At 34.7% G+C, this 60948-nt stretch overlaps 2 protein-coding genes across 2 annotated transcripts; both read left to right on the forward strand.

Moving 5' to 3' along the window:
- The first annotated feature begins 34976 nt into the window (after positions 1–34976).
- On the forward strand, positions 34977–37786 carry LOC140173737 (replication protein A 70 kDa DNA-binding subunit A-like). The gene is made up of 10 exons (XM_072198300.1): positions 34977–35126; positions 35242–35509; positions 35799–35912; positions 36002–36080; positions 36453–36608; positions 36724–36853; positions 36950–37150; positions 37276–37372; positions 37484–37581; positions 37685–37786. Exons 1-10 carry the CDS (start codon positions 34977–34979, stop codon positions 37784–37786), a joined length of 1395 nt encoding a protein of 464 aa, XP_072054401.1.
- A 5719-nt stretch (positions 37787–43505) lies between these two features.
- LOC140173738 (uncharacterized) lies at positions 43506–44222 on the forward strand. The gene is made up of 3 exons (XM_072198301.1): positions 43506–43596; positions 43711–43814; positions 43875–44222. The coding sequence occupies exons 1-3, from the start codon at positions 43506–43508 to the stop codon at positions 44220–44222; spliced, it is 543 nt and encodes a 180-aa protein (XP_072054402.1).
- The last annotated feature ends 16726 nt before the right edge of the window (positions 44223–60948 follow it).

Consider the following 60948-nt stretch of genomic DNA (forward strand, 5'->3'; position numbering starts at 1 on the left):
AGACATGGAAAATTGGATGCACTGTCGGTTGGAAGTTCCAGCTTGTACGTGACAGCCCCTACTCGCTGTAGCACCTTAAACAACCCATAAAACCACCTAGCAAGCTTTAAGTTACCCCGAGCTACCACTGAGTTTTGCCTATATGGCTGCAGCTTCAATAGAACCCATTCACCAACATTGAATAATTTTTCTCAATGATGACTATTATCCAGGCATTTCTTTTGGTTTTGTTCTTGTTGGAGGCAAAACTTCAGTTCCATATCAAGAGACTCCCGCACTCACAGCAAGTTATTTACATCCTGAACTGAAGATGAGTGATGCACATACCCCGAAATGGTTTGGGTTAGAAACCCATATAATGCTTCATGTGGAGACATCTCAATTGTGGTGTGGAACAAGTTGTTATAACAAAACTCAAACCAATTGAGATAAACTGACCATTTTACAGGGTGGGCATGGGTGAGCACACAGGTATTGTTCCAACATTCGGTTTACAACCTCCATCTGACCATTGGTCTGCGGATGATACGTTGTACTATAGAGCAGCTTAATTCCACAATTCACAAATAATTCTCTCCAGAAGCGACTTAAGAAGAAAGGGTCTCTATTGGAAACAATAGTGGTAAGGAACCCATGATATCTTACCAATAAATTGATGAAATTCTAAGCAACCATTTTGGCTGAGAAACCTGTCTTCAACAGAGTAATCTGGGCAGTCTTGTTGAATCTATCCACGACAACAAGTATAGCAGTAAAGCCATTAAAGTTTGGAAGCTTAGATATGAAAACAAAACTGATGTCATCCCATGGTTTTGCCGGGATAGGAAGGGGTTGAAGGAGACCTTGTGGTTTAGTAGTGATATACTTTCGTACATTGACATTCGACACAGCAATCGATGAAGCGTACAACATCTTGGCACATCCTAGGCCAAAAGAACAATTCACTCAGCCCCTTGTAAGTTTTCAAAACGCCGCCATGACCCACTGTCAGTGCAGAATGAAATCGATTTAAGAGATTAGTACGCAAATCAGCAAAATTTGGCACCCAAATTCCCCCTTGATACAACAATAAACCATCCTCAAACACATAATCGGAAGGCAAGTCACCATTCCTCAAGCGTTCTTGAAGTTGTAACATCTCCTCCATCTCACTATTAGCTCTCAATAATTCATAAATGAGTTGAGATTGTGCCGCTTGAATTCTTGGAATCGTGGACAATTGGCTTCCTTTTCTTGGCAGGATTGGGCATTGGTTGTCTTGTTGAACTTGCTAGGATGATATTCAATCTCAAAGTCATACCCCAGTAACTTTGAGAGATAGTGCTGCTGCTCGGGGGTAAGGATGACTTGAGTCATGAGCTCCCTTAACCTTTGATGATCAGTCTTAATGAGAAACCTCTTACCTAGCAAATAGTGCCGCTATTTTGCAACTGCTTGAGTGAGAGCATAGAGTTCCCGCACATAAGCGGATGCTTGTGCTAAATGTGCCCCTAATTTCTTACTGAAGTAGGCAATGAGATGACCACCTTGAGACAGAACCGTGCCAACACTAGTGCTAGAAGCAACTGTTTCTACTACGAAGGTTTGGGAGAAATTAGGGAGTGCCAGAACAAGGGTGTTAACCATCAGTTGCTTCAAATGGTGAAAATTCTGATAAGCGGATATGGTCCATTGAAAGATGTTCTTCTTCAATAACTCAATCAAAGGGAAGACAAATTGAGCATAATTGGCAACGAATTTTCTGTAATATCCAGTCAACCTAAGGAAGCCCCTTAATTGCTTTACCGTGGTGGGAATAGGCCAAGCTAAGATTGCATCTCTTTGTAGGATCTACCTTCACTCCTTCCTTAGAAATTACATGTTCCAAGTACTCAATCTGCTGTTTTAAGAATGCACATTTTGTTTGTTTGGAAAAGAAATGGTTTTCCTGGAAAACTTGTAAAGTTTGACCCAAATGCCTCAACTGCTCTTAATGGGTCTGACTATACACCAGTATATCATAAAAAAAAGCATCAATAAACCATCTTAAGTAAGGTTAAAAACTCAGTTCATGGTTGTTTGGAACATGGAAGGCATATTTGTGAGGCCAAATGGCATGATCACAAATTCATAGTGGCCCATATGAGTCCTAAATGTCGTCTTGTCTATGTCCTTCTCCCGTATTCTAATCTAATGATAGTTGCTCCTCAGATCAATCTTAGAAAATAATTATGTACCATGTAACTCATCAAGTATCTCATCTATGGTTGGAATTGGAAATTTATCCTTCATAGTGATTGCATTTAGGACTCTATAGTCAACACAGAAACGCTAACCCCTATCATTCTTCTTCACAAGCAGAATCGGGTTTGAAAAAGCACTCTGACTGTCACGTATCACACCAGTTTGTAACATCTCAATCACTAGCCGTTCCATTTCTTCCTTCTGAAAATGTAGATATTTGTAAGGTCTAATATTTATTGGGGTTGCACCTGGGACAAGATGGATTGGATGATCAATAGCTCATTGTGGTGGGAGTTGTGTGGGTTCTTCAAACACCTTAAAAATTCCTCTAGAACCCCTTAAACATCTTCATCAATCATGGGTGGAATTAATGCTGGTGATGAACCCCTGACCTCTAATTAAAACAAAGAGACAATATGCTGGCTACTATGGAGTTTCTTCAATTCTTTGAAACTCAATTTTGCCTCTTGTAATAAGCATTCACCTTTGAATGTGACCCATCTCCCTAGTACCTTGATCTTAATGAACAATTCCATATAACTAATGCGAATAGTACCTAGCCGCATCATCCAATGTACTCCTAGGACAATATATGCACCTTTGAGGTCCAGTACATAAGTGTCCATAGAGAAGTTATACCCTTCTACTAATAATGAAAAATCTTGGCATTTAGCAGCACAATTAATGGAATCACCATTGCCCACCATTACCTGAAGTGTTGTTGTGGTGGGTGAGAGGCAAATTGAGCTTCATGGAAATTGAACCTTTGATAAAATTGTGGATGCTGCCGCCGTCAATCAAAATCAGCACAGGTGGATTGGCGTGTGTCCCGCATCCTCTAAATCAGAGTCATTCTCCTCTTCAGGTGTTTCGATAGTGCCATGTAAGAGCTCTTGGAGTTCCTCTTCAACTATGAGGAGCTGATAAAAAGCCTTACAATGATTCCTCTGGCTGTAACATTTATCACAATAATAACACAAGCCATTCTCCTTTCATGCTCGAATATCAACGCTGGTCAATTTCTTAAATTTTTTGTATTGGGAAAGAAAAGGGCGTGTTAGCAGGTGCTATGGAGCTCATGGCAGGGGTAGCCACTGGGTGAGAACTCTTGGGGCTAGGGCTGACTGGGTTCAGGATTCCGTTGGAAACAAACCAGCACGGGTTTTGGGCAGGGGCCTTATTGCTACGATTCCAAAATAAGCCCAGCATTGTTGCATTCTTCTGCTCATGGAGTTTAGCAATGGAAACAACCTCGACATAAGATATGTGTTAGGCTAGGAGCAATTCACATTTGAGTTGGTCCTAAAGCCCAACAACAAAGAGGGAGATGATCCACTCTTCATTCAGCCCATTAACCTTGTTGGTCAACTCTTCAAGTTGGTTCTGGTACTCTTCCACTGATCCACTTTGCTTCAATTTTCTAATGGCAGTGTAAGGGTCATAAAAGATATTCTTTCTAAATCTGACTACTAGCGCTTCTAGAAATGTGTCCCATGTGTAGATGATGCTGTTGTTAATGCCCCATTGATACCACGCATATGCCACTCCTACCAAATGAAATGATAACACCTGACTTCTCTACTCCACGGGTATCTCGAACGTCTCCAAGTATTGACAGGTGCGGAAGACCCAATCTTCCACTCCTTCGCTGTCAAACATGAGAACATCAGCGATTTTCACCTTTAGTCGAGGCCACGGCCCATGGTTGTTCAGTGTCCATGCATACTGATCCCGTACAAAATTGCCATCTGCGGCATCGTCACCAGCGGGGCCATAATCAGCAGCCTTCATTTTTAGCTTCACATTTTCACATAGCAACTTCTTAATAGATCACAATGAGGAGTTCATGTTTGTGAGTTGAATTTGCGTATTGGCGATCCTCTCATTTGCCTTCACCCACCCGCGGCTAAGAGTGGTTACCTCCTGTTTGTTGGAGAAGGTGAGTTCCTCCAGTCGATTCAAATGAGTTCCATTGGCCTTGGCGACGCTTGCTCTCAATGAAAGTACCAATTAATAAGCACTACAAACAATAATAGCAATTCACAACAATCACAGTTGCAATATGACAAAGTAATATAAATGTACTCTATTGACAAATAAAGTACTTAATTGATATATAAAGCAAGAATTAATGAAACAGTATACCAATATCACCCTGAGCTCAAGGGAGGTCTGCACTATCAAAGCAACATAATACCTATCCCCTTTTCTTACACTATAATTCCCTGTGACACACTCCTATTTACTTCTCGTTAAGGTTGCGAGAACCGAACAGGTCATTGAATCAGTCAAGTGACTTGTTCAATAGTCCAACTGTGGTCGAACCGTGGTTGAACTAATTTGATTAAATATACAATAAAAGTATTAAAAATTCAATATACAGTCTCAAATATTCAAATTCAATTATTTTTCAACTGATAAAATCCATAATCTTATAATTTCACATATAACTTGTACATATTTTATCATTAAAAATTCACAAAATAAAAAATTTTAAATAACTTATAAGATCTAATTATGTAATCAGCAACAATATTCAACAATATTTATCTCATTAACAACAAAAAAATTAGAATAAAAAATGTTAACATTAATTTCTTATAATTAAATAATTAACAACAATGAAAAACATCAACTTTTACAAAAATTCAAAATCATAACAAATTTCAACAAAAACTTCTAATCAAATATTCAACAAAATTGTAATTTTTTTGGTCACTAAAGTTCAGGAATCTTTTAAGAATGAAACCATGTGTATATTATTAATATATGACATATAGTTCACAAGCAAGAGTTTCTCTACTATTTTCTATGACTAAATTCACCATTTTAACACCAAGGATTGCTATAACATAGATAATGAAGATTACATTAGACTATTATTATTTTGAATCTATCACATACCTCAAAGCATGGTTTTCAGTATCTGCAACTAACATAAATGATATTTTTCTTTGCAATATGAGCAAGGCCCTAAAAACAAGAACAGAAAAAGTAATGTATCATTATTGAGACTGAGGAAACTGTGGAGTAACCACCATTCTTAGTTCTTCATCACTCGCAACAGAGAACAGATAGGCAAGCAAAAAGCTAATTTTGGTGGCGAGCCAATGACAGAGACGAAGCAGACAAGCTGTACAGTAGCAAGGGGAGGGATGCGGGTGATGGAGGAGCCGAGGAGTTCTTACACTAGAGGTGAGCAACGGCGAGGTGAGCAGAGGTTGGAGACCGAAGAGGCGAGCCGACAAGATGAACGACGGTGAGGTGGGTGACGCGAGTGACGACGATGTGTCCAAATAGAGATTCCACGGCGAGGAGAAGAGGGTGATTTGCTCTGATAGGATTTTTTTCACTGAAATTTGGGGGGAGACTTGTGACTTATGAGAGAATGAAGGGGGAGGGGAACGGGTTCTGCAGCTCTTTTTTTCTTTCTTATATTCCCCTCAAAACGCCGTTGTTTTAAGAGGAAGTAGCAAACCGGACTTTCAAAAAACTAAATCGGTTCATCTTGTTCAACAATTAACTATTGGTTTGGTCAGTTTTTTGACCGATCCTTTGCAGAACGATTTTGGATATCAATCGAACCAATCAGAGGACTGATTTTCGATTAACTGGTCAAATCAGCCAGTCCGATTTGGTCTTCAGAACCTTACTTCTTGTACTCTTTCATCCATATAGGTGGTTTCCTCACCCTTTTGTTAATTGGACCATTGATGAGCAGATAATTTATACGCTTTTTGGCATTGTTTTTAGGTAGTTTTTAGTAGGATCTAGCTACTTTTAGGGATGTTTTTATTAGTTTTTATGCAAAATTCACATTTTTGGACTTTACTATGAGTTTGTGTATTTTTCTATGATTTCAGGTATTTTCTGGCTGAAATTGAGGGACCTGAGCAAAAATATGATAGGAGGCTGACAAAGGACTGCTGATGCTGTTGGATTCTGACCTTCCTGCACTCAAAATGGATTTTCTGGAGCTACACAACTCCAAATGGCACGCTCTCAACTGCTTTGGAAAATAGACATCTAGAGCTTTCCAGCAATATATAATAGTCTATACTTTGTTCGAGTTTTGACGACACAAACTGGTATTCAACGCCAGTTCTATGCTGCATTCTGGAGTAAAACGCCAGAAACACGTAACAAACCAGAGTTAAACGCCAAAAACACGTTACAACTTGGCGTTTAACTCCAAGAGAAGCCTCTGAATGTGTAAAGCTCAAGTTCAGCCCAAGCACACACCAAAGTGGGCCCCGGAAGTGGATTTCTGCACTTAGACTTATTTTTGTAAACCCTAGTAGCTAGTCTAGTATAAATAGAACATTTTACTATTGTATTAGTCGTCTTTTGATTGATCTTTAATCAGTGTAGGTGATTTTAGACCTTAATGGGGGCTGGCCATTCAGCCATGCCTGGACCATCACTTATGTATTTTCAACGGTGGAGTTTCTACACACCATAGATTAAGGGTGTGGAGCTCTGCTGTACCTCGAGTTTTAATGCAATTACTACTATTTTTCATTCAATTCAGCTTATTCTTGTTCTAAGATATTCGTTGCACTTCAACCTGATGGACGTGATGATCCGTGACACTCATCATCATCCATCCTTATGAACGCGTGACTGACAACTACTTCCGTTCTACTTTAAACCGAGCGCATATCTCTTGGGTTCCTTAATCAGAATCTTCGTGGTATAAGCTAGAACCCTTGGCGGCCATTCTTGAGAATCTGAAAAGTCTAAACCTTGTCTGTGGTATTCTAAGTAGGATTTAGGGATTGAATGACTGTGATGAGCATCAAACTCGCGATTGTTGGGCGTGGTGACAGACGCAAAAGAATCAATGGATTCTATTCCGACATGATCGAGAACCGACAGATGATTAGCCGTGCTGTGACAAGAGCATTTGGACCATTTTCACTGAGAGGATGGGATGTAGCCATTGACAACGGTGATGCCCTACATACAGCTTGCCATGGAAAGGAGTAAGAAGGATTTGATGAAAGCAGTAGGAAAGTAGAGATCTAGAAGGAATACAGCATCTCCATACACTTATCTGAAATTCCTACCAATGATTTACATAAGTATCTCTATCTTATTTTATGCTTTATTTATTATTAATTTTGAAACATCCATAACCATTTATAATACGCCTAACTGAGATTTACAAGATGACCATAGCTTGCTTCATACCAACAATCTCTGTGGGATCGACCCTTACTCACGTAAGTTTTATTACTTGGATGACCCAGTGCACTTGCTGGTTAGTTGTGCGGAGTTGTGACAAAGTGTGATTCGCGTTTGAGAGCGCTACCAAGTTTTTGGCGCCATTGTTGATGATCACAATTTCGTGCACTAAGTTTTTGGCGCCGTTGCGAGGATTGTTCGAGTTTGGACAACTGACGGTTCATCTTGTTGCTCAGATTAGGTAATTTTCTTTTTGTTTTATTGTAAAAAATTTTTCAAAAATCTTTCAAAAAATTTTTACTTCTATTTTCGAAAAATTATTCTAAAATTTTAAGAATGAATTCTAGTGTTTCATGAAGCATGTTGAAGCTTGGCTGGCCGTAAAACCATGTCTAATTCAATTGGATTGAGGCTTTCCATTATCAGTATATGGAGTTGGATGAAGTATCAGCTGTTGTATGTCTGATTTGTATGCTAAAGCTTGGCTGGCCATTGGCCATGTCTAGTGTTTTGGACCGAAGCTTTCACAAAAAGCTTGGTTGGCTATTAAGCCATGTCTAATTCCTGGACCGGAGCTTTAGACTAACATTGCAAAGATTCCTGGAATTCTTATTAAAAATTTTGAATTTCTTATTTTATTTTTCCTATATGTTTTGGAAAAAAATAAAATAAAATACAAAAAATCAATAAAATCATAAAAACAAAAAATATTTTGTGTTTCTTGTTTAAGTCTAGTGTCAATTTTTAAGTTTGGTGTCAATTGCATGTTTTAAAAAAAACCTTTTTATTTTTCGAAAATTCATGCATGTGTTCTTCATGATCTTCAAGTTGTTCTTGACAAGTCTTCTTGTTTGATCTTTAAATTTTCTTGTTTTGTGTTTTTTGTTATTTTTCATATGCATTTTTGCATTCATAGTGTCTAAGTATTAAAGATTTCTAAGTTTGGTGTCTTGTTTTCTTCTTGAAAATTTTTCAAAAATAAGTCTTGATGTTCATCTTGATCTTCAAAGTGTTCTTGGTGTTCATCTTGACATTCATAGTGTTCTTGCATGCATCATGTGTTTTGATTCATAATTTTCATGTTGTGAGTCATTTTTGTTGTTTTTCTCTTTCCTCATTAAAAATTCAAAAATAAAAAAAATATTTTTCTTTTTTTTCATGATTTTCAAAAATTTGAGTTGACTTAGTCAAATTTTTTTAAAAACTTAGCCATTTCTTATAAGTCAAGTCAAATTTTCAATTTTAAAAATCTTATCTTTTCAAAATCTTTTTCAAAAATCAAATCTTTTTCATTTTTTCTATTATTTTCGAAAATTTTTAAAAATTTATTTTCAAAATCTTTTTCTTATTTTTATTTCAAAATTTCGAAAACTTTACTAACAATTAATGTGATTGATTCAAAAATTTGAAGTTTGTTACTTTCTTGTTAAGAAAGGTTCAATATTTAAATTCTAGAATCATATCTTTTAGTTTCTTGTTAGTCAAGTAATCAATTTTAATTTTAAAAATCAAATCTTTTTAAAATATCTTTTTTTCAAATTATATCTTTTTCAAATTCAATTTCAAAATCTTTTCCAACTTCTTATCTTTTCAAAATTGAATTTCAAATCTTTTTCAACTAACTAATTGACTTTTTATTTGTTTTACTATTTCTTATCTTTTTCAAAACCACCTAACTACTTTTCCCTCTCCAATTTTCAAAAATTCCTTCCTCTTTTTCAAAATTCTTTTAATTAACTAATTGTTTCAAATTTTAATTTTAATTGTTTTTCTTATCTTAATTTTCGAAAATCACTAACCCTTTTTCAAAATTAAATTCAAAAATTCTGTCTCTCTCATCTCCTTCTATTTATTTATCTACTAACACCTCTCTTTCACTCAAGAATTCGAACCACCTCTTCCCCGTTGTGTTTGGATTCTTACCTTTTCTTTCTTCTATTCTTTTATTCTTCTACTTACATAAAGGAATCTCTATACTGTGACATAGAGGATTCCAAATTTTCTTTGTTTTCTTCTCTTTCATATGAACAGGAACAAGGAAAAAGGCATTCTTGTTGAAGCTGATCCTGAACCTGAAAGGAATCTGAAGAGAAAACTAAGAGAAGCTAAAATACAACAATCCAGAGACAACTTTACTGAAATTTTCGAACAAGAAAAGGAAGAGGAGATGGCAGTCGAAAATAATAATGCAAGGAGGATGCTTGGTGACTATACTACACCCACTTCCAAGTTTGATGGAAGAAGCATCTCAATCCCTGCCATTGGAGCAAATAATTTTGCGCTCAAATCTCAACTAGTTGCTCTAATGCAACAGAACTGCAAGTTTCATGAACTTTCATCAGAAGATCCCTATCAGTTTTTAACTGAATTCTTGCAGATCTGTGAGACTGTTAAGACTAACGGAGTAGATCCTGAAGTCTACAGGCTCATGCTTTTCCCTTTTGCTGTAAGAGACAGGGCTAGAACATGATTGGACTCTCAACCTAAAGATAGCCTGGACTCTTGGGATAAGCTGGTCACGGCCTTCTTGGCTAAGTTCTTTCCTCCTCAAAAGCTAAGCAAGCTTAGAGTGGATGTTCAGACCTTCAAAGAGAAAGATTGTGAATCCCTATATGAAGCTTGGGAAAGATACAAGCAGATGACCAAAAGGTGTCCTTTTGACATGCTTTCAGAATGGACCATTTTGGATATATTCTATTATGGTCTATCTGAGTTCTCTAAGATGTCACTGGACCATTCTACAGGTGGATCCATTCACCTAAATAAAACACCTGCAGAAGCTCAAGAACTTATTGACATGGTTGCAAATAACCAATTCATGTACACTTCTGAGAGGAATTCTGTGAATAATGGGACGCTTCAAAGGAAGAAAGTTCTTGAAATTGATGCTCTGAATGCCATATTGGCTCAGAACAAAATGTTGACTCAGCAAGTCAACATGATTTCTCAAAGTCTGAATGGATGACAAAATACATCCAACAGTACTAAAGAGGCATCTTCTGAAGAAGAAGCCTATGATCCTGATAATCCTGCAATGGCAGAGGTAAATTATATGGGTGAACCCTATGGAAACACCTATAATTTCTCATGGAGAAATCATCCAAATTTCTCATGGAAGGATCAACAAAAGCCTTAACAAGGCTTTAATAATGGTGGAAGAAATAGGCTTAACAATAACAAGCCTTTTCCATCATCTTTTCAGCAACAGACAGAGAATTCTGAGCAAAGCTCCTCTAGCTTAGCAAATATAGTCTCTGATCTGTCTAAGGCCACTTTAAGTTTCATGAGTGAAACAAGGTCCTCCATCAGAAATTTGGAGGCACAAGTGGGCCAACTGAGTAAGAAAATCACTGAAACTCTTCTTAGTACTCTCCTAAGCAATACTGAAGAGAATCCAAAAAGAGAGTGCAAGGCCATTGATATAATCAAAATGGCCGAACCTAGAGAGGAAGGGAAGACGTGAATCCCAATGAGAAAGACCTCATGGGATGTCTCCCAGACAATAAGGAGTTCCCTATTGAGGACCTAAAGGAATCTGAGGCTCATATAGAGACCATAGAGATTCCCTTAAACCTCCTTCTGCCATTCATGAGCTCTGAGAACTATTCTTCCTCTAAAGAGGATGAAGATGTAACTGGAGAGTAAGCTGCTCAATATCTAGGAGCCATCATGAAGCTGAATGCCAAGTTGTTTGGTAATGAGACTTGGGAAGGTGAACCTCCCTTGCTCATTAGTGAACTAGATACATGGGTTCAGCAAACTTTACCTCAAAAGAAACAAGATCTTGGTAAATTCTTAATACCCTGTACCATGGGCACCATGACCTTTGAGAAGGCTCTACGGATTAGCAGTTAGCTAGTGAGAAGCTAGGATTCCACAGCATAAGATATTCTCTTAAACCAAAGCACCACAACAAACCAGAGCTGCACATATATATTGCCATGAATTCATGAATGTGCTTTCCCTTAGATCAGGTAGAGCCTGGATGTGCTCGCTAATAGCTTATGTGATCTGGGGTCAGGTATGAATCTTATGCCACTCTCTGTAATGGAGATGCTAGGAATCTTTGAAGTATAGGCTGCCACATTCTCATTACAGATGGCAGACAAGTCAGTAAGACAAGCTTATGGATTGGTAGAGGACGTGTTAGTGAAGGTTAAAGGCCTTTACATCCCTGCTAATTTCGTAATCTTAGACACTAGGAAGGAGGAGGATGAATGCATCATCCTTGGAAGACCCTTCCTAGCCATAGCAGGAGCTGTGATTGATGTTGACAGAGGAGAACTAGTCCTTCAATTAAATGGGGACTACCTTATGTTTAAAGCTCAAGGATATTTCTCTGTAACCATGGAGAGGAAGCTTGAAAAGCTTCTCTCAATACAGGGTCAAACAAAGCCCCCACAACCAAACTCTAAGTTTGGTATTGGGAGGCCACAACCAAACTCTAAGTTTGGTATTAAACCCCCACATTCAAATTCTTAGTTTGGTGTTGGGAGTCCACAACATTGACCTGATCACCTGTGAAGCTCCATGAGAGCACACCGTCAAGCAAGTGACATTAAAGAAGTACTTATTGGGAGGCAACCCAAATTTTATTTATATAATTTTATTTTTATTTTTATTTTTATTTTTTCTTTTATATTTTATTAGGTTCATGATCATGTGGAGTCACAAAATAAATACTAAAATTAAAAACAGAATAAAAAATAGCAAAAGAAACAGCAAACCCTGGAGGAAGAGCTTACTAGCGTTTGAACGCCAGTAAGGAGCATCTGGCTGGTGTTCAACGCCAGAACAGAGCATGAATCTGTCATTGAAATTCCAAAAACAAGCAACAATCTGGTGTTTAAATGCCAGGATTATACCCTGAGGAGAGCTGGCGTTAAACGCCAGAAACAAGCATGGAACTGGTGTTCAATGGCAGAAACATGTTGCAACTGGCGTTGAACGCCCAAAACAAGCATAAAACTGGCGTTTAATGCCAGAAACAAGCATCAATCTGGAGTTAAACGTCAGGATTGCATGCAGAGCGCATTTTACACGTCTCATTGGTGCAGGGATGATAATCCTTGACACCTCGGGATCTGTAGACCCAACAGGATCATCTCAGGATCTGTGGACCCCACAGGATCCCTACCTACCTCAATTTACCTTCTCTATTCTTCACACAATCCAATAACACTCTTCCCCAAAAATCCTTCACCAATCACCTCAATCTCTCTTCCCCATCACCTCTTCACCACTCACATCCATCCACTCTTCCCCAAAAACCCAACCTACCTTCAAATTCAAAATCCCTTTCCCACCCAAACCCACCCAATATGGCCGAACCTTAACCCCTCTCCCTCCACTATATAAACCCCTCTATCCTTCTTCATTTTCACACAACACAACCTTCTCTTCTCTCCCTTGGCCGAATACACACCTCTCTCCCTTTCCTCCATTCTTTTTCTTCTTTTTCTTCTCTTCTTTCTTTTCTTGCTCGAGGGTGAGCAATAATCTAAGTTTGGTGTGGTAAAAGCATAGCTTTTTTTGTTTTTTCATAACCACTTATGGCACTTAAAGCCGGAAAAACCTCTAGAAAAGGGAAATGGAAGACAAAAGCTTCCACCTCCGAGTCATAGGAGATGGATAGATTCATCTCAAAGGTCCATCAAGACCACTTCTATGAAGTTGTGGCCAAGAAGAAGGTGATCCCTGAGGTCCCTTTCAAGCTCAATAAAAATGAGTATCCAGAGATCCGACATGAGATCCAAAGAAGAGGTTGGGAAGTTCTGACCAACTCCATTCAACAAGTCAGAATCCTAATGGTTCAAGAGTTCTATGCCAATGCATGGATCACTAGGAACCATGATCAAAGTATGAACCCGAATCCAAAGAATTATCTTACAATGGTTTGGGGGAAATACTTAGATTTCAGTCCGGAAAATGTGAGGTTGGCATTCAACTTGCCTATGATGCAAGAAGATACACGCCCCTACACTAGAAGGGTAAACTTTGATCAAAGGTTGGACCAAGTCTTTATGGACATATGTGTGGAAGGAGCTCAATGGAAAAGAGACTCAAAAGGCAAGCCGGTTCAATTAAGAAGACTAGACCTAAAGCCTGTGGCTAGAGGATGGTTGGAGTTCATCCAACGCTCCATCATCCCCACTAGCAATCGATCCGAAGTTACTGTGGATCGGGCCATCATGATCCATAGCATCATGATTAGAGAGGAAGTAGAAGTTCATGAAGTCATCTCTTTTGAATTCTACAAAATAGCCGAAAAATCCTCCACCATGGCAAGGCTAGCTTTTCCTCATCTTATTTGCCATCTATGCTACTCAGCTGGAGTTATCATAGAAGGAGACATCCTCATTGAAGAGGACAAGCCCATCACTAAGAAGATGATGGAGCAAACAAGAGAGGCCATCCACGGATCTCAAGAGACGCATGAGGAAGCTTATCATCAAGAAATCCCTGAGATGCCTCAAGGGATGCACTTTCCCCCAAACAACTATTGGAAATAACTCAACACTTCTCTAGAAGACTTGAGTTATAACATGGACCAATTAAGGGTGGAGCACCAAGAGCACTCCATCATTCTCCATGAGATTAGAGAAGATCAAATAGCTATGAGGGAGGAGTAACAAAGGCAAGAAAGAGACATAGAAGAGCTCAAGGACGCCATTGGTCCTTCAAGGAAAAGGCGCCACCATCACTAAGGTGGACTCATTCATTGTTCTTAATTCTCTGTTTTTCGGTTTTTATACTATATGTTTGTCTATGTTTGTGTCTTTTCTTCATGATCATTAGTATTTAGTAACTATGTCTTAAGGACTATGAATAATTCCATGAATCCTTCACCTTTCTTAAATGAAAAATGTTTTTAATACAAAAGAACAAGAAGTACATGAGTTTCGAATTCATCCTTGAAATTAGTTTAATTATATTGATGTGGTGACAATATTTTTTATTTTCTAAATGAATGCTTGAACAGTGCATATTTTTGATCTTGTTGTTTATGAATGTTAAAATTGTTGCTCTTGAAAGAATGATGAACAAGAGAAATGTTATTGATGATCTGAAAAATCATAAAATTGATTCTTGAAGCAAGAAAAAGCAGTGAAGAGCAAAGCTTGCGAAAAAAAGTAGCGAAAAAAATTAGAAAGAAAAAGAAAAAGCAAGCAGAAAAAGCCAATAGCCCTTAAAACCAAAAGACAAGGGTAAAAAGGATCCAAGGCTTTGGGCATCAATGGATAGGAGGGCTCAACAAAATAAAATCCAGGCCTAAGCGGCTAAATCAACCTGTCCCTAACCATGTGCTTGTGGCATGCAAGTCCAAGTGAAAAGCTTGAGACTGAGTGGTTAAAGTCGTGATCCAAAGCAAAAAGAGTGTGCTTAAGAGCTCTGGACACCTCTAACTGGGGACTTTAGCAAAGCTGAGTCACAATCTGAAAAGATTCACCCAGTTATGTGTCTGTTGCATTTATGTATCCGATGGTAATACTGGAAAACAAAGTGCTTAGGGCCACAGTCAAGACTCATAAAAGTAGCTGTGTTCAAGAATCAATATACTTAACTAGGAGAATCAATAACACTATCTGAACTCTGAGTTCCTATAGATGCCAATCATTCTAAACTTCAAAGGATAAAGTGAGATGCCAAAACTGTTCAGAAGCAAAAAGTTACAAGTCCTGCTCATCTAGTTAGAACTAATATTCATTGATGTTTTGAGATTTATAGTATATTCTCTTCTTTTTATCCTATTTGATTTTCAATTGCTTGGGGACAAGCAACAATTTAAGTTTGGTGTTGTGATGAGCGGATAATTTATACGCTTTTTGGCATTGTTTTTAGGTAGTTTTTAGTAGGATCTAGCTACTTTTAGGGATGTTTTTATTAGTTTTTATGCAAAATTCACATTTCTGGACTTTACTATGAGTTTGTGTATTTTTCTGTGATTTCAGGTATTTTCTGGCTGAAATTGAGGGACCTGAGCAAAAATCTGATAGGAGGCTGACAAAGGACTACTGATGCTGTTGGATTCTGACCTCCCTGCACTCAAAATAGATTTTCTGGAGCTACAGAACTCCAGATGGCGCGCTCTCAATAGCTTTGAAAAGTAGACATCCAAAGCTTTCCAGCAATATATAATAGTCTATACTTTGTTTGAGTTTAGATGACGCAAACTGCCATTCAACGCCAGTTCCATGCTGCATTCTGGAGTAAAACGCCAGAAACACGTCACAAACCATAGTTAAACGCCAAAAATATGTTACAACTTGGCGTTTAACTCCAAGAGAAGCCTCTGCACGTGTAAAGCTCAAGTTCAGCTCAAGCACACACCAAAGTAGGCCCCGGAAGTGGATTTCTGCACTTAGACTTATTTTTGTAAACCCTAGTAGCTAGTCTAGTATAAATAGAACATTTTACTATTGTATTAGTCGTCTTTTGATTGATCTTTAATCAGTGTATGCGATTTTAGACCTTCATGGGGGCTGGCCATTCGTCCATGCCTGGACCATCACTTATGTATTTTCAACGGTGGAGTTTCTACACACCATAGATTAAGGGTGTGGAGCTCTGGTGTACCTCGAGTTTTAATGCAATTACTACTATTTTCCATTCAATTCAGCTTATTCTTGTTCTAAGATATTCATTGCACTTCAACCTGATGGACGTGATGATCCGTGACACTCATCATCATCCATCCTTATGAACCCGTGACTAACAACCACTTCCGTTCTACCTTAGACCGAGCGCATATCTCTTGGGTTCCTTAATCAGAATCTTCGTGGTATAAGCTAGAACCCTTTGGCGGCCATTCTTGAGAATTCGGAAAGTCTAAGCCTTGTTTGTGGTATTCTGAGTAGGATTCAGGGATTGAATGACTGTGACGAACTTCAAACTCGCGATTGTTGGGCGTGGTGACAGACGCAAAAGAATCAATGGATTCTATTCCGACATGATCGAGAATCGACAAATGATTAGCCGTGCTGTGACAAGAGCATTTGGACCATTTTCACTGAGAGGATGGGATGTAGCCATTGACAACGGTGATGCCCTACATACAACTTGCCATGGAAAGGAGTAAGAAGGATTGGATGAAAGCAGCAGGAAAGTAGAGATCCAGAAAGAATACAGCATCTCCATACACTTATCTGAAATTCCTACCAATGATTTACATAAGTATCTCTATCTTATTTTATGCTTTATTTATTATTAATTTCGAAACATCCATAACCATTTATAATACACCTAACTGAGATTTACAATATGACCATCGCTTGCTTCATACCAACAATCTCCGTGGGATCGACCCTTACTCACGTAAGGTTTATTATTTAGACGATCCAGTGCACTTGCTGGTTAGTTGTGCGGAGTTGTGACAAAGTGTGATTCACGTTTGAGAGCGCTACCAAGTTTTTGGCGCCATTGTTGATGATCACAATTTCGTGCAGCAACCATCCTATTATTTTTTTGGGCCTCATCATTGGCATTACTATTACTATTCCTATCAGAATTCCTCCACCAAAATTTTATTTTCAAAAGTCACATGCACATAAAATTTATTTGTAATTAATAGAATAAAACATAAAAAACATAATTAATAATTTTTTGAATCATGTGACTATAAATAAAATTAATCAAAATTAACCACAAAGCATAAAACAAATAATTAGGCCAAATAAATAGATAGAAATTTATCTGTCTTAAAACATATTTATTTTGCTCGTAAGACAGAAGATAATCTGTCTCTATTAAATTATTATTTGACACATAAATAACTGATGAATTATGCGAAATTGTTCTGTTATAAGACAATAAAGACACAATAAATTATTAAAAGTCGAAATATCATTTTTACATTATTAGAAGGCTAGTTGTCATTTTAACAAATTAATAGGATTGGGATGGGATTTTATTCTTTAATTAAAATTAGAATTTTTGAAAATTGGATGTTAAGTCTTTACTCAACCAAATATCAAATGATTTAAAGAACTAAACTCCTAATGTATATGTCTATTTGGCTTATTTGATAGTCATATAAGCTTTTTGGCGAGGTTAGGTTAATTTAAAAACTTCTTAAAACATTTTCCTAATGAGTGTGTAATCTTGAAAAGCAAAACAAAGAATAAAAGGAACAAGGCGCCATTACATCAAGTATATAATCATTTACGCTAGTTATACATTCACGTTTGCAGCACAACGTATGCAATATATACTAGTAGTAATATGCAATTCCAGTAATTCTATAGGTAAAATAGAGTAAACATCTAATTCAGTTCTTGGCCATTTTTAATTAGGACAACGCGATTTCTCATCAAAAAAGTAACCCACGCCGGTTTTTGTCTATGCAAAAAATAAGTCATCGCATCCCCTCCCGTATATCCCCATTCATAGTTGACGGAAAAACCTGATGTGTCACTTACCGGTGCTGATCTGGCAGTTAGTCCATCCAGTTAAGTGCCAACGTGGATAAGGGGGAATGGACAGGGGTCGATTTGTCCCCCTGTCACATTCAAAAACAACGCCGTTACTAGATTAAGAAGGAGAAAACGTTTAATTCATCTTTTTGTTTCTCAACCTCTGCACAAAGTATTTATAGTCTAAACAATAACGAAACCCTAAGGGACCATGGTTGGAAGTGGAGAACGTTGCGCATCCTTCAACCTGCAAGCCGGTGATAGTTGAAGTTATACCATGAACTCTAATGAGAGTATTGTAGGTAGAAGGAAGAAGAGATGGGTCTCCCCAAAATGTTGTTGCGGGTCTGATGCTGTTCTGTTCATGTCTGGGACCAAAAGTAATCCGGATAGGTTATTCTTACGGTGCTATAAATTCAAGGTATGCTCATAGAAAATTTTGTGTTAAATGTATTCGATTCTATACTTAGTTTCAGGTCTGTTCATGGTTTTAACCTCTTTGAATTTGTCTATATGTAGACGGCAGAAGGATGTTGCTCGTTTTTTGTATGGCTAGATGATTATGTCTCTTCCTTTAATGAGCATATTTCGAAGACAACATCAAAGGGGGTATTGCTGCAGAACTAGCCGCGATTTGAAGGCCTTAGTGATGCGATGGATGATAAAATGGAAGATCTAGAAATTAGGTTGATTGGATTAGAAAACCAATTGGGAAAGAGCAGGGTAAAAATGGGTGAAAGTAGATGCTTGGGGTTAGGTTGTAGTATTTTTTCATTTTTGATTGGGGTTATGGTTGCCTGTTTATTTAGGACTATGTATGCAACCTAATGAATAATTTTAGGATATCTAAGAACTGTGTGACAAGAAGAGATTGGATATGTAAACATTGTGGATGTAAGTTATATAAAGATGAATTATTATAATGACTGTTCAAAGTTTGTTATCTAAACTTAATTCAAATTAGAGCAGCAAATATTTGTGCATGTAACATATATTGAAGTAAACCTTGTAAAGCATAGCAATTCATACCATTATATTCATATTGTCAAGAAACATGTAATTCATATGTTCACAGTGATAATATCATTGCAAAGGCAACATGGCCCTAATAAAAACTTACACATTTGTAAATACCAAAATACCAAAAGAACAACAAGACATTTGTTGACATAATTGTATCCTTCAAACTAAAGTCTCAAAATACCAAAATAACAGTATCACATATCTCAGTATCACATATCTAAATCCATATTATAAGTGTCACCCTTGATTAGGAGGCCTGAGTCCGGGTGTTGGCACAAATTTCAAAAGTCATGATGCAGTAGTTGAATTTGCAGCTGCGATCGTCTCTTCAGAAATCGCATCATGACTGGTTCCTGGAGTAGTCTTCCTAGCTATTGAGTCATTTGATTGGAGCTGTGAGCTGTGAGGCGGCATCTGGTTTGGCGCTTGGAAAGGTTGAGATTTGAACCATAAGGTTGGCCCCGGTGCTAGTATGGGTGGAAGCACAAAACATGGAGCTGGAGGCCTAACAATCTGCTGCTTCTCCCTACATGTTGGAGGGTTGTCATTGGACTTTTCTCCTGTGGCCTGTAACAATGTAGGTTTAACAGTTATATGAATGAAGACTTTAAGAGATTGAGATGTAATAATTTCTTGGATGAAACAGGTTTTGTTTTTTAAAATAACAGAAAAAAAGTACCTTCTCAGCTGGTGGTGCAGATTGCGAAACTGAAATTTCTTCTCTTTGATTTTTGGGTAGTTTCTTCTTAGCTTTTCTGGTTTTGCTCTATGACAAAATTTAACATATTATAGAAAGCAAGCAACAAAAGACAATTCTCAAACACAGTCATTGTACATAAGACACCCATTCTCAGGCAAGCAACATATAAACCAAATCAATATATAACACAGCCATTCTCAAGCAAGCAAGATATAAACCTAATCACTACATAACACAGCCATTCTGAAGCAAGCAACATATAAACCTAATCAGTGCATAACACAGCCATTCTTAAGTAAGCAACATATAAACCTAATCAGTACATAACACAGTCATTGTACCTCAATTCTCAAACATAGAGTAAAGAAGTTATTGTTTAGGACAAGTCAATTCTTAAAGCTAACATATTGTACCTGATCAGTGTTTGGGGCTGGAGCAGTGTTTGTTGCTGGATCAGTGCTTGTTGCTGGATCAGTTGATGATTTGTGAGTTATTGTCTTCTTCTGTGCTCGTCTCTCCTTTTTAGTCATAGGCTTCCAGTTGGGATCTTGTGCTGCATTCGGACATGTCTTGTAGTAATGGCCTGTTTGGCCACACTTAGAGCAGGTAACAACGAATGTCTTCTTCGCCTTGGTGGTGCTCATCTCTCTCTCAACTGGATCGGGTCTTCTCTTCATCTTAGGTCTATGAGCAGCTCTCTTGATAATGGGAGGCAGTGGCCTTGGTGCATTGATAGGTGTCTAGTACTCTTCACTGTTGACTGGTTTAATGCAATGTGAATAAGTTGCTCTGATGGCTTCCATAGTTAGCCACTTATGCACGAAATCCTCAGCCTTAAGACCCATTTTAGCTATTGCTGCAACGACATGTCTACAGGGCACTCCCTATAACCCAATTCCCTCATTAACGTTTCAAAATCAAAGAAGTTCACCAAATCAATGTCTAAAGGTGGCCACTTGACTTTTCTATCAATATATTCTAATTTGCTCTATGCATTCCTCTTAAAAATTCTTCCATGATGAAAAATAGGAACTACTTCAAACTCATCCATCTGAAAATTATTTTTACTAATCAAAATCCAATTCATGACAGTTTAACATCAATGTGCCAATCATCTAAACTACTGACAATTAACATTAATTATTTAACAAATTAACTTAAAAACTTTAAAATCCATTCAGTATCACAACATTTATAAAAATAAACAACTAGGCAACCCATTTCAACCTATTGAACACTAAGATACCAACATGCAATTTAGAAACAGAGATTGGATTAGAATAATGTTTTAGATGCCCAAATGCATTACTAACCTGAATGCCGACACAAGCTGCCTCCACTGCACGACGTCAGTGACTCTGTCAAGTGCGATGTTAGAGGAGTCCTCCAAGTCCTTCCTGGCGGCCTTGTCAGCACCAACACTTGCTACTTCCACCACTCTATTTTGTATCGCGCAAAGAAGGTTGAGGGGTTTTGGTTATTCTGTAAATTTGAGTTAGGGCTTGGTGGTTATCAGGGTGAGTTAAACATTTTCGCCTTCTTAACCTAGCAACAGCGTCGTTTTTGAATGTGACAGGGGGACAAATCGACCCCTGTCTATTCTCCCTTATCCACGTTGGCACTTAATTGGATGGATTATCTGCCAGATCAGCGCCGGTAAGTGACACATTAGTCTTTTTCGTCAACTATGGACGAGAGATATACGGAAAAGGGTACGATGACTTATTTTTTGCATAGACAAAAACTGGTATAAGTTACTTTTTTGGTGAAGAATCGCGTTGTCCTAATTAAAAATGGACAGAGACCGAATTGAGTGTTTACTCGGTAAAAATAATAGCTAAGCTCATCTCCATTCATGCATCCATAAGTAATAGATATAAGTATCAAGTAGCAAAATAAATACATCAATAATAGATCACACGTGGCAGAACGAGCTGTAGGTTAGTAGCACTGGTTTATGATACAAATATTATTATATGACATAAGGAGTTTAGCATATAAATCATATCATAAACAAATGTTTTGAAAAAACATTAGTCTAAACATTTTAAAACAAAGCGAACACAAAAAATCGATTGTTGATTTTTATTGGAATCAGACATTTTTTCTCAGTAAAGGAATTAACTTTTTAAGTGATATATACAATCGATTTTTTTAAGTGTAAAAATAGATTGAATTTAAAAAGAAAATGCATGTTTCATGCTGTAAAAAAATTGTTTGTTTGCTAAAGAATTGATTGTTTGGCGTTAATTTTCAAATATTTTTTTTTTGACAACTAGTTAAACAATAGATTGTTTTGCTATCAAAAAGTCTACTAACGGTTAATTTCAATAAACTAATTCACTCGAACTAATTTCGCAAAGAATATAAGATTTGAGAAGCTTATAAGTTATAATTGAGACAATTGAACCATATAACACAATCAAGAATCATAAGGAATTCTATTGATTCATATTGATTTTTACATATCTAAAAATTTATTTTATACAAATTTGAAAGATAAATAATATTAGTTCATAGATTTTTAATTGTAATCATGTACTCTTTTTAAAGCGCGTTGTTTTTTATTTTTTATATATCACAAATATAAATAAACAATTGTATAGCTCTTTCTTGATTCTTAAAATTGTAATAACTTCTAATTCAAAGTGTTATTTAGAGTCATGTTTCTTAAAATTCGTAAATTTTTATTACAAAATATATATATATATATATAGTGGTTTCATCTCCGAGCTGGAGATTTTCCCGCACTCCACGCCGGTTCCAGTCTCAGGTGGAGGCTCTCCTCCACGGTGGCATCCCCTCCAGCGTGGCTTCTCATCTTTAGGGGTGCATCTGCTCCTGTGTCATTCCGCCGTCTGCCATCCCTTTCTCCTTTTCTCTCACGCAACCTACGTTTCCTTTCACCGAATCGCTCATGCAACCTGCCTTCTTGATGGATTTGTTTGAACAGGTAATAATTAGTTAGAACCCTAGGAGCTTTGCTTTCTTCTCCTACCTTCGTTTCGTCTGTCCTATGAAACTCTGTGTACGAGCTCTGTTTTCTTGGGAGTTTGGTTCGTCGCCGTTCCTCCAGGTTACTGATTTTCCGTTGGAGTCTCAAATTCAAGAACTCCGATCAATCAATCAGGTGTATCTAAATCTATTTTCCTCTTCATCCTTTTTCTTTTCCTTGATTGTGTACATCTTTGTGATCAATTTTGGTATCTGTTCTACGGTTAACCCAGATTTTATTCTCTAGGGTTTGTGAAATTTTTAATTGTGCAAATTGTGATAATTTTTCGTATCTATTCAACGGTGAAGCCAGATCTTATTGTCTAGGGTTCGTGAATCTTTATGATCAATTTTGGTATCTGTTCCACGGTTAACCTAGATTTTATTCTCTAGGGTTTATGAAATTTCTAATTGTGTAAATTGTGATAATTTTTCGTATCTATTCTACCGTGAAGCCAGATCTTATTGTCTAGGGTTCGTGAAATTCCTAATTTGCAAATTGTGTCTATGTGACTTGGTTTGTTTCTGGGTTCATATTCTTGGTTACATTCTTTGGAAGTTGCTGTTAATTTTGAGGATGGCCTATGAATTTGTTTCCTCTTCTTCATTTCGTTATTTAGATTTTGTTGCTATGATTATCATTTCTCCTTTTGCTAGCTGTTGAATTGTTTGTTGCATGTGTGGTGCACGAAATTGTGATCATCAACAATGGCTCCAATAACTTGGTAGCGTTCTCAAACGTGAATCGCACTTAGTCACAACTCCGCACAACTAACCAGCAAGTGCACTGGGTCATCCAAGTAATACCATACGTGAGTAAGGGTCGATCCCACGGAGATTGTTGGTATGAAGCAAGCTATGGTCATCTTGTAAATCTCAGTTAGGCGGATAATAAATGTTATGGAGATTTCGAATATTAAATAAATAAACAGAAAATAAAGATAGAGTTACTCATGTAATTTAATGGTGGGAATTTCAGATAAGTGTGTGGAGGTGCTTGTCCCTGTTGGATTTCTGCTTTCCTACTGTCTTCCTTCAATCCTTCTTATTCCTTTCCATGGCAAGCTGTATGTAGGGCATCACTATTGTCAATGGCTACATCTCATCCTCTCAGTAAAAATGGTCCAAATGCTCTGTCACAGCACGGCTAATCATCTGTCGGTTCTCGATCATGTTGGAATAGAATCCCTTGATTCTTTTGCATTTGTCATCACGCCCAACAATCGCGAGTTTGAAGCTCGTCACAGTCATTCAATCCCGGAATCCTACTCGGAATACCACAGACAAGGTTAGACTTTCTAGATTCTCATGAATGCCGCCATCAATTCTAGCTTATACCACGAAGATTCTGATTAAGGAGTTCAAGAGATATGCGCTCGGTCTAAGGTAGAACGGAAGTGGTTGTCAGTCACGCATTCATAGGTGAGAATAATGATGAGTGTCACGGATCATCACATTCATCATGTTGAAGTGCAACGAATATCTTAGAACAGGAATAAAATGAATTGAATAGAAAATAGTAGTAATTGCATTGAAACTCGAGGTATAGCAGAGCTCCACACCCGTAATCTATGGTGTGTAGAAACTCCACCGTTAAAAATACATAAGTGATGAAGGTCCAGGCATGGCCGAATGGCCAGCCCCCAAACGTGATCAATAGTCTCCTAAGATGAATAATAGAATAAAACCGAGACCAAAGATGTCTAATACAATAGTAAAACGTCCTATTTATACTAGACTAGCTACTAGGGTTTACAGAAGTAAGTAATTGATACAGAAATCCACTTTCGGGACCCACTTGGTGTGTGCTTGGGCTGAGCTTGAGCTTTACACGTGCAGAGACTTCTTTTGGAGTTAAACGCCAAGTTGTAACGTGTTTTTGGCGTTCACCTCTGGTTCGTGACGTGTTTCTAGCGTTTGACTCCAGAATGCAGCATGAAACTGGCGTTGAGCGCCAGTTTACGTCGTCTAATCACAAATAAAGTATAGACTATTATATATTTCTGAAAAGCTCTGGATGTCTACTTTCCAATGCCGTTAAGATCGCGCTATTTGGAGTTCTGTAGCTCTAGAAAATCTATTTCGAGTGCAGGGAGGTCAGATTCCAACAGCATCAGCAGTCCTTTGTCAGCCTCCTTATCAGAGTTTTGTTCAGGTCCCTCAATTTCAGCCAGAAGTTACCTGAAATCACAGAAAAACACACAAACGCATAGTAAAGTCCAGAAATGTGAATTTAGCATAAAAACTAATGAAAATATCCCTAAAAGTAGCTAGATTATACTAAAAGCTACCTAAAAACAATGCCAAAAAGCGTATAAATTATCCGCTCATCACAACACCAAACTTAAATTGTTGCTTGTCCCCAAGCAACTGAAAATCAATTAGGATAAAAAGAAGAGAATATACTATAAATCCCAAAATATCAATGAATATTAGTTCTAATTAGATGAGCGGGACTTGTAGCTTTTTGCTTCTGAACAGTTTTGACATCTTACTTTTTCCTTTGATGTTTAGAATGATTGGCATCTCTAGGAACTTAGAATTTCAGATAGTGTTATTGATTCTCCTAGTTAAGTATGTTGATTCTTGAACACAGCTACTTTTATGAGTCTTGGCCGTGGCCCTAAGCACTTTGTTTTCCAATATTACCACCGGATACATAAATGCCACAGACACATAGCTGGGTGAACCTTTTCAGATTGTGACTCAACTTTGCTAAAGTCCCCAATTAGAGGTGTCCAGAGCTCTTAAGCACACAAGCACATGGTTAGGGACAGCTTGATTTAGCCGCTTAGGCCTGGATTTTATTTCCTTGGGCCCTCCTATCCATTGATGCTCAAAGCCTTGGATCCTTTTTACCCTTGCCTTTTGGTTTTAAGGGCTATTGGCTTTTTCTGCTTGCTTTTTCTTTTTCTTTCTATTATTTTTTTCGCCACTTTTTTTTTTATTTTTTTTCGCAAGCTTTTGCTATTCACTGCTTTTTCTTGCTTCAAGAATCAATTTCATGATTTTTCAGATTGTCAATAACATTTCTCTTTATTCATCATTCTTTCAAGAGCCAATAATTTTAACATTCATAAACAACAAGATCAAAGATATGCACTGTTCAAGCATTTATTCAGAAAACAAAAAGTATTGTCACCACATCAATATAATTAAACTAAATTCAAGGATAATTTCGAAATTCATGTACTTCTTGTTCTTTTGAATTAAAAACATGTTTTATTTAAGAAAGGTGAAGCATTCATGGAATTATTCATAACTTTAAGACATAGTTACTACATACTAATGATCATGTAATAAAGACACAAACATAGATAACATAAAGCTTAAAAATCGAAAAACAGAGGATTAAGAACAAGGAAGTTAAGGAATGAGTCCACCTTAGTACGGGTGGCGCCTTCTTGAAGAACCAATGGTGTTTTGAGCTCCTCTATGTCTCTTCCTTGCCTTTGTGGCTTGATCCCTAGTGATTTTGGTGCTCCTATCCTTAGTTGCACCTAATAATTGTGTGGGGGAAAATGTATCCCCTGAGGTGTCTCAGGGATCTCTTGATTTGTAGTCAAATGCTCTACTACTGAGCTATGGACCCTTGAGATGAATCTCTCCATCTCCCATGACTCAGAGGTGGAAGCTTTTGTCTTCCCTTTTCTCTTCTTCTTTTTTTTTTGAGGTTTCTCTGGCCTTAGGTGCCATCAATGGTTATGGAAAAACAAAAAAAGCTATGATTTTACCACATCAAACTTAGAATGTTGCTCATCCTCGAGCAAAGAAGAAAGAATGGAAGGAGAAGAAGATATGGAGGAGATGGAGAGATGTGTATGGTTCGGCCATATGAGTGGGATTGGGTGTTGAAGAGATGGATGGATGTGAGTGGTGAAGAGGTGATAGGGAGGAGAGATTGAGGTGATTGGTGAAGGGTTTTGGGGAAGAGTGTTTATTGGAAAGAGAGGATGAATGTTGAGAAGAGGGGAGAATATGGTAGGTGGGGATCCTGTGGGGTCCACAGATCTTGAGATGATCCTGTGGGGTCCACAGATCCTGAGGTGTCAAAGATTTACATCCCTGTACCAATTAGGCATGTAAAATGCCTTTGCATGCAATTCTGGCGTTTAAACGCCGAGGTGATGCATGTTCTGGGCGTTCAACGCCCAATTGCAGCATGTTTCTGGCGTTGAACGCCAGTTCCATGCTTGCTTCTGGCGTTCAGCGCCAGCTCTCCTTTGGGTATAATTCTGGCATTTAAACGCCAGGATGCTGCTTGTTTCTGGCGTTCAACGCCAGATCCATGCTCTGTTCTAGCGTTGAACGCCAGCCAGATGCTCCTTACTGGCGTTTAAACGCCAGTAAGTCCTTCCTCCAGGGTGTGATTTTTCTTCTGCTATTTTTGATTCTGTTTTTAATTTTAATATTTTTTTCGTGACTCCACATGATCATGAACCTAATAAAACATGAAAGAACAATGAAAATAAAATAAAATTAGATAAATAAAAATTGGGTAGCCTCCCAATAAGCGCTTCTTTAATGTCAATAGCTTGACAGTGGGCTCTCATGGAGCCTCACAGGTGATCAGGTCAATGTTGTATAGTCCCAACACCAAACTTATAGTTTGGTTGTGGCCTCCCAACACCAAACTTAGAGTTTGACTGTGGGAGCTCTGTTTGACTCTGTACTGAGAGAAGCTCTGCATGCTTACTCTCCCTTGTTACAGAAGGATAGCCGTGTGCCTTAAACACAAGGTAGTCCCCATTCAATTGAAGGACTAATTCTCCTCTGTTAACATCTATCACAGCTTCTGCTGTGGCTAGGAAAGGTTTTCCAAGGATGATGCATTCATCCTCCTCCTTCCTAGTCTCTAAGATTATGAAATCAGCAGGGATGTAAAGGCCTTCAACCTTTACCAACACGTCCTCTACCAACCCATAAGCTTGTCTTACTGACTTGTCTGCCATTTGTAATGAGACTAAGGCAGGCTGTACCTCAATGATCCCCAGCTTCTCCATTACAGAGAGTGGCATAAGATTTATGCTTGACCCCAGGTCATACAGAGCCTTTTCAAAGATCATGGTGCCTATGGTACATGGTATTACGAATTTGCCAGGATCTTGTCTCTTTTGAGGTAAAGTTTGCTGAACCCAGATATCTAGTTCACTAATGAGCAAGGGAGGTTCACCTTCCCAAGTCTCATTACCAATTAACTTGGCATTCAGCTTCATGATGGCTCCTAGATATTGAGCAACTTGCTCTCCAGTTACATCTTCATCCTCTTCAGAGGAAGAATAATCTTCAGAGCTCATGAATGGCAGAAGGAGATTTAACGGAATCTCTATGGTCTTTATATGAGACTCAGATTCCTTTGGATCCTCAATAGGAAACTCCTTCCTGCTTGAGAGACGTCCCATGAGATCTTCCTCATTGGGATTCACGTCCTCTCCTTCCTCTCTAGGTTCGGCCATATTGATTATATCAATGGCCTTGCACTCTCTTTTTGGATTTTCTTCAGTATTGCTTGGGAGAGTACTAGGAGGGGTTTTAGTGATTTTCTTACTCAGCTGGCCCACTTGTGCCTCTAGATTTCTGATGGAGGACCTTGTTTCATTCATGAAACTTAAAGTGGCCTTAGACAGATCAGAGACTAAATTTGCTAAGTTAGAGATATTCTGTTCATAATTCTCTGTCTGTTGCTGAGAAGATGATGGATAAGGCTTGATATTGCTGAGCCTATTTCTTCCACCATTATTAAAGCCTTGTTGAGGCTTTTGTTGATCCTTCCATGAGAAATTTGGATGATTTCTCCATGATGAATTATAGGTGTTTCCATAAGGTTCACCCATATAATTTACCTCTGCCATTGCAGGGTTTTTAGGATCATAAGCTTCTTCTTCAGAAGATGCCTCTTTAGTGCTGTTGGATGCATTTTGCCATCCATTCAGACTTTGAGAAATCATGTTGACTTGATGAGTCAACATTTTGTTCTGAGCCAATATGGCATTCAAAGCATCAATTTCAAGAACTCCCTTCCTTTGAGGTGTCCCATTATTCACGGAATTCCTCTCAGAAGTGTACATGAACTGGTTATTTGTAACCATGTCAATAAGTTCTTGAGCTTCTGCAGGCATTTTCTTTAGGTGAATGGATCCACCTGCAGAATGGTCTAATGACATCTTAGAGAACTCAGACAGACCATAATAGAATATATCCAGAATGGTCCATTCTAAAAGCATGTCAGAAGGACACCTTTTGGTCATCTGCTTGTATCTTTCCCAAGCTTCATAGAGAGATTCACCATGTTTTTGTTTGAATGTCTGAACATCCAATCTAAGCTTGCTCAGCTTTTGAGGAGGAAATAATTTAGCCAAGAAGGCCGTGACCAGCTTATCCCAGGAGTCCAGGCTATCCTTAGTTTGTGAATCCAACCATGTTCTAGCTCTATCTCTTACAGCAAAAGGGAAAAGCATGAGCCTGTAGACTTTAGGATCTACTCCATTCGTCTTTACAGTCTCGCAGATCTGCAAGAACTCAGTTAAAAATTGATAGGGATCTTCTGATGGAAGTCCATGAAACTTGCAGTTTTGTTGCATTAGAGCAACTAGTTGAGGTTTCAGCTTAAAATTATTTGCTCCAACGGTAGGAATTGAGATGCTTCTTCCATCAAACTTGGAAGTAGGTATAGTATAATCACCAAGTATCCTCCTTGCATTATTGTTGTTAGGTTCGGCTGCCTTCTCCTTCTCTTATTCAAAAATTTCAGTAAGGTTGTCTCTGGATTGTTGTAATTTGGCTTCTCTTAGTTTTTCCTTCAGAGTCCTTTCAGGTTCAGGGTCAGCTTCAACAAGAATGTCTTTTTCCTTGTTCCTGCTCATATGAAAGAGAAGAGAACAAGAAAAGAAGAGAAGAGGAATCCTCTATGTCACAGTAAAGAGGTTCTTTATTGTTAGTAGAAAAAGAAAGGGAATAAAGAAAAGAGAATCCAAACAGAAGGGTGAGGATAGGGGTAGTGATTTGAGATGAAGAGATGTGAAGAGAAGTGTTAGTAAATAAATAAATAAATAGAGGAAGATGAGAGAAAGAGAGTTCGAAAATTAATTTTGAAAAGCAGTTAATGATTTTCAAAAATTAAAGGTGAGATAGAATTAAAATTAAAATTTAAAACAATTAGTTAATTAAAAAGAATTTTGAAAAAGGGATGAGATATTTTCAAAAATTAGAGAGGGAAAAGTAGTTAGGTGGTTTTAAAAAAGATAAGAAACAAACAAAAAGTCAAATAGTTAGTTGAAAAAGATTTGAATATCAAATTTGAAAAGATAAGAAGATAAGAAGTTAGAAAAGATATTTTAAAATCAAAATTTTTGAAAAAGATAAAATTTTGAAAAAGATATGATATAAAAGATAAGATAAGAAAGATTTAATTTTTAAAATTAAAATTAATTACTTAATCTAACAAAAAACTAAAAGATAAGATTCTAGAATTTAAAGATTGAACCTTTCTTAACAAGAAAGTAATAAACTTCAAATTTTTGAACCAATCACATTACTTTGTTAGTTAAGTTTCGAAAATTAAGATAAAACTAAGAAAAAGATTTTTGAAAAATATTTTAAAGGATTTTCGTAAATTAATAAAAAAAATGAAAAAGATTTAATTTTTGAAAAAGTTTTGAAAATATAAGATTTTTAAAATTTGAAAATTTGACTTGACTTACAAGAAACAAAAACTTTTTTGACTAAGTCAACCCAAATTTTTGAAATTTTGAGAGAAAAAAAGAAAAGATATTTTTTTATTTTTTGAATTTTTAATGATGAGAGAGAAAAACACAAATATGACCCAAAACATGAAAATTTTGGATCAAAACCAATGATGCATGCAAGAACACTTTGAAGATCATGATGAACATCAAGAACATATTTTTGAAAACTTTTTGATGCAAAGAAAACATGCAAGACACCAAACTTAGAAATCTTTAATGCATGGACACTATGAATGCAAAAATGCATATGAAAAACAATAAAAGATACAAAACAAGAAAACATCAAGATCAAACAAGAAGACTTACCAAGAACAACTTGAAGATCATGAAGAACACTATGAATGCATGAATTTTTGAAAAATGCAAGGACAAGATAAATATGCAATTGACACCAAACTTAAAACATGACACAAAACTCAAATAAGAAACAAAAAATATTTTTGGTTTTTATGATTTTATGATTTTTTTTGTATTTTCTTTTATATATATTTTTTTTTGAAAACATATTTTAGAAAAAAGGAAGTAATGAATTCATAGCCCTCAATCAAAATCCTATGAGTTAGACATGGCTTAATAGCCAGCCAAGCTAAAACATGTTATATGAAACTCTAGGATTCATTCTTGAAAACTCTGAAAATTTTTGAAAACAAAGAAAAAATTTTGAAAAATATTTTTGAAAACTTTTTGAAAAGAAAAAGAAAAATAAAAATAAAATTACCTAATCTGAGCAACAAGACGAACCGTCAGTTATCCAAACTCGAACAATCCCCGGCAACGGTGCCAAAAACTTGGTGCACGAAATTGTGATCATCAACAATAGCTCCAATAACTTGGTAGCGCTCTCAAACGTGAATCGCACTTAGTCACAACTCCACACAACTAACCAGCAAGTGCACTGGGTCGTCCAAGTAATACCTTTTGTGAGTAAGGGTCGATCCCACAGAGATTGTTGGTATGAAGCAAGTTATGGTCATCTTGTAAATCTCAGTTAGGCAGATAATAAATGTTATGGAGATTTCGAATATTAAATAAATAAACAGAAAATAAAGATAGAGTTACTCATGTAATTCAATGGTGGGAATTTCAGATAAGTGTGTGGAGGTGCTTGTCCCTGTTGGATCTCTGCTTTCCTACTGTCTTCCTTCAATCCTTCTTATTCCTTTCCATGGCAAGCTGTATGTAGGGCATCACCGTTGTCAATGGATACATCCCATCCTCTCAGTGAAAATGGTCTAAATGCTCTGTCACAGCACGGCTAATCATCTGTCAGTTCTCGATCATGTTGGAATAGAATCTCTTGATTCTTTTGCGTTTGTCATCACGCCCAACAATCGCGAGTTTGAAGCTCGTCACAGTCATTCAATCCCGGAATCCTACTTGGAATACCACAGACAAGGTTAGACTTTCCGGATTCCCATGAATGCCACCATCAATTCTAGCTTATACCACGAAGATTCTGATTAAGGAATCCAAGAGATATGCACCCGGTCTAAGGTAGAACGGAAGTGGTTGTCAGTCACGCGTTCATAGGTGAGAATAATGATGAGTGTCATGGATCATAACATTCATCATGTTGAAGTGAAACGAATATCTTAGAATAGGAATAAAATGAATTGAATAGAAAATAGTAGTAATTACATTGAAACTCGAGGTACAACAGAGCTCCACACCCTTAATCTATGGTGTGTAGAAACTCCACCGTTAAAAATACATAAGTGATGAAAGTCCAGGCATGGACGAATGGCCAGCCCCCAAACGTGATCAATAGTCTCCTAAGATGAATAATAGAATAAAACTGAGACCAAAGATGTCTAATACAATAGTAAAATGTCCTATTTATACTAGACTAGCTACTAGGGTTTACAGAAGTAAGTAATTGATACAGAAATCCACTTCCAGGGCCCACTTGGTGTGTGCTTGGGCTGAGCTTGAGCTTTACACGTGCAGAGACTTCTTTTGGAGTTGAACGCCAAGTTGTAACGTGTTTTTGGCGTTCAACTCTGGTTCGTGACGTGTTTCTAGCGTTTGACTCCAGAATGCAGCATGAAACTGGCGTTGAGCTCCAGTTTACGTCATCTAATCACAAATAAAGTATAGACTATTATATATTTCTGAAAAGCTCTGGATGTCTAATTTCCAACGCCATTAAGAACGCGCTATTTGTAGTTCTATTTCTCTAGAAAATCTATTTCAAGTACAGGGAGGTCAGATTCCAACAGCATCAGCAGTCCTTTGTCAGCCTCCTTATCAGAGTTTTGCTCAGGTCCCTCAATTTCAGCCAAAAATTACCTGAAATCACAGAAAAATACACAAACTCATAGTAAAGTCCAGAAATGTGAATTTAGCATAAAAACTAATTAAAATATCCCTAAAAGTAGCTAGATTATACTAAAAGCTACCTAAAAACAATGCCAAAAGGCGTATAAATTATCCGCTCATCAATGTAGTTTGTGTATTTCATCAATTGTTGGTATTTTATAATGATTATAAAGATTGTCTTCTTACTTACCTTTTCTTATATTTATTGATTGATCATGGGTTTAGTTTTCTGAATCATTTTGTAGGTATGGGGTTTCTACCTAATCTACTTTCTCCATGGTGATGTGATTGACAGAGTTTTTCATCAAAGTCAGTTTATAGACCCAGCTTCTCCTATTCAAGTTTTGCATTCCCAATTTCATTCTCTTCTATTCAAGTTTTGCATTTGAATTTCTATTCTCATTCACTAATTCCTTTGAATTGTTTGGGCTGAATGTAGCAATTTATAATTTTTTCTGCATTCAGAATCATGTTCTCTTATCTGAATTGGTTTGTTTCTGGGTTCATGTTCTTGGTTACATTCTTTGGAAGTTTCTGTCAGATTCTTTGAAAATTGATGAATCTATTTTTAATTTTTTACTTTGTGTATATTCAACAAATCCATTGAGTTTTTATACTATTTTCTGCACTATTTGTGTCACTACGGAATTCTCTTCTATATAATCTACTATATAATCTATTTGATGAGTGGTGATATGATTGATAGGACTTGATTAATAGCTTCTTGCTGATTTATTTGCATATGATGAAACCTTTTGTTAGTCAACTCAGTTGCATTTTAATCTTTTATTGGTTATGCAAAAGTTGCTGTATATTTCATCTCTTGCAAAGAAGTAGAGCTGATTGTCATGAATTTGTTTGCTTCTTTGATAAAGGAATATGATTATGCCACTCTCATTCAAGTTTTGCATTCTCAATTCCATTCCTTCCTGTTCAAGGTATTAGGTTTCAATCTTATCCGTTTCATGAAAGTTGATGTGATTGACAGATTTTTATTGATGTTTGTCTATACTTTTTTCTGATTCAACTGCTGTTTCCAATGTATCCCTGCCTAACACATTTACCAACTCTGATTTCCATGAGTAGAATCATTGTTTGGGGTAGTTGATGACTGCCTTCTCTATGGTATAATGACATGTAGGTGCACTGTAGTAGGTATGGTGTGATATCCCAATTTTTGGTCCCTATTTGTTAATTTCTTGAAAGTTTCTCAATTTCATTCTCTCCTATTTAAGTTTTGCATTTGAATTTCCATTCTTATTCACTAATCCCTTTGAATTGTTTGGGCTGAATGTAGCAAGTTATAATTTTTTTCTGCATTCAGAATCATGTTCTCTTATCTGACTTGGTTTGATTCTGGGTTCATGTTCTTGGTTACATTCTTTGGAAGTTTCTGTCAGATTCTTTGAAAATTGATGAATCTATTTTTAATTTTTTACTTTGTGTATATTCAACAAATCCATTGAGTTTTTATACTGTTTTCTGCACTGTTTGTGTCACTAGGGAATTCTCATCTATATAATCTACTATATAATCTATTTGATGAATGGTGATGTGATTGATAGGACTTGATTGATAGCTTCTTGATGATTTATTTGCATATAATGAAACCTTTTGTTAGTCAACTCAGTTGCATTTCATTCCTTTATTGGTTATGCAAAAGTTGCTGTATATTTCACCTCTTGCAAAGAAGTAGAGCTATGAATTTGTTTGCTTCTTTGATAAAGGAATATGCTTATGCCACTCCCATTCAAGTTTTGCATTCCCAATTCCATTCCTTCCTGTTCAAGGTATTAGGTTTCAATCTGATCCGTTTCATGAATGTTGATGTGATTGACAGATTTTTATTGATGTTTGTCTATGCTTTTTTTTTTCTGATTTAGCTGCTATTTCGAATGTATCCCTACCTAACACATTTACCAACTCTCATTGCCATGAGTAGAATCATTGTTTGGGGTAGTTGATGACTGCCTTCCCTATGGTATAATGACATGTAGGTGCACTGTAGTAGGTATGGTGTGATATCCCAATTTTTGGTCCCTATTTGTTGATTTCCTGAAAGTTTCACCTTTTTTTCCCTGTTTTTGTGTTGGTTTAGGTTTTGCTCTTATGATTAGTTGTCTCTATGCCATTGAATGGAGATGCATATGGACTCAAATTTTGTTTTTCCTCTATTTCCATCCTCAATTTGAATTAAAAAAGGTGAGCCTTGTGTGCTGAATTTTTTCTATAAAAGGATGGTCGGTGAACCACATTCAATGCACAAACATTCTGATGTGTTCTATTTCCTCCTAAATTCTGTCTATTTCAGAATTTTTTGTTTACATTTTATCTATTTCATCAACTCTGTTTATTTCCTTTCTTTCCTCTGCAATGCCTCCTCCATTTGATATGATTTCCAAGATGCATCCTCCTAGAGAGGCTTGGAGGCCGAAAGTTAGGGTTCTAAGGCTTTGGGTTGTACCCTCTTTTGGTAACCATGAGGCTCCTAACTCAATGGAGATGATTCTCCTTGATGAGCATGTTAGCCCCTATTGGCTTTTCTTTTAAATATGGTTTTAGTTGTTGTTTTTTTAAGTTTTCAAGTTTAAATTATGTGTTTCACTAATCTAATTTTTTTCTTTTGTTGGATTTTCAGTGTGGAAAAATTAAAGCTACAGTTAAGAAACCAGTCCTTAATAGGTTTAGGGATCATATAGTTGAAGGTCAAGTTTATAAAATGGCATACTTTACTGTTGTGTCAAATCATGATAGTTATAGAGAAACTTCTCATGAATTCAAATTGGTTTTTCTTCACCGAACCACTGTTGTAGCTGTTGATGAAGATGTTATCCCTAAGACTTGTTTTAACATGTTACCTTTTTCTGAGCTGCTGAACATGACCCAAGATTATGATTTTTTAGTTGGTATGTCTATCTTCTTGGTCTGCTGTTATTCAAGTTTTTTTAACAAATGCTTTGAATATTTAATAGGTTGTGTTTATTTGGAATAGATGTCATTGGTCTTTTAACTTCAGTGAAAGAAGAGAAAGAATATGAAAAAGAGGAGAAAATTGTGAAAATGATTGTGCTGGAATTAACTTCAAAAGAGTATGTTGATTGAGTCATTTCTCTTGGTTTCTCTTTATGTTTTAATCATCTTTTTTCCTTATTTTCTGTTTCATTCTTTGTCATGTTTTGAGTTTCAGTCTTACAGTGCGATGTGCATTATTTGGGGACTATATTAATCAAGTAAATCATTTTCTTGCCTCTGGCTATGTGGAGCAACCTGTTGTAGTCATTCAACTTGCAAAAGTCAAGTTCTTTAGGGGTATATTGTTTATTTTCTGTACATCTCATTGCTACTCTAGGTGTTGTCTCCAATAAAGTTTGCTAGACTCTTTCTGCGTTGCTGTATAGGTCAAGTAGGCCTTCAAAATGTGATGTATGCCACTCAAATGTTATTTAATCCTGATCTTCCTGAAGTTGTTGAATTCAGGTAGAGGTTAGCATGGTTTATTTTGTTGATGTTTATTGTATTCTTTATTTAGAACCAATCTAGAGTAACAAGTACAAGTGTTTGCATAATTTTGTTTTTTAGTATGGTTGAGCAAGGTGTCAATGGTACCAGCCACTCTTTATTGCAAATGATGGTAAAGTTGTCTCCTTGGAAGATGATTTCATGCATTTAACTAGAAAATGCACTATTGAAGAGCTTCAAGATAACAATGAGGTTGTCTTCTTTTGAGTTAGTTGTGTTTATGTTTATTTTATACATAAATGAACTAAAAAAGAAAATTAAAGAACAATTTCTAGATCTGTTTTTTTTTCATTTATATTGTTAACAAATTTTGGAATGCCCATTGCACAGGAGGGTTCTTTTTATCATTTTTGGTACAATCCAAGGTATTGTTGATGATGGAGGTTGGTGGTATTCTGCTTGTGTGTGTGGAAAGGGTATCTATCCTCAAAATGGTGCATATTACTGTGATTTTTGTTTGAAGCACATAACTAATGTGACTCCAAGGTAAGAAATTTTGTTCAAAATGTCTTTTCATTTTGTCATGTGGATTGTTTATAAAAATAATGTTTCTTGGTATTATTTATTCCAAATCGTTGTGTTCCTTTTTTTCTCTCTACAGATTTAAAATTAAAATAACAGTTGAAGATCATAATGGGGAGGGTATTTTCCTTCTCTTTGATCGTGAGGCATCTTATTTGCTTAAGAAATCATGTGCTGACTTGTTTACTGAGGTTCAAAGAGATGCACTTGTATGCTCTTACTTTTCTTTTGTGTGTTGTTCACTTTATGGGATGTGATATGTGTTATTTAAAATCTATATTTCTTATGTATTACTTTTAAAATAGCTTGTATGTGGGGATACTTATCCTCCCATATTCCAAGAGCTCATTGGAAAGAAGTTACTGCTGAAGGTTGATACCAAAGGTGTCCCACATGAAACATTTTATGGCACTTTTCGAGTTAGGAGAATATATGATGATCCCACCATTATTTCCATGTTTGAACTTCCTGATTATGATGTCGATGACGAGTCTACTCCAAAAAAGGTTACATATACATATAATTATTTTTAGATTGTATAAATTCATGTTTTGTTCTTTTTTTTTATTGTGCTGTGGTGAATTTTTCTTCTGGTCTTATGTATTTTTAAACTCTTATGGCATATGAATAGGAGCCTGATTTTCACAAATCTGTTCCCTGTGGAGAAGGAGATATTGGTATTAAGAAGGAGTCATCCAATACTTTTATAAAAAGTGAGAAAGTTGCTGGTGAGTCTTCTGGGATTTTATCTAAATCCCCAGTTCTTATAGATTTTTTGGCTGAAAAATAGCCTGCTGTTTCTGGAGGGACTGAGTTTGCTGCCTTAATTAATGGTGAAGATGGAAAAGATGAGAAAACACCCAACAATGATACTGTTAGTGATTATCTTTCTGTTGAACTGGATATATTGCTTAGCTCACCAGAAAAAGAAACTCAAGTGCTGTTATATAATTTTTTTCTCCTTCCTATGTGTGCTGTTTCTAAATGGATTTTACATTCTTGAGTTACTTTCATAGCTTTTGTTAATTTCTTTGTCATAGGAGGTGTTGTCCCACGTTTTTGATGCACCTCCCTTATTTGAAGAGGCAGTTGCTGATGCAGATGGGCGTGGGTTCAAGGTTGCCAAGGTTAATGGAGTTTGATTTAAGGTGTGGAATTGAGCTGCTGTGTCTAGTGTAGGTATTTTATATAGTAAATCTATAAGTGTTTAGGAAGGCTTGTGATTCCAAATACATCGAAATGTAATCATGCTAGCTGGATGGTATTTTGATTTGACTTTTTTGGATTGTGTCCAACAAATAGGATTGTTAGATATAGGAGTTTTCCTTTTGTGTTGGCTCGGGTCATTTTCCAACTAGGTCTATTGTCAACTCCTTCTTTTGTAATAGTGACTTTGCTAGGGATTGAACACATTTTCAATGTTGTAGCATGTTTAGGTTACATACTAGGATATGTAGTCAGATGTTGGAATCCTCCTTATCATAGGAGAGATGGCCATATGTAATTGTATAGATCGTTATCAATATTTTAATGAAATGCAGCGGTTCTTATTTTTATTTGTTTATTGTTGTACAACTTTATCTTTTCATATCAATTAGTTATTGGTGTTGATTATAATACTTTATTTTTTCATTTTCTACGTTATCAAAGGTGTGCATTGTTATATAAGTTTTTTTTGTGTGTTTCACAAATTCTCTTCCCAGCCACCCCTGCCCCCTACCTTTTTTTACCTGTTACTTATAGGAACTTAACAATGTGATGTGTTTTTGGGAATGAATTAGGGGTAGTTCTTTCGATTTATGTTTCAACCTCTTGTTTTATTTAGTACGAGTAACAAAGATGTCTCATAATTCTGTTCGTGCTAGAGAATATAGACGAAATTCTTTGAAAAGAAAGCGAACACAAAGTCACCATCGAAATGCAAAAGGTTAGTACTGAATTGACCTTCGTGATAATTTTAATGTTTTTTGCTCCAACTTTCAGTGATTTGATATCTATGGGAGTCATTGTAATTTATTTTTGTTTTGTAATATTTTAGAGGTCCTCGATTCCTCGATGCCTGCTCTCTCTTTGAATGATTATTTGTGTAATTTTTATTACTCTACTTATATTTTTGTAGTTAATCTTTGTGTTCTTATTAATTTATCTATTTTTTTATATTATTCCAATGTTTCTGTTTGCTTTTATTTTTTAGAAAATTTAGTTGAGGTGTCCCAGAATGTTAATCAGAGTTCAAATCTTGTTTTGTCAGGTATAATATTATCTTTAAGTATTTTATCCTTGTCCAATTTTATTTTTGTTAAATTATATTTTAAGTTCTTTTGATTTATATCTAATAACAGATTGGTTTACTGATTTATTATTATTTTTCTACACTTTTACACCTAAAAGGTTTATTTTAAATATTAGAGCCAGTCTGGCTAAACTTCATAAATAAGTTCTTTTAAAAAAGGGTTTAAAATATAAGAACTTTTATTAATAACAACTTTTAAATAAGTTATTTTATGTTTGGAAAGTTATTATATAAGTCTTTGTTTTAAAGCTATGCAGTAAATTAGCTAACATAATCGCGAAATTGTTTTTTTTTGTTGTTGTTTACATGGCCGAAAGTCATTAAAATAGTTAATAATTGATTCAAAGCGCACAGTTACTGAAGGTAATTAGATTAGCTAGCGTAAGCCTGACCAGTTGTCTTATCTTGTTGAAATAATTAATGCCATTATAAAATTCTTTATGGAATCATTTAGATCAGTAGATAGGCTTAATTTATATAGTTGTTTCAAACATACACAAGTAATAGAGGTTATTAAATTGTTTAATTAGTGTTTATTCTCGTTTTGGACAATATGAAGGGTTTTTTGGTTATATAATTGGATTCATGTAATTAGTTAATTAATTAACTTTTCTAGCTAAATAATAGACAAGGGGTATTTGTTGAAACTTTCTTAATTTTATGTCATAATCAATAGTTGTATCTTAAAAAAAATTTAACTATTCTGTGGGTTCCTCTAATTTTTGGAAATCTTCTATTAGTTCCATATAAATATTTTTTCTTTCAGTTCTGTTCGTCAATTTTTTTTCTTTAGTTTTTTTAATTATGCCTCTCTTGATAGTGATTCGGTCAATTGTATAAGGAGATGTTTATAACAAAGAATATGGTGCATGGATTCAATTAAAAGAAAAGGAAATTCTTGGCAGCCAATTCAAAAAAAAATTGTGGAATAACTCAATTAAAGTAAAAAAAATATAGGCACTTGGTTCAAAATTTTATAACATTCTATTGACCAATTGAGTCATTAAAGTCTCAAAAAAAATACAAGATAATTCTAATAGTAATTTAGATTATTTAATTTGAACCTTCATAGTTAGTATGAGTGATTAAAATAATGAAACAAAGTTTATTCTAATGTTAGCAAAAATCAAACTGTTCTTGAATGTGCATTTAGCTTTATTTATATTTAGTTATTTGATAAATTAATGTTTAATCTTCATTTGTTTTCATAGTTTATTACATTTTTAATGTTTAATTTGGATGTTGATTATTAGATAATTAATTGATTTCTTATTTCATCATTAATCTTTTTTATATTTTGTTGTCGAATATATATTTACATAAGTTTGTGTTATTTTAAATAAAAATGGATGATATAGACCAATCAGAAATATATGATCCTTCGATAAATTTATTCAGTCAAGTTGGTTCTGTTATTGATCATGCTCTGTTCTTGCAAAGTGAGATACAAGATACGTTCTCTTTCTTAAATCATTTATTATTCAAGAATAGTAAAATATTATTCTTATTTGCTTAGTGCTAAAAGATTTCATTGTGCTCCTGTGATGAGATATTATTCAGTCAGTGTAAAATAGAAGTAGTGTTTTGTCATACATTTTTTTTGACAAAATTTAAAGGAGTTAAGTATTTAGTCTATATTATATCTGTATGCTAATGGTTTATTCATTTTATGTTGAATATATTTCGTGCCACATAATTGAGATGAAATTCTTTTGTTGTTGTGCATATTTTTTTCGACCTTATCTTTGCCAGGTTGCCTTGATGTTGGTGATCCTAACTATGAATGTTCACTTTGTAGCGCGTGTTTCTGGTTATTAGAACGTGTTGAAAGAGACTCTACAGTTAATCGTCCTGTTTTTACTGTTTGTTGCTCAAAAGAAAAAATTCAATTACCTTATCTCCGAAAGCCCCCAGATCTGTTATATAATTTGATTAACGGACATGATAGCAAGAGTTTGTACTTCCAAAAAAATATTCGATCTTATAATAGTATGTTTGCCTTCACGTCTCTTGGCGGTAAGGTATTGGATTCAGTGAATAATGGGAGGGGTCCACCGCAGTTTATAATAAGTGGTTAAAATTATCATTGGATTGGAAGTTTGCTCCCAGATGCTGGTCAGAAGCCTAAATTTGCCCAGTTATATATATACGACACTCAGCATGAGATAATGCATAGGCAGCGAATCTTTGGGTATGTGTGTTTGAAATTTTGGTGCTTAGTCTTTTTATTGTATTTTCCTGATATTTTAGTGTTATTTGTATTGGAAAACATGTTTATAGCTGTGATATGATAGCTATACTATATTTTGTTCTCGTTATAAAGTCTTATTGGTCTTTTTTTGCTAATAATGATATATCAAAATATATGACAATTGTATTCTGTGTGGTTTTTAAATATATTTTTGTTGTTAATGTATATTTGTTTTAGGCAAACATCTAAGATAGATAAAGAATTGATAGCTAAGTTGTTGCAAATGATCGATACTTATAATGTCATAGCACAGTCATTTCGAAGAGTCAGAGAATTCTATCAGTGTCATCCATCTGAGATTTTCTCTTTGAAGCTGTATTCGCAAAAGAAGGTTGATCGAAGAATTTACAATGCTCCCTCTTGCGATGAAGTTGCTGCTTTGATTGTTGGAGATTTTGATTCGTCAAATCATGGCCGTGACATTATTGTTCGATCTACTGGTGGTCAGTTGCAACGTATTTATGAAACTCATGCTCTGTATTGGCCCTTACAATATCCTTTGTTGTTTCCATATGGCGAGGATGGTTACCAGCTGAACATTGGTTATCGAGGTGAACAGCCTGGATATGTTCCTGGAAGGAGAACAAGGGTTTTCCTCAGGAAATTCATATGTTTTCGTCTCCAGATTAAGGAACACGAAGATGGAATTATTCGCAAGTGTAGACGGTTATTTCAGCAATTTGTTGTTGATTGTTTCACCATGATTGAGTCCCAAAGGTTGCATGAGATTAGAATGAAGCAAAGTATAATTAGAGGAGAAGTCCTTCAAGGAATAAAGGAGGCTATGCGTCGTGGTGATGACGAAACTTCTTCAATTGGGACATGAATCATTTTGCCTTTGTCCTTCACTGGTGGTAGACGTTATATGTTTAATCGTTGTTAGGATGCCATGGCAATTTGTAAACATTTTGGCTATCCATATTTATTCCTTACTATTACGTGTAATCCAAATTGGCCTGAATTTCAGCGATTCACAGAGCGAGAGCGAATTCCCATCGCTGATCATCCTGATATCTCTTGTCGTGTCTTTCATGCCAAGTTGAAGTGTCTCCTTAGCAATCTCAATGAAGGTGTGTTTTTTTGGTCCACTTAATGCAGGTATGTTCTTTTCTCACTTAGCATCTCAATCTCTGTATGTTGTCTTCGGACATGTAGTTGTCTGGCTTCTTTAGGATGTTTTGTATTTTTTATGTATGTATACTATTGAGTTCCAAAAAAGAGGTCTACCGCATGCACACATGTTACTTTGGCTTAACGTGGAAACAACTTACAAAGTGTTGAAATTGTTGATGAATTCATCTGTGTTGAGCTACCCAATCCCCAGAAATTTTTGTCTCTTTATAATGTCGCCACCAAGTACATGATCCATGGTCCATGCGGTCGACTTAGACCGAGTTCTCCTTGCATGAAAGATGGTAAGTGCTCAAAATTTTATCCAAAAAGATTCGTTGAGCAAACGAGCTTTGATGAGGATGGCTATCCAATATATAAACGTCATAATACGTGTGTCACAGTGAAGATCAACGACGTTGATATTGATAACAGATTTGTTGTGCCCTATAATCCACTGCTGTTAATGAAATATCAAGCTCACATAAATCTTGAGTTCTGTAACAAGTCAAACGTGATTAAGTATCTTTTTAAGTATGTCAATAAGGGTCCGGATCGGGTGACTACAACTGTTGGAGAAACATATGATGTTGGTGAATCTTCTCAGGTGGTTGATGAGATCAAACAGTATTACTATTGTCGTTATTTATCACCGTCTAAATCCATGTGGAGAATTTTTGCTTATGATATTCATCATAGATGGCCGGCGGTACAGAGGTTGACTTTTCACTTGCCGAACCAGCAACATGTTGTATTCGATGATGCTGATATCACTACTCATGTTTATTTACGCAACAAAGATTTGCTGACGATGTTTACGGGTTGGATGATGGCCAACAGGCGGTTCCCGAAGGGGCGGTCTTTAACATATGTTGAATATCCAGGAAAATTTGTCTATTGTTCGAATAGCAAGGAGTGGAAGCCAAGACAGAGGGGATTCTCAATTGGAAGATAGAGTTTCACTCATCCCTCATCTGGTGAACTTTTCTACATACGGATGCTTTTGAATGTGCAGAGAGGTTGTACCAGTTTTTAAAGTATAAGAACCGTGAATGGTGTTACTTATGATACATTTCAAGAGGCATGTTCCACCATGAGATTCTTGATAGATGATAAGAAGTATGTTTCTGCTATTAAGGAAGTCGCCGAGTTAGTGTCAGCTGCATAGCTAAGGAGGGTTTTTGTGATGTTGTTGCTATCTGGTTCGATGGGAAGACCTCTGTCAATTTGGGAACAAACTTGGGCTTATTTGTCTGATGATATTCTTTATCGCAGAAGATATGAGCTGCAATATCTCGGTAAGAATTTTGTTCATCATGAGTTTATTATATGACAGGCAGGCACACACGCACGCGCACAGTACAGAAATGATATTATGGTGCTAATATTTTATTAATTATTGTTAAACGTAGATCTAACGATGAGTCAGGACGAGTTGCATGCATTTTGTTTGTTGGAGATTGAGAAACTATTGCAGAGTAATGGAAAATCATTGAGAAATTATGCTGGCATGCCAGTTCCTAATAAATCTTTAGTCTCTCAATTTAGCAATTTGATGCTGTTGCGTGAGTTGTAGTATGATACTGTTTCTTTGACTCGTGAGCACGATGCAAATGTCTCCAAGTTAAATGAAGAACAGAGGGTGGTCTACGATAAAATTATTGATTGTGTTTCGAATAAGAGGCACGGATTCTTTTTTGTCTATGGGTTTGGTGGCACTGGAAAAACTTTTTTATACAGAGTTTTGTCAGCTAAATTGCGATCTGAGAAAAAGATTGTTATAAATGTTGCTTCTAGCGGTATTGCTTCTCTGTTGTTACCTAGTGGTAAGACGGCGCATTCTATGTTCTATATTCCTGTTGAGCTGACTGAAGACACTGTTTGTCGGATTAAGAAGGATAGTCCAAAAGCTGAGGTAGTCTGATTGGCCGATTAGATTATTTGGGATGAGGCACCGATGACTAACAAATTAGCATTTGAAGCGCTCGATAGGACGTTGTGGGATATAATGGTTTCGGTCTCTGATAGAAATAAAGATTTACCTTTTGGTTGGAAGGTAGTCGTTCTTGGTGGTGATTTCAGGCAGGTCTTGCCAATTATTCCAAAAGGTTCTTGTGCTGAGATTGTGATAGCGTCCATAAATTCTTCTGTCCTTTGGAAATACTGTGAAGTTTTGCGATTGACCAAAAATATGAGGTTAGCAAGTGGATTGGAACAATCAACTGCTCAGGTGTTAAGGTCGTTTTTAGATTGGATACTTCATATCGGTGAAGGTCTATGTGGAACTCTGGTCAATGACAAACTTCTTGTTGATATTCCTTCTGATCTAATCATTCTTGTTTTGGAAAATTCAGTGGAAGATATTCTAAATACAATCTATCCGAATTTGGTTCAAAATTTTCATGATCCAAGCTTTTTCCAGGATAGGAAAATACTAGCTCCGACTATCGAGAATGTTGAAGAGATAAACAATTATATAGTTGACTTGTTGCCTGGTGAGGAGAAAAATTATCTCAGTGTTGATTCGATATGTGGTAGTAATGCCTATTCTGATGTTGAAGTTGATTGGATAAATGTTGAATTCTTGAATTAGATTAGGTGTTCTGGTCTACCTAATCATTCATTGAAGTTGAAAATAGGCGTGCCTATTATTTTGTTGAGGAATGTTGACCCAGCTGGGGGTTTGTGTAATGGGACTCGACTTGTTGTGCGAGATCTAGGGACAAATGTGATCGGTGCGGATATTGTTTCTGGTAGTAATGTTGGGGATAAAGTTTTTATCACCAGAATGAATTTGATTCCCAGTGATACGGTTATACCGTTTAAATTCTAATGCTGTCAATTCCCAGTTTTTCTGTCGTTTGCGATGACAATCAACAAAAGCCAGGGTCAGACATTATCAACAGTCAGTTTTTTCTTGCGTCGTCCTATGTTTTGTCACGGTCAACTTTATGTAGCTCTTTCCTGAGTTAGGAATAGAAATTGTTTGAAGATTTTACTTTGTGATGAAGGATTAGTTGATCCTACCAGGACTGAAAATGTTGTATTTTCTAATCTTATCTGTGTTATTTATAGTTTTGTTTTGGTGTACGTTTTCTTTGGAAAGGGACATCTTCTTTAGGGTATATCTAAAATAGTCTCAACCATTTTGTATGCACTAGATGCACGATTTTTTATGGACGATTAGATTCTATTAAATGAATATTAAAGATGTTATGAAAGAAGAGTATTCATACGCTTTATAAATGTAGAATATATTCATATATATATATATATATATATATATATATATATATATATATATATATATATATATATATACATAAATATATTTTAATACATGGTATTTTAAGAATGGCAAGTATAATCTTTTACTTTAAAATAAATATAAAACATATCAATACATATCAAAATATTTTTCATTTATTAAAATTAATTATTATACTATACTATTCTTAATAACATAATGTAAGAAATTAAATTATTTTATATTCCTTGAAAATAATTAAATTATTTTACATTATTAAAAAATAATTACATTAGTTATTATAATAAACCAAATTCATTTAATTTTTAATAGTTGAACACGTAAAAATTTATTAAAAAATAATTTCATAATTACCTATTAAAAAAATATCATCAATCATAATTATTTTAACATGATCATCCAGATTTTATGTATCAATTTTTCTTGCTGCCTTCTGTCTTCTATTTTTTTATTATTATTTTGGTTTTAATATTTAAGCCAAATTCTAATTTAATGTCTGATATTTTAAATATTTTATTTTAGTGCAAAATAATTTTGCACGAGTTTAATATTATTTCACTCTTAAATTTGATACAAATTCTTTGTATCAAAAAATATTTTGTATTAGAGTATTGATATTTAAAGTACTTAATTATGCACTAAAATGTTATGCATTTATTAGAGTGTACAATGTTCTTCTTTTATATTAACCTTTGATTTCTATATAATATAATCAAATGGTTTATATAAATATGGGATATTCTATAAGCACATAATTGTTGTGCTCATTTAAAAGATACCCTCTTTTTTAGTAGATAAATTTGATGATTTATATTTTCATATTTTATTTTGATTCATTTTTTTTTGTTTAAAAAGCCATTTTTCAAATACAGTTATTTTGTCTGAAAAGTTACTTGACTATGTGGTTTTGAAAATATTCAATTTTATTAAAAACTTAGTTATTTACTTTTTTTAATTTGATATTTTTTTTTCCAAAAAAACATAAAGAAAATATATCGTTAATATATTAATAAAAATAAGATATGACCATTTTATTAATAGAAAACAATTATTTATCTTTTATTAGAAAGAAAAGTCAAATGATATCAATGCAAATTTGATTTTAATTTGTCAAAAAAAATTTGATTATTTTAATGTAGATTATATCTTTTATTAGAAAAAAAAAGTCAGATGATATTCTTTTTTAGTGGATAAAATTGATGCTTCATATTTTTATATTTTATTTTGATTTTTTTTTTGTTTAAAAAGCCATTTTTTAAATCCAGTTATTTTATCCCATATCAAAAATTTACTTGATTATGTGGTTTTGAACGTATTAAAATTTATTAAAAATTTTGATTATTTATTTTTTTAAATTTGATATTTTTTTCAAATAAATTGAAAGAAACTATATTGTTAATATATCAATAAAAATAAAATATTATGATTTTATTAATAAAAAATAATTATTTATCTTTTTATACAAAGAATAGTCAAATAATACTAGTGCAAATTTGATTTTAAGCTGTCATAAAAAAATTTAATTTTAATCTAAATTAGACTCTATCCATGCAATTTTATTTTATTTTTGTTATTTCTAACATATATATTTAAGTAATAAATATATTATTAGTAGTAACATTTTTATAATGTCATATATCAATTTTTTCTTGGCACCTCTTTACATAATTTGGTTAATTTATCCAGATCTCAATGATTTTTTTTAGTTAAAACGTATCTTTTTTAACAGATGAACCAGATTTTTATTTCTTAAAAAAATAAATTCAAATTGTTTTTTTTAATACATTGAATTTGCAAAAAATTAAAAAATTAAATATCTAAAATTATTGATATTTTTTTTTACTATGAGTCTAAAAACACTTGGTTGCAGGATTTTGTTTTTATTAATATAATCATCTCAATTCAACCATAAACATAATTAAAGTCAGATAATGTGAGTTATTCTAATTTTGTTTTACCAAATTCATCGCTTTCATTTCATTAGGATCCCTAAAAGACGTTTCGACCTCACCCCATCTTCTTCATCCCTAACCCAATCTCCATCTGTCGCACCATGTCCGTTACCCCCTCTATTGACTGAGGTTTCGTCTTCTCTCCTCGGTTTTGGCCACATGCAGGGAAGGTATGGGTATCTCTGCGATTCCATTCGATCCCAGCATGAGGGTGTTGTTCTCTTCGTTGCGTATGTTCCTTCTCCCCAAGTTTCCTCTGTCTCTCTCTGTCGATCATACCTCATTCTCCATCTCGATTTCTTCGTTTTGGATAGCAGACGTTGCCAACGCGGTTCAAGAGGTATATGTGGGCTATGGTTCCATTCTCCTCCTTTTCAATCTCTTTCTCGATTCCTTCTCCAGTTTCAATTTTTTTGTGTTAATTGTTACTGTTTTCTGGATCCATCGTTTAATTTTGAGTTGTTTGGTTTCTGATTTAATCATGGTGATTGTTACTTGTTTTTCAAAATCAATGGTTCTCTCCTATGTTTGTGCTCTTGGTGTTTCTGTGAAATAATTTTTTTCTGGGGGGTTTGCTCATTATAAATTATATAATTTTCTTTCTGCTATTGGACTGAAGTTAACTGTAGTGTTAGGTATAGTTGACTGATGAAATTCTATTTTTGCTTTATTGTGAATTGTCAAATCAAATATATGTGGTAGGTATTTGGTAATTTGTAACAGGCCTCTTCCCATAATGTTTTTGCTCTTTTCCCATGAGTATTTGGTTACTTGGGATATCTTCCTAAATGATGTGTGTAGTCATATCAATCTATATATGCCTATTAGTCTATCTCTGTCCCATATGTGAAGCTTATATTCTAAGCTTTAGTGTTTGTTAACTTTGGGAGTTTATAACTCCAACTCATCTGTTTATCTTCTCATCTTAGTTCTGAATTTTTCTCTGTATATTTTCTCCTTTTGGTGTTCTTATCCTATATATGTTGAGAATGAATAACCGTGTTAATCTGGTGGAAAAAATCACTCCATTGAGAGAATCATGGAAAGTGAATGTTAAAGTTATGAAGTTGTGGTACCACAAGAATCCTACTTTAGATCCTTCTCAAAATCTGTTGCATATGGTCTTAATGGATGAGAAGGTCAATTTTGTTTTATGTTAGCATTTCCTTAAGTTGTTGCAACTTTTCTTTTTTTTTTTAAAAATATGCATAAGGGATTTTTTTTGTTGCAAAGTGATATGTTTTTGTTGTTTTATTTTTTTAATCAAGTGTCTTTATGGTGTTTGGATACCTAAATAAGTTAATAAATTCAAAATATGAAGTATTTTTTTTCAACTGCAGTTACACAAGATCCAAGCAACGATTAGAGATCAGCTTATATCAAATTTTGCCGTGTCTCTAAATGAAAGGAATGTGTACTTGATGACCCATTTTACAGTTGTACCAAACACTGGTTTGAACAGAGTGATGAAACATCAGTTTAGACTTTTGTTCCAATACAAGACCTTTATTGTTTCTGTGGTATCTCCAAGGATACCTCATTTGGGTTTGTGTTTTAAATCAATAGATGAAATTGATCAATGACAAAGGATAGCAATTTCCTCATTGGTTTGTACAACTTTCTTGCTTTTCCCTTTTAGAATCATAGTATTATGTTTTAAAAAGTGTGGTTTCTGATTCAAATTTGTATATGTTTCAATCTAATTATTAGACTTTGTTGGGATCATTACTGGTGTTCAAAAAGAAAGATGTAGCATCATATGGGAAGGTGATCAAAGCAGTTGTGCTAGAAGTTTTTACTGATGGGTAATATCTCTCTCACTTTCTCCCATATCAGTAGTTATCTTCTATTAATTCTATTTTTTTTTGTTCCAGCCTTTATGTTTATAACAATAAATATATAGTTAGATCCTTTTGATCTTTTGAAACTTATCTGTTCAGCAAAAAGGTACAATGCAATGTGTTTAGAAATGCTTGTGATCTGTTAGAATATGATAACTTACAAAAATATCCAAGATCTCGCTGATTGTCCTCGAGTCTTTTAAAATCAAAGCCATTGAAGGTTAGTTTCAGGCATATTCAGCAAATTTTTACTCTAATATTTACTTTTCTGCTTTTTGACCTTTTAATTTAAATATGGTTTGATGCTAATAGAATATGATTCTTGCATGCAAGGGGGTAATCCTACAGAATGTGATAAATGTCTCTAGGTTATTCATTAATCCCGACATTCCTAAGTCTGTTGAGTTCCTAAGCAGGTTAGTTGTGATAAAAATATTGAAAAGCTACAACCTGCTATGCTTATTTTGTTGGTATTCATGTATATATTTTGTGTTATGAAGATTAGTTATTATATGTTGTATGTAGATTTAGTGTAGCCAGTTATTGATTCTCAAGACTTGTGACCAATGACCTTGGATACTTAGTTTCTAAAGTTGATGGTGATTATTTCAATCCCAAAGAGATCAGTAATATTCAAGATCTTCATGCAGATAATGGGGTACTATTTTAGATTTGCAAACTCTCCATTTAATACTTAAACTTGAATTTCTTAAACATGTGTGTCGGGTTTCATAATCTGGTTTGTTAATCATTATTCTATAGTATATCATTGTTTTTAAAATTTTACAGGATTCTCATTACTTTGTTATTGGGACAATTAAGGAAGTTATGGATGAACCAGATTGGTGGTACTACTCATGTGTGTGTGGTCATGCTGTTGTTGAGCATGAGGATCTCTACTTTTGTGATGCTTGTGGTTCATGTGTTGAACATGTTATGGTCAAGTGAGGTTCATATGTAACTCTATTATGGAATAGATTAATTATCAATCTTTTGAATTTTTTGTTAGTTCTTTGTTATGCATCACTCTATGTGTTGTTAAGCAGATTTCTTGGTTTTAGTTATCATTCTTGGTTGTTAATTGTGTTAGATATGGGATTTGGGTAAAGATTCACCATGGTGGGTGTGCTGTTTTGTTTGTTCTGCTTGATAATGCGACAACAAAACTATTTGGAAAAACCTATTCTGAAGCATTTCTCAGGATAGAAGAAGAATTTCCTGTTGATCATAGTGTGCTTGCAGTATGAACTCTTTCATAGCTAACCTCATTTAATCTTTATTATTTTTTTGTGTTCAAGTTTATTGATTCTTTTATATTAAACTCCCAAGGTCTGTCGGTCATATTCTCCACAAATGTTTGATGATATTATTGGAGAGGAGAAAGTTTTCAAGGTTGAAATTTATTATGCAGTTGATCCAGATTACTCCGGGTGCTTTAAAATTGTAAATGTCTTTAGTCATAATCTGGAAATAGCTGCAACCGATGATTATATCAATGTATGATTCCTCACCCTATGTTACAACATGTTCATGCATTTTTTTTTCACAATCAATGCATTTGATACTTATTCTAACCAAATTATCCCAGGCAAGGCTTCACGGTCCCATTTTTCCACCAATCTATGACACCTACTTGCAGTATGCAACTGGCAAAGATTACAAGACTCAAGTAGTGTGTGATAATTCTATTCAATCAGAAACTATTGAAGATATTATTACTGATCTTATTTCACCCAATTGCTGCTATTCTGATGCTGAGAACGTATATTTTTTCCTCATTTGCAATAAAATCTCTTAGATCATTTGTTTTTGTTATTCTTGTTATATCATACCCTGAAAAGTTAGTAAATGATATTTTTGTAAATTATTTGAAATTTAAAATGCTGTAATCATTTTTTTCTTTGCTGGCAGGGTGGTTTCGTTTTTATTCTGTGAACTATATCATCTGTTTTGAAGAATCATAAGTGGTGGTTCTCAACTTGTTTATGTGGTTCTCTTGTGTCAACTAATAAAAATATTTTATCATGTGATCTATATCAGCTTCAATGCATTGATGCTGTCCCAAGGTGTTTTGTTCTTTAATTTTATTCTGTTTTGGTAACTAATTATTATTTCAATGTTAACTCAAATTTTCCTTGTTTCTCATGGTTTTCAAGATTTTGCTTAAAGGTTGTAGTGTCTCATGCAAATGGCAACAATATATTTGTTCTTAAAGATTGTGAAGTCGTCCAAATAATAAAGACAAGATGCTCGAGCTTTTTAGATAATCATCTAGAGTTGAATCATGTTGTCATTCAATTGTGGTTTTAATTGGTATATAGATATAGATATAGATATAGATATAGTTAGTTTGTTTCTTTTGACATTCCTATGAAAAACATAAATTATTATTATGCTATTTGTTAAGTATTTTGTTTTTTTTTCTTTTTTTAGGGATCTTATTGCAAAGTTGTTCCATTGAAACTCATTTCAAGTCTTTTGCACAAAAACGTTATATTCATGGTTGATATTAGGCCTGTGGGTTATGAGATGAATCGATCTGTGTATATTGTTCAACAAATCTGGGATGATGCCTCTGTTATTAATGTTTTTGAGGCTGCTGCTGAGATGAATGAGCATAAGGTCTGCTGTATAGTTTTTATAATTTGTTCAATTATTAGTGTTTAAAATATCAATAACTGAGAGGATTTCAATTTTGTTCAGATTCATGTTCTGGATGATTCTATGCTCTGAAGTTGAAGATGCTTTCAGCCAATGTGGAAGCGATCATGAGGCTGTGGAGGATCTGCATGCTTTTTAGTTTAATATGTTCATATATTACTTTAAATTGTTGTTTGATTTGTAATACAATGTTAGTGTCTTTTGAATTCTAATGTGGATATAACTATGATATTTATGTATTTAATGAAATTTCTTTTTAATTACAAGAAAAAATATGCGTTTATTTTACCAATTTCAAATGAACTGGTGCAATAATTAATTAATTATTAATCATTATCCAAAAAAAGAAAAAATGATAATCGGCGAAAAAAATATAGATGCTGCTTAATAAAATGATTTTCATTACCATTTTTAAATGTATTTCAAGCTAAGGTTAAATTTAATTGTTATTAAAAAATATATATCTTCTCAGTTTTTGAATTATCTTCATTTACGGGTTCCTTCCTCTCTTTTTCATTCTCACTTTGAAACTCGATTTCATTTTCGTCACTTCAAGGATCACTCGCTCGCACTCGTCTTCTCCAGATTCAGAAAGCCAAGTACCCAGAGCTCGGAACTCTTCTCTTGAGGTCATCGATTTTGTTTGTTGGTTGTGTAATTCAAAGAGAGTCGCCATGGATGCTGTTCATCAATCAGGGGGCTTCTCTCTCTTCTAATTAATCCCAAAAACAGGTTTTTACACTTGTCACAAGGCTTGAAGGACATTACCTAACATTTATCATGAGTTATTATTCCCCAAACTGATTAATGGGTTTCCCACAGAATCTAACATTTATCATGGGTTTTCCAAAAATGAAACAAACTTGCTCCTTTGCAAAGCTGAGGCTACTTATTCTGTTGCTGATGGGTTTTCCAAAGGTTTGATGAGTCTGATTGTATCTACTATTTGAGGACTGGATTTTGTGGCTATGGTTCCCGCTGCCGTTTCAACTATCCCCATGACCATGCCGCGGTGAAATTTATTGTTCGTTTGATTTTTAAGTTTGTGGAGGGTTTTTTGTTGTGTTATTTTTGCGCTTGATGTGATCATCCGTTTTTCTTAGTGTAGTTTGATTTGATATTGGGTATGATCAGTGTCATAGTGTCGAATATTTAGTATTGGTTTATTTTGCTTTAATTGCTACGTTGCTGTTTTTTTTTTCTTTGTGATAATTATTAACAGGGGATGTTGCTTTTGTTTGGTTAATTATTCATGGTTGTACTTTGGATTTGTTAGTTAATTTTGTACATCCTCTAATTCAGTGCTACTTTGGTTTTATTTTCTAGGTTTAATTGATTCAATTGGATAAAATATTTTTGTTGTTCTTTATCTGAGTTAATTTTCTTGGTTTCTTATTGTTGTCTTCTTGATTTAATGATTGGACTCAAGAGTTGATTAATTTCATTAATATTTTGATGTTATTAATAGAGATGGATTTCTAATTGTTGGTTTTTGAGTTAACTATGGTTAACTATTGTTAATGTCTAGATCTAACTTCCTCTTATTGAATGGTGTTTCTTTGATTTCTTTTTAAGCAAACAGGTGAACATCAAACTCTTGAATGCTGACTATCTGTTCATATTTATCAATTTTCAATTTCAATAATGTAATCTATGTTTCTGATTGCCAATAAGTTGACATCTCTTCTATTTCACCAGTCATACTTATTTGGAATAGTATTATTATATAGTCAAAGATAGGATCAATCAGTAGGTATGGTTTCTTTATAAATAGATAGATAGATGTATATAGATTGATAGATAGGTTGATATGACATACCTATATTATATAGAGGTATGAGTATATCTAATTTAATTACCTATGGACACATTGAATGTCATATGTCAATCAATCAATCAATCTAGCCAAGGAGTTCAACAGAAATGTATTCTACAAGCTTTGCCTTACAAACTTGTTCATTTCTCTGCTATAAGTAGTGATGAGGTGATGGAGTATTGTGGAGATTTTTCAAGAGCTATTACTTGTTCTTTACTTGCCTTTTTTCCCTTGCATTCCCTTCCATTGAGATAAGACTCAAATCCCACACAGTTTTCTCTTGTCGAGATTTTGTTTTTTGTTTTTTTCATCCACATTCTTTCATCTTTACTATTTAATGATAAGATAAGTCTTACTATTGACCCTCTTCAGAAAATCTCTCCATGGAAGGAAGCTTGGAGTATTGAGGCTAAGATCTTGACTATTTGGGAAGATGCTAGCATTGTTGATGAAAATATGCAGAAACTCTTACATATGGTCTTGATGGATAAGCAGGTGAGTATGTGTGTGTGTGTGTGTGTGTGTGTGTGTGTGTGTGTGTGTGTTCTATCAAGAACTCACTTTTTAGTTAACTAAATTCTGTATTTTAAAATTGTGTATGTGATAAGTTTTACTATGTAATATGTCATGGTATGATATTTAGAAATGCTCAGATGATTTTTTTCTCTTTTTTAATTTTCAACACCACAAAGTCCAAGCAACTGTTGAGGATGATTTGATCACAACTTTTATTCATCAGTTAAAAGAAGGAGATGTATTCATTATTTCTGACTTCAAAGTGATACCTAATGGTGGATTGGTCAGGGTTACAAGACATCAGTACCGCATCCTTTTCAAGTGTAGTACCTCTGTTGTTGCAGCTGCAAGTAAAGTCATACCTAATCCTGGTTTAAGTCTAACTTCTATGGACGAGAGCGCACTGATTATGAGTACTTAATAGGTAAGTTTTGCTTTTTCAAATTTGACCCGGTATAAAGGTGTTTTAAATTGAGACTAATAACAACTCAAGGAAATGTCTCGTGGTATTGTATTAGACGATTTAATCTTTTCTGCTATAATTTAACTAAACAGATTTTGTTGGGGTCCTATGCGGATTGAAAAGGAAAACGGATGTTGAGTGTAATAGCAAGATATTAAAAGTTATCATCCTTGAAGTTTTTGCTGATGGGTATCCATTGCCTTTCTGTTTTCATCCTTTTTTAAATTATGTTATGCCTATTTTTCATGTTTTTTTTACTGTTGAATTATTCTATTGTTGTCGCTCATTTATTATAATCATTACCCAGGAAGAAAATCTCCTGCAATCTTGTTGGTGACTGTTTTGCTCTTATAGACATCAATAATTTGAAAAAGTATCAGAGACCACCCATTCTTATGTTGCAATCTTTCAAGATCAAAGTCAATAGAGGTGAAAAGTTGTCCATGTTGCACACATGTCTCAGTTTGATTTGTTTATAAATTTTTGTTTACCAATGAATTGTTTCTTTATGAATTAATTTCTTCTTATTGTCTTCTGTGATTTGTAGATAAAGTCAGTCTCCAAAATATGATCAATATTTCTCGGGTTTCAATCAACCCTGATATGTAGGAAACTGTGAATTTTCTGAATCAGTTAGTTGGATTCAATTCTCCTTAAATTTTGTCTCTCTGAATTGAAAATTTCTGCATCTCTCTCTATCGCTCACTCATACACACACACACACACACACACACACTTTCTCTCTCTCTCTCTCTCTCTCTCTCTCTCTCTATTGCTCACTCACTCACTCCCTCTCTCTTTCTCACACACTCTCTCTCTCTCTAGCTATCTTCCTGAAATTCTTTTATGCTAATATTAATTTTCTTTTTTCATAGATACCGTATTGCAAGCCACCATTTTAGTAGACTCCGTAGTAATGAGATTGAGGATTTAGTATCTGTAATTGATGATGAATCTTTTCATTGGAAGCTAATACGGACTATTGCTAATCTTAAGGGCAACAATGAGGTGTGTACTATTAGTTTTTTAACATCTTTTAGTGCTATGTAAGAAGTATTGATGTTAATTGATTTTTGCATATTGTAGACATGCTTTGTCCATTCAATTCATAAATTTTTTGTCTTAATAGGATGGACAATTCTTTGTGGTTGAAAAAATTAAAGAGATTGTTGAAGATTCAGAGTGGTGGGTCTTTTCTTGTGATTGTGGTCATCCAATTGTAGGTGATGATAATGTGTTTCATTATCAGCTGTGCAACAGAGAGGTCCAGCATTTTATGATCAGGTAAATCCAGGTTATGATTTAGAAATTTTCTTTCATCTGTTCCGATTCAATAATATAAGTAAGCTTCATGTATCAGCCTATTCTGAGGCTGACAAATAGATTAGTCTGATATTTACTTTCCTGGTTATAGTTACAGGATTAAGATACTTGTTGAAGACGAGACTTCTTGTGGAATGTTTGTCTTGTTAGATAGTGCAGCCACTAAGCTATTAGGGAGAACCTGTTCTGATGTGTTTCTGTTGTTAGAAGATGAAATGGATGTATGGTTAATGCTCTTAAATTTTATTGCTGTATACTCTATCAATAACTATTTCTTATTCCTCAATTTCGTCCATTAATTAGTGATCACTTTTCAATATCTATGACAGAAAATTGAGCACCAATACTGTCCATAATTTTTTCATCAACTCATTGGGAAAGAGACTGTTTTCAAAATTCAAGCAAAGAGGATTAACACTCCGGGTTATTGCGGTACCTTTAAAGTCATCAATATCATTAGTGATGCACATTTTTTCAACAAACTTCAGGTTGATCAGTTCATCAAGGTGAGAACTCTTTTTTATGTTAAATATGAAGTGGAGGAATCATTTTTAGATATACTTTGTTGATCCCCAGTTTCTAATTCTTAGGCTATTGTTTTAAGTGATGTCCTTTACATGCCAACATGATTTATAGTTTAAAAAGTTGGTTGCGTTTTACAATTCATGTTTTCCTTTTCAATTTTAAGGATGTTAGTTCTGATTTGGCCTTTAGCCCAATATTTGAAGACTTCTCTCGGTATGGACAGCTTGAAAATGATGACAACCAAGTCATCTCTGGTGTTCCAATACAAGTACATATCATTAAAGAGATGCTTGCTGACATTTTTTGTAATAAAATATATGCTTTCTCATCAAAAAATGTTAGTATTTATGTTTATGTTTTCAAACATGTCAACTATGTTTCAGCATGTGTAGTATGATAAAAACATGTATGATAATATACGGATTACTGTTTGTCTACAAGATCAGATCTGTTTTTTCATTGGTGAGATTATTGATGTGCTGAAACATCAGAAATGGTGGTACTACTGCTGTTTGTGTAATGCATCTGTTTGTCATGTTGGGAATGTATTTTATTGTTATATGTGTAGAATTGAGTGTGTTGATGCCATAAGAAGGTATCTATTTTATCTCTCGGAGTTGTTGGTACCAGTTTTTTTTTTGCTTTATTGCATCTTCTGCACATGTTTCTCAGTGTATATTTTCTTTTGTTTACATTATTTAGGTATTGCATCAAAATTATTGTTTTCATTCAAATGGCAGCAATATTTTCATACTTGAAGATGATGAGGTGATGCAAATACTCAAAAAGAGTTGTTCAGTCTTTTTGATAGATGAAAGAAATTCTTCCAAAGTAATGATTTTGGTTTTAATTTAATTTAATTGTCCTTCTTTTCAGTTTAGTATTTACGGTTCAGGTATGTGAATTTTGCTAATGTACCTTTTCTTTTTTTTCCTTAGTCAATGGATGATTACACTATTCAGAATAGCATGATTTCTCAGTTGATGAACAAGAAAATTGTCTTCATAGTGGATCCTAGACCCATTGGATATGAATTGAATACATCTCTTCATTTTGTTCGTGCAATATGTGATGATATTAATATTGTAAAGTTTTTGGAGGACTCCACCCATGATAATCAACAGCAGGTGATAACATTATTATGTAAATCTGATGTTGAGTTAGTCCACTTTATTTTTGATCAAGTTAACCTGAATTGGCTATATTGTTTTGTGTTTTTCATGTATCATGTGTTAAGAGTTACTGATGTTATTCCTCTGTTGTTCCATTTAGAAATTTCATCTGGATCCCTTTGTTCCTCATTTTTCTTTCGAATTTAAGAATCCAGTTGAGTTTCAGTCCAATGCAAGCATTCAATGTTCATAGAGTTCAAGTCCTCCAGTGGATTAGGTTTCACCGATTTTTGCTCTAAACTGGAATTGTTGGGTATTTCTTTACCTAATGGACTTTGATACTTTATCTCTTAGTAAACTATGTGAACAATAATACATATATGCATACATATGTTTCGTTTAAGTTTTTTTTCTTAATTGTTTAATATTTGTTTTATTAGTCTTCAAAGTTTGATGATATCTGATTTTTTTCTCATCTCTTTTTTTTTGCTTCTGCATTCGTTGTTCTTATATTTTGTTGTGCTCTTTGCATACAGTTAACCATGATTTTCATGCAAGAATTTTGTTCTCACAAGGTTCCAATATATTTGGGAATCATCAGCCTCTCACTATTAGGAAAGAGCTTCGCCGTACCTTTGGACAATGTGAAAATACTGTCGAGGCTATTGAAAGGATGGATGAGTGTAGTGGCTAATCATCAGCTTCATTACAATATATATAGATATCTATAATATAATTCCAAGTCTATAAAGAATTGTCAGAAGTTTGCTTAGTTGTGTTAAGTAGTTGGAAAATTGGAAAAGTATGTTGTCAATAGATCTATTTTGGTATGTAATATGAACTCATTTCCAGAGTTGTGATGTTTATGAAACTTATTGTTCTCTTTAGTATACTTAAATTTCTATGTGTGAGTATGTTTCTCTGTGTTTTTGAATAAAGCATGGTTATTATATATAGGCATGTGCTTTGTTTGGTATATATTTTTTTCCTTACAACTTATTAAAATGTATTGAATAATTTAAATAATGAAACCCAAGATCATTAAAAACATGTAATTTTTTTCAACCGTATTATAATTTTATATTTAAATATCTTGTGTAAAAAGATATTTTTAAGTCAAATAAGTTAAAAGTACTCTGTTATTTATTTATGATGTGAAAAATATCTTTTTAAAAAAATTAAAAATATAAATTGTAATTTCTCAGAAAATATATTTTCTATTTTTTTAGTACTTTTACTTTTATCATTAGAAATTTACTAAATAGACTAAAAAATAAAAAAATATTTATTTAATAAACTTTTTTTTATCGATTTAATCATTTCTAAACAAATACTTAATTGCTTTTATTAGTTTATATGTATTTAACATTATTAATTTTCTATCTTAATACTTTAAGAGTCTAGAGGTAGACATCTTTTGGTGAAGAAAAGTTCAAAAATTCTAGCATACTGGTTCCATTAGATCAATAGATGTGGACCGCACGATGGTGTTAGAATGATTCTGATTGAGAACATATTATCTCTTCCTCACTATTTTCCTTTTCGTGAATCCGATTCTGATTCAGAGCCCTCTCACTCAGACATCTCTTCTCACGCTCTCTCTCGAATTCTGGCAAAGATAGAGTCCGATCGGAAGAGGATGAAGTCTCCGGTGATGCCGGCGGAGCAAAAGGAGAAGCATAGGAGCATTTGAAGAAGACGAAGAAGATGTCGTCGTCTAGCAACCGGCACGGTGGTGATGGAGGTGAGGTTAGGGCATCAGACATACTGGTGAAGCACCAAGGTTCGAGACGCAAGGCATCGTGGAACGATACAGAATGCCAGATCATCAAAAAGACCACCAGAAACAGCGCCGTCTTTCAAGTAAAGGCCTTCCATGATGACATCCTTTCTGGCAAAGCCAAGTTTGAGGACATCGCCTCTCGCTTCTCCGATTGCAACTCTGCCAAGTGCGCTGGCGATCTCGGCAGTCCCTCTCTTCGTATAATTCCAAATTTAACCAGAAAAATATCTGTTTACTTAGTAGAGGAAGTGAAAAGCGTTGTTAACATTTCCTATTATGTATAGATCTTGCTTGAGCAATTAGGTATCATTATGAATTGTCGTTGTTCAATCTGCAATTTGTTATTTGTTATCAACTTACCACGATAATAAGGAAGTATAATTGAGTTTACGAAGTGAGATTGTTTATCCTAATTATATTAGGGATTAGCTATTCTGGAATTATTGCTCTAACATGTCTGGATAATTCGATGAGAAAAAAAGTGATCAGTTGATTTTGAATTAGTGTGGGTTGGTCTTAATTTTATCTTTTTTTGGGTGTAAGTTTTACTTTGTTTTTCAGCTCTGTTAGAGTTTCAGCTGAACTCTTCTGCATGATTGATGAAAGTTTGTATCTTTTATTTTATTTTTATGTGGGTCAATCTTGATAAATTTCAAACTTAAAGGGGAATTTTCATTAACACTGGCTTTTACTTTGTTTTTCAGCTCTCTTAGAGTTTTAGCTGAACTCTTTTGCATGATTGATAAAAGTTTATAGCTTTTATTTTGTTTTTCTCTAGTTCAATCTTGATAAATTTGATAGTTAAATGTGTGTTTTCATTTAGACTGGTATGTGATCTATTGAGATTTGTGTTCAAACTATTCCAAAATCCAAAGGGCATTGCCTTTGAATTTGGATGGCTTGATTTGTTGGTTTCTTACCTTTTGGATTGATATTTTTTTTTGTAAGTTAATTATGTGTTTTCAGGCCCAATTTTATGCTTATTAGTTTGTACGAATTCATCATTAACATTAATTAAAGCTATGTTAGTATATCTTCTAAGTTCTTATTATGATTTGATACATGATAAATAGGTCACTCCCAATTTGGATTGCAGAATAGTTCACGTACTGCTAGAGGATGGGAATGATCTTGGTAAATTTGGTTATTAAAGGGGTGTCTTCATTTACACTGGTATGTGATCAATTGAGATTAAAATTGCCTTTTCTAGTGCTACATTTTGGTCTTCTTTCCTTGAATTTTCACTGTACTATTCAATTGGGCTATATCTCCATTCTAAAATGCCTTCAATACTTACAATCTTAAGGAAATTAGAAACTGCTTTGACAATAAATTCTGCACATATTTGCTTTTCAATATAGTATTTTCCTTCTGATTGTCTGCAAAGTAT

The sequence above is a fragment of the Arachis hypogaea genome, chromosome 6 (assembly GCF_003086295.3).
Source record: "Arachis hypogaea cultivar Tifrunner chromosome 6, arahy.Tifrunner.gnm2.J5K5, whole genome shotgun sequence".
NCBI lineage: Eukaryota > Viridiplantae > Streptophyta > Magnoliopsida > Fabales > Fabaceae > Arachis > Arachis hypogaea.

Coding starts and splice junctions, on each gene's coding strand:
- LOC140173738 (XM_072198301.1), top strand. CDS start 43,506: ATGGGAAGACCTCTGTCAATTTGGGAACAAACTTGGGCTTATTTGTCT. Junction 43,597..43,710: donor ATATGAGCTGCAATATCTCG/GTAAGAATTTTG, acceptor TGTTAAACGTAG/ATCTAACGATGAGTCAGGAC. Junction 43,815..43,874: donor GAAATTATGCTGGCATGCCA/GTTCCTAATAAA, acceptor CGTGAGTTGTAG/TATGATACTGTTTCTTTGAC.
- LOC140173737 (XM_072198300.1), top strand. CDS start 34,977: ATGCCTCCTCCATTTGATATGATTTCCAAGATGCATCCTCCTAGAGAG. Junction 37,151..37,275: donor ACGAGTCTACTCCAAAAAAG/GTTACATATACA, acceptor GCATATGAATAG/GAGCCTGATTTTCACAAATC. Junction 37,582..37,684: donor CACCAGAAAAAGAAACTCAA/GTGCTGTTATAT, acceptor TCTTTGTCATAG/GAGGTGTTGTCCCACGTTTT.